Raw genomic sequence first — 72089 nt, forward strand, 5'->3', positions numbered from 1 at the left:
AGCAAGTATAATTTTGAAGGGGGAATGGGTGGGGACCACCGAGATAATGTTACAACTTACACTTGATGCTTCTTTATAAGTGTTTTTGAACCTTGTTCATCTATATTATCTCATTCTTATGCCATTCCTAAGAGATAAAGAAGTCACTGTTAGTTGAGCAAACTGCAACACGGGAAGAAGGTAAATGACTAACTTATACTCCTATTAACAAGGAGCACAAGCCTCTCCTGACTTGTTTCTAATTTTGTGAAGACTTTTAAGGTGTCTGTTGCCAAAAAGATATTTTCAGAAACAGAAGTTTGAAGTGACAAAGAACTACCATCTAGAGACTACTAATTTATAAGGAAAACGAATTGCAGAAATGTAAGAGTAAACGTATGTTTGCTAAGTATAGGCATGGAGGTAGTTACGAGTCGGTATGATCTAGGTTGCCAGTTGTCCTTTTCTCTCATAGGATATACCCATTGAAGTCTCTTACATCTTTGAGGACTATTCATTAGTTCACAGGTAATGGACATTTGGAGACTTATTTTAAAAAGGTGGCTGGAAAATGGTCATCAAACTCCAGGAATCTAGCAGGCCTACAGCCAGAGATAACTCCCATCACGGTCACCTCTCTTCTTTGGACCACCTTCCCCGTTAGGATGGTTGAAAGGATTCTGCATTTTTTTCATGTCTCCTTTGTTGACGGTTAGAAACTTGAGGATTGGCTGTTTGGAGCAGGGTGGGGCAAAAATGAGTCACATATGCTGTTTCTATGGGAAACTTCACAATCATATGGCATCAGCTTATATAATAATCCCTTTTATTTGCAGAGCAGCTATCTTAAAATCTTTACAGAAATGCTCACTAATCCTTTTCACGACTGAGCCTAAGATATTGAGACAACTTTCACCTCTGACCCCTAAAAGACTTACTGCTCACAGAGAATGTAACAGAGTAAATAGGGAATTAATGCCTGGCTCAATATTATGTTTTACTTTTAAAACTTTTGCTGTGTTTGTTTTTCTTCCTCTGGAGACCAGGAATGACTCACTTTCAAGGAATATGGATGAAGAACATTACTAAGTCCAAAAATATTCTATTGGAGTCAATTGACTTCTAATGCAATTGTGTCTGATTCTTAGAGAATGTTTTAGGATTGCATTTCTAATCAGATGTATTAAAAATTCAATACAATACATCAAACCACAGAATGTTTATTGAATAATACAACTGGTGGCACATTAACCAGCTGTTTTTTTGTATTCATTCACTGTGCATTTGGCAACGTCTATCACATTAGCAGAGTAACCAGTAAGTTGTTTTCTGTCTTCTAAAAGGTTTTCGCCATCACTGATCATCACTCAGCCTTAGAGAACAGAAACTGAGTTTACACAGTTACTAAAATTTACGTCTCAGACCAAACTGAAATGGTACTTGGCTGCTTGTTCTCCCATTTGAGCCTAATTCTCCAGCCCAGACACGTCTCTTTACAGGAATAGCTGGGGAAAGGAAAATGGCAACATTTCTATAGCTCTTAATACAACCAGTCTGAAGGGTTTCCCTACTCACAGACCCCTTCCACTTATTGCAAGCTCAGCCTCACTGTTCAATACATTCTGAACCTGAAGTGGGCCATGCTGGCTCACCCCATAGCAGCACACTGTGATGGCAGCAAGGTGACTTGAGGATTGGAGGCAATGAAACTGGGAAGGTTCAATCGCCACCCTTACTTATTTTTGTCTTCTTTCCATCTTCGCACAGATCCTCACTTGTTCCTACCATCCCTCTGAGGCTGCCTTGCCTGGCTGCAAAGTTTTAAAACACCAAAGACAAGATTATATTACAAGCAGTTACTTGCAGGCATCTCGGAATATGTATTTATGAAGACTAGCACTGGAAGGGAACACAGAACCCTAAAGACAGTTGTTGTGGTAAGACTGGGTAATTATTCTTTGTTTTTTCTAACCATTAAATTTGTATGGTAAACATAAAAGTAGGGAAAATATTATTAAAGCAACAGGTGAGGGGGTAGAAAACAAGATAAGTCTATTTGGAGAACAAAAAACATTTCAAATACAACAGCCCTCCTAATTTGACTTCTGGCTCAGATGCCTGAACAGTTTCAAGCAGTAACTCTCCTAACTGAAAATACTGTTAGCCCTTTTACTCTTCCTTCCTCTTTCCCAAAGAATGTGGTCCCAAAGTTATTCTTTGACCGATCTTTGCTGAACAAAACCTGATGAAAGAAAGGTTAAAGTTCTGAAATAATATGTTTTCATTCACTCAACAAGCATCTCCTCTGTGGAAGACTTAGGAGAATCCACTGAAAATACACAATATTCATATTTCATGAAGTTACTGCATATAAACTACCTTGCTGATTTAAAGTAAGAGAACAAACTCTTACAGTCTCCAGGAATCATTACCAAAAACTATGTTCTTCGAGAACAAAATTTTTAAGTAGGGTTTATAAATTTAGGTTTTATTACACAGGGAACTAGATAGATTACGATTCACAAATTTGGGGCCTAGTTTTCTCCTAACTTTTGGAAATGAGAGATTTTTAGGTTAGGCAGCAACAATGATAAACAGAAATAACTTCAAATTCAGGGGTCCTAAGTGTTATTACATGCCAACTGGATTAAAGGTATACATTTTCCTAGAGCATATGCCAAACAGTAAAACTTTTGACCTATACTTTGAAATATGACTGCTGTATTTTAAAACTTTGAAAAAACCACACTGAACTATTACAAAAGGAGGGTATTTTGTAACAGCAGTGTCCAAATTTCCCCATCACTCAGGTTATTTAAATTTATCCTAGGCCCAAAGTAATAAGACAACTCTAAACAATCTTAACACAAACAGCCAAAACTTCCACTGTCCTCTTCCCTTAACATACTTGTTATCTACCAACTGAAGTTGAACAAAGGATGGAAACAGACCACAACTTCCTAGTTTCAGAATTTTTCCTTTCTCCCAAATTTAAGTCAATAGCAGCCATAAAAAAGTGATAAAGTGTGGGGGTACTATAGAAAGCAAAAGATTAAACCGAATGTCAGATACAAAAAATAAACTGAAAGGTTTAATAATGTTTAAAATGAAATGTGCTTATTACATAACAGACAGACTTAAAATATGTTCAACATCACTGTAGCTTTATCCTTACAAAACGTGATCATAGTTCACTGTCAATCATTTCCAGTATTCAAATAGTGACCTAAGCACAGCTTAGATGGAAATAAGGTACTTACATTGGAACAACAGTAGTCCCAATAGTTTATATTTGAAAACCATTTTTAAGTAACCTATTAAGAATTTAAATAACTAATGTTCACATTTTCAACTCAATAAGTCTATGGGTTAGTCTGCTTTTTGGTTTGTTTATTGGTTTTGGGGTGGAGGTAGGGACTAAAACCAATATACATAATTTCCAGAGCAGACTATATATGGTATTATACAAGTCAATTTCCAAATTCCAGATTTGCTTTTTTCAGCAATGCATTCATTCTGTTAACAAAAGTGGCCCCCTGTGAGTTTCTACAAGTCCATTTGTAACATATTCAATGTACATGAATAATAATTTCCCATGAGTGCACGTGGGGTGGGGATGAGGGTGGGGAATTACATGGAGCTAATAGTAGTACTGTCCCATGGTGTGAGAGTAAAGTTTATCTCTCACTGACACTTTCTCTCAATTTCACCTCCCCCGGTATGATTCCATTCATAATCTCGATATTTAAACCAGAAAGTTATTATGGACAATCCAAAATAACCCAAGGAACATGCTAAAGTTCTACCAATGATCAGCTTCTAACTGAAGGACTGAAGGAATTAAATAGAAGGCACAGTAGCACTGAAATATTTCAAATCATAGTAATCTTTTTGTGTATATATTTGCGTGTGTGTGTATCCTATACTTTCTTTCTTGTTGTTAAAAATGTCTGCTGAACAATTAGGAAATACTTATTTGTCATCTTTCCCTTTAATTTTTTTTGTATACCATCTCTCAAACACTGGCCAGGATCTCATTTTCTCTCTTTCACCTCTCTTCTTGGTTAAAGGATGCCAGGGCTCTCTTCTCATCAGCATGATTGATCTGGTTTTCTTTCTGCAGTTGCACAGCCTCCATTTGGTGATGCCTGGAGATAATTTTATTTTTGGCTTAATTTCTCAGGAATTCTTCTCATGGTACTTCCACACTAATCATTTTTTAACAAAGGGTGTTCTATTTTGAAAGCTGACAAATAGGAACGGTTTATGGGTTCAATTTTTAAAAGATCACTTGTTTTATCAACTGATGCATCCTTTGATTCATTTCTAGTATTCAAATAATGATTTCTGAGGCTCTGTCAACATCAGGAATGTATTGAATTTCAGATACTACAGGCATAAGTCTATTTCTGTTGTTTCCTGTAGAACAATCAGAAACGGGAAAATTATTAAACTTTCTATATGATATGTAGCATTTGCCTTTGTGGAATTAATAGTAGGACAGATGAAAAGATTTAAGTTGATGATCAACTCAAAATTCTTCAAGGTTCTAACTTATCATATAACCAAATGAACCAAGTCTAAAACTATCGTTGAGTCTCTAGTGAGTTTTATGGATGAATTTAACTTCCTTAGAATCCAGTAGTATCTCAGAAAATAGAGATTTAACACAAGGGTCAAATACGGAAGTATAAGGGCAGAGGCAGAGGGAAACCGTTACATTACTTTCAAAAGGCCTACTGGTTTGGAGGGAAAATTTCATGAAAACTTGCCTCTTTAATGCACAGTTGACTCTTGAACAACATGGATTTGATTGTCCACCTATATGCAGATTATTTTCAATAAATATACTTAGAAGTTTTTTGTAGATTTGTAACAATTTGAAAAAACACTGTTGTTCCTTTAGCTGATTTTATTCTAAGCATACAACAGTATATAATACATATAACATACAAAATACGTGTTTATGTTATCTGTAAGGCTTCTGGACAACAGTAGGCTACTCATAAAGTTTGTAGGGAGTCAAAAGTTATATAATTTGGACTGCATGGGGATTGGTACCCCAACTCCTGCATTGTTCAAGGGTCAACTGTGTATGTAACTCAATCCCACAAAACCAGTTCAAAATTAAGCTTTAGCTATGTCTCGGAAAGTAGAGAAAACCAAGTAAGGGCAAGAGGGGAAAATCATTTTAAGTTAGTGTGAAGCTTGGGGAGTGGCAGGATGGACAGTCAAAGAGATGACAATGCACTTAGGTTGCTCAGGGTACAGTGAGCAGGGCTGTTTATTTGAAAGAAGTGCTACGTGAATGATGCTGAAATAAACATCTATGCTCACATCTCCTAGTACATGGGAAAGATTTTCTCCTGGGTTTCTTGGTATAGAGTTGCTGGGTCAGAAAGCATATGAATGCTCAACTTCCCAAGACAATCTCAGACTGTTTTCTAAAATGACTGTACCAATTTCTATCACTATTAGCAATATTTAAGAGATCGTGTAGACCCACATCCTCTCAAATGCTTGGCATTATTTGAATTTTTGTCTATCAAATGGGTGTAAAATGGTACATCAGTACACTTTTGATCTTCGGTTCCCATGATATTGAGTAATTTTTGTATATGTGTAGGCCACATATATCTCTTCTTCTATCAAATGCCTGCTTGTCTCTTTCTCTCATTCTTCTTTTGAGTTATTTACAGGTATTCTTTAAAGATTCTCAGTACTAACTCTTTATCAGTTGTGTGTACTGCAAGACGTTATCCTTGCTTGGAACTTGTCATTTTATTTTGATTAGTATATGTTTATTGTTTTCCTTAAGAAATGCTTTCCCACCCTAAGATATAATAGATATCTGCTCATATTTTATACAAGGAGGGTTAAAGTTGTTTTGACATTTAACTGCTTAAGCTGTATGATTTTGGTGAGGGTTCTACTTCATTTTCCATATGGATAACCATTTTTCCTCCTCCATTTACTGAATATACCTTTCTTTCCCCACTGATCTGACATGCCATCTCTTTCATAAAACGATGTCCATACATGTATGGCTCTGCCTCTGGGCTCTTTACTTCATCCCACTGAACAACTCGTTTGTTCCCTCCATGCTTTCTAAAGTGCCATGCTTCATAATAGATCCTCACGTCTGGTAGGGCAAATCTCATCTTCCTATTCTTCTTCAGAAGTGACCTGGCCATTCTTTTCGGCTCTCTCGTCTTACACATCAATTTCAGAGCCATCTTATTAAGTTTCATGAAAAACTCTGTGATTTTGATTAGAACTGCACTGAATGAACAGATAAACTTGGAAAAAACTTACAATGTTGCCTTCCTATCCTGGGACAAGGTACCTCTCCATTCATTTAGGTCTTCTTTAATGTCTCTTAAAAGTGCTTTATAGTTTTCCCTACAGAGGCATTGGATGTGTTTTCTTAAGGTTTATTCCTAAATCCTTCATATTCTCTGAACTTAGTATAAATGTTTCCTTTTTACTTAATACGTTTTCTAGTTGTTTCCTGGTACACAAAAATGCAGCTGATTTTTGTGCTGGATAACCTTACATCCAACCATTTGTTACTCCCTTCTATTATTTATAATTCATCTGAAGATTCTTTAGTATGTGTCTATGAAAAAATTCATATTTTTTATGTAAAATCATTTTTCTATGTAAAAAATCATATTCACAAAAATGAGTAACATCCTCCTTTCCAATTCTTATGCCTCTAATTTATTTTTCTTATCATACTGTGCTACAACTCAGATATAACATTTTCAAATGTTGATCCTCAGAATTCAAAGATTCTGGAGGTGCTCCAGGGATTCGGCACACTTTTGCCTCCAACGTCATTTAAAAATATGGACCTAATTTAAAAGCCCGTAAAAGTTAAAAAAATCCAAAATTCAGTTTTGTTTTGGTCCTGATGCCCTATCAGTTCATTATTCCTTTTCTTCCTGGTACTTTTCTTTATCTTCCATAACTTTATATTCATTTTCCCATGCTGAATCTGATGTCTGTCATTACCATTTTCTGCTCTCAAATCTCAGTGTTCACAGAGAACTACAGGGTCCACATTCTCTGACTCCACAGAGAACTGGAAAAAAACTCAGAAAACAGGAACACTGACTTATGAAAATGCTTTCCTAACTACCAGAATGCCACATTCCTCATAGGGCAGTGATAAATACCTGAATTTAACTATATCCTCAGAGGATAAACTGTCTAAACTAAAAGACAAACTAGGAAAGGACACTGGAAAGATGGATTCTTTGAAGCTGGAGATACAACTGAGTTTGAGGCAGACGTACATACATATTTGGAATTTTAGGCAACCACATTTGTAACAATAAAACCAATACTAAACTAATATTTATGTTCTACTTTTCATTTGGAAAAGTCACTTAATGAAAACCAATCACCAAAACATAATTCTGGAACTAAGAAAGAGGAAAATATCTAATCATGGAAACAGACCTCAGTGGAAAGAACATACCTGCTGCCACTCATTACATAGCCTGAGTGCTCAAATGATGCAATTTCTTCACTTGTCAAGCTAATTTCACCTCTTTGTGGGGTATGTTTCCAGCTTTTACATATTAAGTCATAGCTTTACCTTCACCAGGTAGCAGCGCATGACCATAGCTACAAAGTAATTCTGAATTCAAAAAAGGTCCATTACAAAAAGGTGATCTTCTAAAGAAAGCACAAAAAAACCACCTTCTCTCACAAAACAGTAGGAATAACTGTTGCTGAGTGGCAGCATGCTGAGAAACCCAGTATTACTTTTCTTGAGTTAGTGAACATTGCACTGTGTCCTAAATAACTATCCAGAAATACAGACATACTTTGGAAGAACAAAAGAACTATGGTATTGAGTACAGATTTATAACCATCAACTTATCCCCATAGACCTTGAGTTTATGGCTTCTGCCTCTAGTGAATTCCTTTTCTATTAAAAAAAAGTAAAGAAATAATATATCTCTGGAAGCAACCAAAGTGTCCATCAACAGATGAATGAATAAAGAAGATGTGATACATATAGACAATGTAACATTATTCAGTCTTAAAAAAATAAAGAAACCGGACCATTTGTGACAACATTGACAAATAAGCCAGGCAGACAGACAAATACCATATGACTTATTCATGGTATCTAAAAACAGTACAAAACAGAATGTACAAAACAGCTGTAGACTCAGAGGCACAGAGCTAAGTGACTGGTAGTTACCATGGGGGAAGGGTTGGGGTGGGTGAGTGGGGAGGGTGAGAGAGATAAAGGGGTACAAAAATCTCAATCATAACATAAATAGGTCATGGGGATGGAAGTGCAGCATGGAGAATATAGTCAATGATTCTGTAACATCTTCCTATGTTGACAGATAGTAACTGCACTCATTGGGGTGAGGATTTAATAATGTGTGTAATTCCTGAAGTACTGTGCTGTATACTTGAAACCAACATAAATTTCTCCATCAACTATACTTCAATAAAAAAGGAAAAAATGTATCTCAAATTTGCATACCTTTTAGACTTATAACCAATAACAATGCTATATAATAACAAGTATTAATGTTCATTCAATGGGACTTTAAAAACTACCATCCCTTCATTTAATTCACTGAATACTTCTTGAATACCTATTAAACTCAAAGCCTGTAATATAAAAGTAATATCTGCTCTTGTGGAATTTACATATTAATAAGGATATTAATAGCAACACAAAATAGGATATACAATACACTGCACAAAAGAAATAGAAAATGCTGTGAAGACTACAGGATTAAAGAGGGATAGGAATCTTACCTACCTATGGAGGAAAGGTACTGGGAATCTGCACATGCCCCGTCCTTTTGAAAAGGGCTTTGACGGAAGGTAAGGATTTTAACAGGGCGAGATTGGAGGCAGTAAAGAAACCAGGGCTGGGAATAGAAGGTAAGGCATGTTGTGAGAAGAAATAAGGTGAACAAGGCACAAAGTCGGAAAGTGAACAGTAAATACAGGGAAGTTTCAGTTCTTCTCAGTTGGAACCTGGGGTATAAACAAAGGAGTAGAAGGAGATAAGCTTAGAAAGGTAAGTTAGGGCCATACTTTTGGGAAGGTACTTTAGATATTATAAATATACTGTTACTTACTTCAGAAGTTTATCATCTTGAGAGACAAGTGTTTTTGGAGCCTCTGGGCCAACTAAATCTGAGAGTCCTTCAGGCTCTGCTTGAAGGATGTTCAGAAACATACTCACACTTTGACTACTCGGTTAGTATGCTTCCTGGGTTTTGAATCTGGGTCTATCAGAAGCAACCTACTTAATCAATCATTCCAGGGGTACCCCAGAAACTCTTCTTGAGAAGCTTTAGAGCTTGAATCACTGGAATCTTTCTGCTCTTCTTTGACTTCTTTTTCTTGAATTTCTTCCTGTAATGATTATAATTTGACACAAATTGATTTAATATTCCCATGTTAAAGGCCATCTCATTTTGTCAAGGCAATGAAAAGTCTGATTAAAATGATTTAAATTCTCATCTTATTCAAACTTGTTAAAGGATTTTTATTAATTTTTTTTCTAACTTATTTAACTAAATCATGTTTCCCTATTAAAAAGATTCCTACAGGGGAGCAGAGCCAAGATGGCAGCGTGAGCAGAGCAGTGGAAATCTCCCAATACCATATAAATTTTTGAAAATACAACAAATACAACAATCCCTAAAAGAGAGACCAGAAGATACAGGATAACAACCAGGATACATATACACCTGCAAGGACCCAGCACCTCATGAAGGGGGTAAGGTACAAGGTATGGCTTGTCCGTACACAGGTGCCCGTCACCCCAGCTCCCAGTGGGCGGAGAGGAATCAGTGTGGGGAGGGAGAGGAAGCTCAGGACTGCTAAATAACCAGCCCTAGTCATCCGCACAAGAAGCACAGACACACAGTGCGTGGGGTGCTGGATATTAGGGAAACAGGACAGTAACCTGTGAGTGCCTCCCTGCAGTCAGTGCCCCTGGGACAAAAGAAAAGCAAGTAGTTTTTCAAAGTCTTAAAGGAACAGGGTACCCACAGCTGGACGGAAGCATCCCAGGACACTTAGCCCAGCAGCTGGGAATCTCAGGGAACTCCAGGCACCCTAACCACCCAGGCGGCAGCACAGCTCTGAGGTCCCTCATGGCGATAAACAGCCTCCCGCCTATTCCCCCTCCAAGAGGGGGTCTCTGCCTCAGCGGAGCAGCAGCCTGAGAGCGGCCACACCCACAGCAACCTTGCGGAGATCTACAGTGACCAGGCAGGAATCAGAGACCCTATCTGCATGCAGCTGCCCAGCAGAGGCCGCTAGGGGTCGCCATTCTCCCAGGAGAGGAAGGCCACAAACTAGCAAGAAGGGATGTTCTCCCAGCCGACACACGCGACAGCTCCACACAACTACCTCTATCGCCATGAAAAGGCAGAATAATTTGATCCAGACTAGAATCACAGAGACAACCCCTGAAAAGGAGCGCGGAGAGATAGAACTAACCAATCTCCCTGAAAAAGAATTCAAAATAAAGGTCATACCATGCTGATGGGGCTGCAGAGAAAAATCCAACAGCTAACGGACAAAGTAGAAAGGGAAACTACAGAAATGAAACAATCTCTGGAAGGATTTAAAAGCAGAATGGCTAAGATGCAAGAGGCCATTGATGGAATAGAAACCAGAGAACAGGAACGCATAGAAGCTGACGCAGAGAGAGATAAAAGGATCTCCATGAATTAAACAATATTAAGAGAGCTGGGTGACCAATCCTAAAGGAACAATATCAGCATTGTAGGCGTACCAGAAGAAGAAGAGAGAGGGAAAGGGATGGAAAGTGTCTTTGAAGAAATAATTGCTGAGAACGTCCCCAAACTGGGGGAAGAAATAGTCGCTCAGACCACAGAAGTACAGAGAACCCCCAACAGAAGGGAAACAAGGAGGACAACACCAAGACACATAATAATTAAAATGGCAAAGATCAAGGACAAGGACGGAGTATTAAAGGCAGCGAGAGAGAGGGAAAAGGTCATCTACAAAGGGAAACCCATCAGGCTATCATCAGACTTCTCAACAGAAACCTTATGGGCCAGAGGAGAATGGCATGATATGTTTAATGCAATGAAACAGAAGGGCCTTGAACCAAGAATACTATGTCCAGCAGGATTATCATTTAAATATGAAGGAGGGATTAAACAATTCCCAGACAGGCAAAAGGTGAGAGAATTTGCCTCCCAGAAACCACCTCTGTAGGGTACTTTAGAGGGACTTCTCTAGATTGGAGCACTCTGAAGGGTAAACAGATGTCAACAGAGAAAATAAAATCACAGCAAAGAAAGCAGAACAACCAAATACTAAATAAAGTCAAAAAATAAAATGAACTACACACAAAAGCAGTCAAAGGAAACACAAAAGAGAACAGAATAAAACACCCAATATATAAAGAATGGAGGAGGAGGGATAAGAAGGGAGAGAAACAACGAACCATCAGACAGTGTTTATAAGAGCTCATTAAGCGAGTTAAGTTAGACAGTAAAATACTAAAGAAGTTACCCTTGAAACTTTGGTAGCTATGAATCTAAAGCCTGCAATGGCAATAAGTACATATCTTTCAATAATCACCCTAAATGCAAATGGACTGAATGTACCAATCAAAAGACACAGAGTAATAGAATGGATAAAAAAGCAAGACCCTTCTATATGCTGCTTACCAGAGTCTGACCTCAAACTCAAAGACATGCACAGACTAAAAGTCAAGGGATGGGAAAAGATGTTTCATGCAAACAACCAGGAGAAAAAAGCAGGTGTTGCAGTACTAGTATTTGCAGACAAAATAGACTTCAAAACAAAGAAAGCAAAAGAGATAAAGAAGGACTTTACATAATGATAAAGGGTTCCATCCAACAAGAGGATGTAACCATTATAAATATATATACACCCAACACAGGAGCACCAACATATGTGAAACGAATACTAACAGAATTAAAGGAGGAAACAGAATGTAATGCACACATTTTAGGAGTCTTCAACATACCACTCACTCCACAGGATAGATCCACCGGACCGAAAATGAATAAGGATACAGAGGCACTGAACAACACACTAGAACAGATGGACCTAAAAGGCATCTACAGAATTCTACATCCAAAAACAACAGGACACACATTTTCCTCAAGTGCACATGGAACATTCTTCAGAATAGACCACATACTAAGCCACAAAAGAAGCCACAGTAAATTCAAAAAGATTGAACTCCTACCAACCAACTTTACAGACTACAAAGGTATAAAACTAGAAATAAATTGTACAAAGAGAGCAAAAAGGCTCACAAACACATGGAGGCTTAACAACATGCTTCTAAATAATCAATGGATAAATGAACAAATTAAAATAGAGATCAAGCAATATATGGAAACAAATGACAACAACAACAGAAAGCCTCAACTTGTGTGGGATGCAGCAAAAGCAGTCGTAAGAGCAAAGTATATAGCAATCCAGGCATATTTAAAGAAGGAAGAAAAATCCAAAATGAATAGTCTAACATCACAATTATCAAAATTGGAAAAAGAACAACCGCTGAGAAGGAGCATGGGGAGATAGACCTAACCAATGTCCCTGAAAAAGAATGCAAAATAAAGGTCATAACCATACAGAAGGAGCTGCAGAGAAAAATGCAAGAGCTAACAGACAAAGTAGGGAGGGAGACTACAGAAATAAAATAATCTCTGTAAGGATTTAAAAGCAGAACGGATGAGAGGCAAGAAGCCATAGATGGAACAGAAACCAGGGAACAGGAATGCATAGAATCTGATGCAGAGAGAGATAAATTATCTCCAGGAATGAACAAATGAGGCCTAAAGTCAGCAGAAGGAGGGAAATAATGAAGATCAGAGAAGAAATAAATAAAGCTGAGAAGAATAAAACAATAGAAAAAAATCAATGAAACCAAGAGTTGGTTCTTTGAGAATATAAACAAAATAGACAAGCCTCTAGCCAGACTTATTAAGAGAAAAAGAGAGTCAACACACATCAACAGAATCAGAAACGAGAACGGAAAAATCACAGTGCGTTCCACAGAAATACAAAGAATTATTAGAGACTACTATGAAGACCTATATGTTAAGAGCTGGAAAACCTAGAAGAAATGGAAAACGTCTGAGAAACATACAATCTTCCAAGACTGACCAAGGAAGAAACAGAAAATCTAAACAAACCAATTACCAGCAGAGAAACTGAATCAGTAATCAAAAAACTACCCAAGAACAAAATCCTCGGGCCAGGTGGATTTACCTCAGAAATGTATCAGACATACAGAGAAGACATTATACCCATTCTCCTTAAAGATTTCCAAAAAACAGAAGCGTTGGGAATTTCCCAAACTCTTCTATGAAGCCAACATCACCCTAATGCCAAAACCAGGCAAAGACTCCACAACAAAAGAAAATTACAGACCAATATCCCTGATGAACGTAGATGCAAAAATACTCAACAAAAAAGTAGCAAACTGATTTCAAAAATACATCAAAAGGATCATACACCATGACCAAGTGAGATAAATTCAAGGGATGCAAGTATGTTACATTTGAAAATCCAACAACATCTTCCATCACATTAAGAAAAAGGACAAATACCACATGATCATCTACATAGATGCTGAAAAAGCATTTGCCAAAATTCAACATCCATTCATGAAAAAAACTCTCAACAAAATGGGCATTGAGGGCAAGTATCTCAACATAAAAAGGCCATATATGATAAACCCACAGTAAACATCATACTGAACAGTGAGAAGCTGAAAGCTTTACCACTGAGATCTGGTACAAGACAGGGATGGCCCCTCTCCTCACTGTAATTCAACATAGTACTGAAGGTCCCAGACATGGCAATTCAACAAAGCAAAGAAATACAAGGCATCCAGATTGAAGGTCCCAGACATGGCAATTCAACAAAGCAAAGAAATACAAGGCATCCAGATTGGTACAGAAGAAGTTAAACTGTCACTATTTTCAGATGACATGATATTGTACACAAAAAACTCTAAAGACTCCACTCCAAAACTAGTATAACTAATATTGGAATTCAGCAAATTTTCAGGACACAAAATTAACACACAGAAATCTGTGGCTTTCCTACAGACTAACAATGAACTAATAGAAAGAGAAATCAGGAAAACAATTCCATTCACAGTTGCATCAAAAAGAACAAAATACCTGGGAATCAAGGAAGTGAAAGACCTATACCCTGAAAAGTGTAAGACATTCTTAAGAGAAATTAAAGAGGACACTAAAAAATGGAAACTCACCGCATTCTCTTGGCTAGGAAGAATTAATATTGTCAAAATGGCCATCCTGCCCAAAGCAAAATATGGATTTGAAGCAATGCCTATCAAACTATCAAAAGCATTCTTCAACGAACAGGAACAAATAGTTCGAAATTCATATGGAACAATAAAAGACACCAAATAGCCAAAACAGTCCTGAGAAGGAAGAATAAAGTGGGAGGAGATTTCACTCCCCAAGTTCAAGCTCTACTACAAACCCATAGTAATCAAGACAATTTTGCACTGGCACAAGAACAGAGCCACAGACCAGTGGAACAGAATAGAGACTCCAAACATTAACCCAAACACAGATGGTCAACTAATATACGATAAAGGAGCAATGGACATACAATGGGGAAATGTCTGTCTATTCAACAGATCGTGCTGGCAAAACCGGACAGCTACACATAAGAGAATGAAACTGGATCACTGTCCTACGCCATACACAAATGTAAACTGAAAATGGATCAAAGACGTGAATGTAAGTAATGAAAACAAAACTCTTAGAAAAAAACATAGGCAAAAATCTCTTGGACATAAACATGAGTGGCTTCTTCCCAAACATATCTCCCTGGGCAAGGGAAACAAAAGCAAAAATAAACAAGTGGAACATTATCAATCTGAAAATCTTCTGCACAGCAGAGGACACCACCAATACAACAAAAAGGTACACTACAGGATGGGAGAATACATCGATAAATGACAGATCCGATAAAGGGTTGACATCCAAAATATATAAAGAGCTCACACACGTCAACAAACAAAAAGTAAATAATCCAATGAAAAAATGGGCACAGGATCTGAACAGACAGTTCTCCAAAGGAGAAATTCAGATGGCCAACAGACACATGAAAAGATGTTCCACATCGCTTGTCTTCAGAGAAATGCAAATTAAAACCACAATGAGATATCACTTCACACCAGTAAGGATGGATACCATCCAAAAGACAAACAACAAATGTTGGTGAGGTTGTGGAGAAATGGGAACCCTCCTACACTGCTGGTGGGAATGTAAATTATTTCAACCATTGTAGAAAGCAGTATGGAGGTTCCTCAAAAAGCTCAAAATAGAAAAACCATTTGACCCAGGAATTCCACTTCTAGGAATTTACCCTAAGAATGCAGCAGCCCAGTTTGATAAAGACAGATGCACCCATATGTTTATCGTAGCACTCTTTACAATAGCCAAGAAATGGAAGCAATCTAAGTGTCCGTCATTAGATGAATGGATAAAGAAGATGTGGTACATATACACAATGGAATATTATTCAGCCATAAGAAGAAATCAAATCCTACCATTTGCCACAACATGGATGGAGCTAGAGGGTATTATGCTCAGTGAAATAAGGCAGGCAGAGAAAGACAAGTACCAAATGATTTCACTCATATGTGGAGTATAAGAACAAAGAAAAACGGAAGGAACCAAACAGCAGCAGAATCACAGGATCCAAGAGTGGACTAACACTTACCAAAGGGAAAGGGACTGGGGAGGAAGGCTGAGAAGGGAGGGATAAGGGTGGGTAAAAATAAAGGGGGCATTACTATTAGCATGTATAATGTGGAGGGGGTAAATGTGGAATGCTGTACAACATTGAGAAGACAAGTTATGATTCTACAGCATCTTGCTGCACTGATGGACAGTGACTGTAATGCGGTTTGTGGGGGAGACTTGGTGAAGGGGGAGCTTAGTAAACATAATGTTCTTCGTGTAATTGTAGGTTAATGATAACAAAATTAAAAAATGTGAGATAAAAAAGGATCCCTTCAGACACAAATGAAATACAATTTTCATGTTACGGAAAGATAATGGAAATAAAGTGTTTAAAAAACAGCTTTTACCAATTTGAGCATCAATAATTTAAAGTGTAATAGCTTAAATACGTATCAAATTTGTTTTCATAATCAAGGAAGTGAAACCAAATCATTATTTTGAAAAGTCATAAAACAAAAAAAATTGAAGTAAGCCATTATTGTGCCCTTGTTATATAAACTAAATTTCATGGTAATCAAATAGCTGAGGGTAGGCTTCTCTTATAGAATTATCTACCTAATAAATGAAGAATGTAGGCCAGAATTAGACTACCAATATTTTGCAATCCCACTTAGGCAATGACCATCAATGGCTGTTAGTATGACAAAGAGAGACAACCAGACGTTATTTTCCTCCTGATAGAAGTATGCAATACCAGCTAAAAAGTACTCCTGCCAAAAATTTACATCTGAACCTCATCAAGTCTCTAGACCTAACTATCAATCTATAGGAAACATAGAAGCCAGAGAACATGTTAAAGTACACTATAAGACTATGATCAGCAAAATTCATACTGCAGGAAATTCTAAGGTAAATGATTTGATTTCTTCAATGAATAAAATGCAGGAACAAAAAGGGGAACCTATTGATCTAAAGAGATGTACAAGATATATCAACCAATTGCACTTTGGGTCCCAATTTGAATAAACTGGACAAGAAACTGAGAACTGACAAATTACTGTTAAATATTTCAGACATGATAGTAATATTGTGGTTACAGTTTTTTTTACAAAACTAACATCTATCTTTTAGAGAAACATGCTGGTTTATGGATGAAATGATATCTTGGATTGGTTTCAAAATAAAGGGGTCACTGGAGACTTCCTGTGAGTTGATAATTATCAAGCTGGGTGATAGTTACATGGGGGATCATCATATTATTTTACTTAATATCTTACATAACTTTATATATATTTGAACTTTTCATAATAAAAATTGAAGGAAAAAACTGACAATTTGCATTTCTTCTTTTCTGTTTTATTGGCTTTCTTTGCTCTCCTTTTTGCATCATCATCTGCAAATTAAACCACATTATAGTTTAAAAAAATTAAACTCTAAAACCCCAAAACTTTTGAGTAGATAAATATCCTGTTGCCCGATTTGCTGAAACATAGAAATTAATTCAAACATTTATTGCTACTCATCACAAAACGTGCTAGGCCTTGGGGACACAGAATTAAAGTCACACAAAGTATTAGGTGATACAGGACATTGTTATTAATTTTACTGTATGAGATAATAGTATTGTGATTAAGTAGGAAATGTCCTTGTGTTCTAGAGGTGTATACAGAAATATTTAGGATGGTACAGTGATATTTGTAATTTACTTTCAGTATCTCCACAAAAACTCACATTTTTTAAACAAATATGTCAAAATGCTAACAAATGTTAAAATCTTGGGTGCTCTGGGCATATAGAGGAGTCTCAAAAGCAGGCTGATTTGGGGAGGGTAATTGAGGAATGGTTGCCCAGGAGAAGGTGATTCTTAAGCTAGTTCTTTCAAAAACCAGGTTTTTAAAAAAGCAATGCACACCCATTGCTGAGATGAGTAAGCCAAGCCACATGGAGGGAGGGTCTGGTGTCGTGGGCAGATAAGACTCTCTGTGCCAAGTAACAGAATCAAGAGAAAGGCCATGGAATACTGAGGAGACAGAAAGTAGTTCTCAGGCTACAGGATGCTGCAAGAGAGAGACCCAGGTCTATGTGATTACTGAGGCATCGGTCAGGACCCAACTTCACCCTGACGGCTATGGAGAGCTACTGAGGGACTTTAAGTAGGGGACTGACCTGCTAGGATTTGTGCTTTACAGAAGTTCAGTCTTCCGGCAGTGAGGAAGGAAAGTGACAAGGGGGGCCAGGAAACCCTGGTGACATCAGCGGAAGGAGCACCCTTGTGTCATGTGTCCCCAGTGGAGGCGCCCTCTGTCCAGCATCAGCCAGGAGAGGGCACAAAAGGATGGCTTATTGTGATGTGCCACCCTACAGGAGGTGTCTTTCACAATCAGCTGCCGGGAAGCGATCTTTTAGATTGTGCCTTTTTGAAAACTGCACAAAGGTGCCCACTGAGTGTGAGAATTTCACAGAAGAGCTGCTCTGCTGAGCAGACACAGCCTGTATGGTTTGGTTCAGCACCACGTGTCTCAGAACCCAACCCCAACTTGCTCCCATGCCACATGCCTTGTGCGATTACACACAACCAATCTGGAGCCATACTGCTTAGGTGTGAATCCCAACTGTGTGTCCCTGAGTGCGGTACTTGGAAACTGCTCTATTACCTCCATTTCCCATCTCTAAGATGTATCCAACAGTTACCACTGTGTGTACTGAACAGCAATAGTGAATATCAAGTACTGAGCAGGGTGGCTGGCACAGTGAGTGAGTGTTCATAAACTCTTGTCCCTTATTGTTGTTTTTAAAACCTTCCTCTAAAATAAGCTTTAAGAACCACAACTTGGTTGGAAGCTAGGTTTGCAGAATGATGCTGTCTTTCTTATCACTGGAGTCTGTTTCAGAATCAGAGTCACTGTTACTATCATCAGAATACTTCTTATGTTTTCTTTTAGATGAGTTTTTCTTTCTCATTTTCTTGGACCTTTCTTTTGAATGACTAGATTTCTTCTTCTTCTTTTCTTCTACATAAAGCAGAAATAAAAAACTTACTTCTAAAGAGGAATTTCTGAGTATCAATTTTATTATATTTGAAATACTGAAAAGGAATATATGACAGGCAATTTGAATAAAAGCAACGTCCAATATTCAACTATATATAAATGTGTTTTGTAACTCCTCAATAAAAAAAGCTCTGTATTTAAAGAATACCTTCTGAGGTAGAAGACGAAGTGGTACGTTTCTTTGGCCCTTCGTCCTCTACTGGTGTATGTTCATCAGAGGTGAATTTAAAGAAAACAGTTATAAGCATCAGAAAAGTGATGAAATATAGACCATGGAGTATAAAAGTATAGGCTTGAAAATTTTCAGGAACAAATTGATTGAGAAACATTAAAAGCAAACACTGGACTGCATTTACAATTGTACAGTTCAAGGATCTACCACCTTCATAATCACATAATAATAGTTTACATTGCATAATGCCTTAGAGTTTACAAAGTGCTATTTCCTGAGTGAAAGCAGCACATGAGATTAGTATTTTCAAAAGAAACCACCGGGTGAAGGTCATGAACCATAAGGAAACTCAAAGAACTGTAGTCAAGAAGGCTGTGGGAGGACTTCCTAACTCTATTCTCTGTGTGCTAAGGCCACACGGCAGAGCAGCACCTGTCTGTCTCCCCAGAGCATGAAGCACCTGACAAACTACAGCAGAAGATATCATTCTGTTGCAAAAAATTCTGCAAATGGGCGTTATTAAAATTCTACAATAATTTAAAAGGGAATTTCTATATCATATAATCTTTTCCTCTGAAGATCACATCCGGAACAATTCAGGAATTGCCTAGAAATTATTCTTAGGGTTCCTTCGAACTCTAATTTTTCGAGTGCAGATTCTATGAGTGTTTCCAAAGGCATCTATAAGAATAACTTTAGATAATAATGCTTTATCACCCCGTCACAAATGACAAGTTTACTTGTAAACTCAATGTATCAACTCAACCTAAAGATGACACAGAAATGGAAGACAGGGTGGAAGAAGCTTATCAATAGCACCAAAGAGAGAAAAAGTTAGGAAAAAGAGAAAGCATTAAGCCTTCAGATAATTTGATATAGGAAAATCTTCTGAACAAAACCATATTGGAATATTCATTTTTAAAAATGCCTCTGGGAATAGAACAGAGAGAGAGCTCAGAAATAAACCTACTCATATACGGTCAATTAGTTTACAACAAAGGAGGCAAAAATATACAATCGGGAAAGACAATCTTTTCAATAAATGGTACTGGGAAAATTGGACAGCCATATGCGAAAGAATGAAAATGGAACACTATCTCACACCATACACAAACATTATTTAAAATGGATTAAAGAGTTGAATTTAAGACCTAAAACCATAAAACTCCCAGAAGGAAACATAGGTCCACTTCCAGGTATTTATCTGAAGAAAAGAAAACACCACTTGAAAAGATATATGCACACCCATGTTCACAGCAGCATTATTTACAATAGCTAAGATATGGAAACAACATAAGTGTCCACTGGTGGATGAATGAATGAAGAAAATGTTGTATAGGAGAGGGGATCAACATGGCAAAACAGGAATATCTTGAGCTTATTTTCTTCCATGGAAGTTCCTTGACATAGTCTTGGAGATGATTTTAAATCTGACACCAAAAGGATAAGCAAAGAAAGCAAAAATAAGCAAGTGGGGCTGTATCAAGCTAAAAACTTCTTCACAGCAAAGGCAACCATCAACAATGAATATACATTGGGAGAAATTATTTGTAAATCATGTTATTTGGTAAGGAAGGGGTTAATATCTAAAATATATAAAGTACTCATACAATTCAGCAATAAAAAACAAAAATAAACTAATCATGAGGATAAATGTACAGGATAGGGAATAGAGTCAATAATAGTGTAGTATCTTTGTGTGACAGTTTATCAGAGTGAGCATTTACTAATGAATTTAGTTTTTGAATCACTATGTTTTATGCCTGAAACCAATGTACTATTGTATATCAACTACACTTCAATAAGAAAAAATAGCAAAAGGAAAAACACAGGCAATCCAATTAAATAATGAGCAGAGGACCTGCATAGAAAATTTCCAAAAGAAGGTATATAGATGGCAAACAGGTACATGAAAAGATGCTTATTTTCAGTAATTATGAGGGAAATGGAGATAACATCTCACACCTGTTAGAATAGCTATTACCAAACACCCAAGAAATAACAAGTGTTGGTGAGAATGTGGAGAAAGGGGAACCCTCATGCACTGTTGGTGGGAATGTATATTGGTACAGCCGCTATGGAAAACAGTATGGAGGTTCCTTAAAAATTAAAAATACAACTACTACATAGTCCAGCAATTCCACTTCCAGGTATTTATCTGAAGAAAACAAAACACCAACTTGAAAAGATATATGCACCCCCATGTTCACAGCAGCATTATTTATTATAGCTAAGATATGGAAACAACATAAGAGTCCACTGGTGGATGAATGAATGAAGAAAATGTTGTATAGGAGAGGGGATCCACATGGCATAATAGGAATATTGTGAGCTTATTTCCCTCCGTGGACACACCAAAATCTTCAACTACCTATAGAGCTATTATAGCTGAGAAAAAAACAGAAGACTAGAAGAACAGATATTACACAACTAAGGACATAAAGAAAAAGCCACAGTGAGACGGGTAAGAGGAATAGAGACATGGTCTAGTCAGAATGAACACCCCTGGGGTTGTGACCCACAAGGAGGAGGGATATCATGACCACAGAGACCCTCTCTGAGAAACAAGAGGTCCAAGCACAACAGCCTGGTGGACCTGCACTGGGAAGATAAGCACCAATAATACCTGGCTTTGAAAACCAATAGGACTTATGTCTGTGATACCCAGAGGGCAGAGAGAAACTGTGAGTCCAATCTTAAATGGTGTGCATACAATATCCCTTGCTCTGAGTCTCAGTGCAGAGGGAGCATTTTGAAAAGTGCCTGGATTATACATGAACATGACCTATTGACTAATCTTGTGTATGTGCAGGCAGGGCAGGGATCTATTGCAATTTTCCCTTGGGATGGAAATGTCGATGGACACCATTTTTATTTCAATTCCGTTCTACCCGGCTGACCTGGTGCTGCCATTTATGACCTCTCTATCGACTGGAATCGCTTGCCTGTCCTTGGTGTTTCCCCTGAAGACTTGTCTCACTAACCTGCCTGCCCTGGAACTCATCCCAATTAGCTCTTCACCCTGCCACACCTGGTGGATGACCCTGGCCAGCACCAGTACAGCTGCTAAGTGGCTAAGTGTTCCCACCCCAGACTATCAGCCCTACACACTAGAACACCTGCAACATTCACAGCTGGACCTCACAGCCACCCACACAGCAGAGGCCTTCTCCACACACCAGTGCCAGTAGCTGTTGCAGATGGGCCTCATGGCCAGTTGCACTGAAGGCCAACCCTGCCCACCAGTGGGCTGCAGCAACTGCAGATGGGCCAGATGCCAGCCCCACACCCCAGCATGTTGTAGCACTCACAGTCAGGCCTAGCAGACAGTGGACCAGGGTACAGCCCTGTGCATCAGCATGTCTACACCAGTTGTGACCCAGGCAGATCAGGAGGGTGTATGCAGCTGACACAGAGGACTCCCCTGTGTTACCTGACTCAAGTGATCAGGGAGGTCTGCACTAGGAGGCCCCATAGGACATCTTCTGCATTAAGCCACTCCTTTAAGACCAGGAAATATACCTAATCTACCTAATACATAGAAACAAAGACAGAGAATCAGACAAAATGAGGAAATCAGTATACTCCAAAGGGAAGGTAAGCCAAAGACATCAGAAAAAGAGCTGAATGAAACAGAGGATAAGCAATCCACCAGATAAAGAGTTCAAAGTAGTGGTCATAAAGAAGCTCACCAAACTCAGGAGGAGAATGGATGGACACAGTGAGAACTTTAAAGAAGAGATTAAAAATATTTTTAAAAAACATTCAGAGATAAAAAGTAACTAAAATGGAAAACACATTAGAGAGGATATTTATATTAGAGCACATATAAATGCTGTATGGGAAAATACATTTGCAACTGATATATCCAGTAAGGGGTGAATATCCAATGTATTGGTGGAACTGAATACACATTTATCTGTCTATTTAGTTGGCCAACAAAACATGAAAAGATGCTCCACATCAGTAGTCATCAGGGAAATGCAAATCAAAACTACACTGAGCTATCACCTCACAGCTGTCAGAATGGCCACTATCCAAAAGACAGGAAACAGCAACTGTTGGCAAGGATGCGGAAGAAAGGGAACTCTTGTGCACTGTTGGTGGGAATGCAAAATGTTGTAGCCACTGTGGAAAACAATATGGAGATTACTCAAAAAATTAAAAACAGCAATATCATACAATCCAGTAATTCCACTTCTGTATTTACCTGAGGAAAATGAAAATATTAATTTGAAAATGTACATGAGCCTATATGGTTATTGCAACATGATTTACAATGGACAAGATATGGAACCCACCTAAGTGTCCATCGATAGATGAATGAATAAAGATGTGGTACATGCACACAAAGGAATATAACTCAGCCATAAAAAAGAATGAAATCTTGCTATCTGTGACATGATGGATGGACCTAGAGGGTATTATGCTAGGTGGAATAAGTCAGACACAGAAACACAAATACCATATGATTTCACTTACACGCAGGATCTAAAAAACAAACAAACAACAAACCTAGAAACAGACTCATACAGAGAACACACTGGTGGCTGTCAGAGGGGTGGGGAAAGGGGAAAGTGAAATAAATGAAGGGGATTAAGAAGTACAAATTTCCAGTTAAAAATAAATAAATCATGGGGAATATAGCCAATAATATTGTAATATATTTTTATGGTGACAGAAGGTAACAACACTTACCATGGTGAGCATTTTGTAATGTATATAAACGTCAAATCACTATTCTGTACACCTGAAACTAATATGTTGACTATATGTCAATAAAAAAATTTTTTTAATTAACAGGGTAATAGGGTTATCAACAGCAGATTAAATGATGCAGAAGTGATCTGAAAGGTACAGTAGTGAACCAGGAAAAGACAAAAAAATATAAATGAGGATATTAAGCTTAAGGGACCTGTGGAATGTCAAACATACTAACATTCATATTATCAGAGTTTCAGGAGAAGAATGAAAGAAACAGAAAACCGATTGGAAGAAATAATGTCTAAAAGATTTCCAAACTTGATGAAGGAGATATCCAAGTCGAGGAAGCAAAGAGAGTCATAAATAAGATGAACCAAAAGTGATTCACACACCACACACTATAATCAACATGTAAATATTTGAAGACAGAGAATCTTAAAAGCAGTAAGAGAAAAACAACTAGTTACATGTAAGTGTACCCCAAAATACTATGAACTAATTTTTAAAAAATTGAAGTACTTTGTTGTATAGTTGATATACAATATCACAATGGTTTCAAGCATACAATACAGTGATTCAACCGTTATACACATTATTAAATCCTCTCCCCAACTAGTGTGATTACTATCTGTCAACACAGAAATGTTACAGAATTGACTGTATTCTCTATGCTACACTTTCATCCCTGATTTTGGGCCTCTTTATCCCACACCACATATTTCATCCGCCCACCCCAAACTTTCCCCCATGGTAACCACAAGTCGCTGCTCAGTGTCTCAGAGTCTATTGTTTTGTTTGTTTGGTTTTTAGAGTCCACATACAAGTGAAATCATATGGCATCTTTTTCTGCCTGGCTTATTTCACTTAGCATAATACCCTCTAATTCCATCCTTGTTGTGGCAAATGGAATAATTTCTTTCTTTTTTATGCTTCGAGTAATATTTCATTGTATATATGTACCATATCTTCTTTATTCATTCAACTATTGACAGACACTTTGGTTCATTCCATATCTTGGCTATTGTAAATAACATGAAACAAACATGGGGCACATATATCTTTTTGAATCAGAGATTGTGATTTTTCAGGTAAATTCCTAGAAGTGCAATTACTGAGTCATATGGTATTTCTATTTTTAGTCTTTTTAGGAACCTCCATACTGCTTTCCACAACGGCTGCACCAATTTATAGTCCCACCAGCAGTGTAGGAGGTTTCCCATTTCTCTACATCCTCACAATAATTGTTATTTCTTGAATGAGCTGAATTTTCAGCAGAAACTTTACAGGCCAGAAAGGAGTGGCATGATACATTCGATGCACTGAAAAAAATTTACAACCAACACTATTCTACCCAGCAAGGTTCTAAATCAGTATTGAAGGAGAAACAGGGAATTTCCCAGAAAAGCAAAAGCTAAAGGAGCTGATCAACACCAAACCAGCCCTTTAAAAAATGTTAAAGGGACTTATGTAATGGAAAAGAAAAGGCCATACCTAGAAACAGAAAAATCATGAAAGGAAAATCACAATGGCAAAGGTAAACATGTAGTAAAAATAGTGGACCAACGACCTACAAAGCTAGTATGAAGGTGAAAAGACAAAAGTAGTTAAGTTAATTATATCTACAGTAATTACTTAAGAGATACACAAAATAATAAGATGTAAAATATGACACCAAATACAGAAAACATGGGTGGGGTGAGGCAAGTAAATATGTAGTGCATTTAGAATGTGTTGGAACTTAAGTGACCATCACCTTATAAAAGACAACTCTATACATATGATGTTTTATATGAACCTCATGGTATAAACAAACCAAATACCTATAATAAATAAACAAAAATGAAGAGGAGGAAAACAAACATAACACTAAAGAAAGCCATGAAATCACAAGGGAAGAGAGCAAGAGAAGAAAACAAGAAAGAAGAACTACAAAAACAACCAGAAAACAAAGAATCAAATGACAATTAGTACACATCTACAAGTAATTACTTCCAATGTAAATGGACTACATGCTCCAAGCAAAAGACACTGGGTGACTGAATGGATAAAAAGCAAGACCCCTCTATATGCTCCTTACAAGAGACTCACTTCAAACCTAAAGACACAAACAGACTAAATGTGAAGGTGCTTAAGTGGTAGAACTCTCTATCTGAATGTGCAAAGCCGGGGTAGCAATACTTACATCAGACAAAATAGACTTTGAAACAAAAAGACTGTAACAATAGACAAAGAAGGGCATTACATAACGATAAGGGGGATAATCTAAGAAGAGGTTATAATAACTGTAAATACCTAGGAATCCAACACAGGGCTAGCTAAATATATAAATATTGACAGGCATAAAGGGTGAATTTGACAGTAATACAGTAATAGTAGGGGACTTTAATACCCCATTTACATCAATAGATAGATCATCCAGAAAGAAAATCAGTACGGAAACACTGGCTTTGAACAACACATTAGACCAAATGGACTTAACATATACAGAACATTACATCCAAAACCAACAGAACACACATTCTTTTCAAATGCACATGGAACAGTCTCCAGGAAAAATCACATGTTAGGCCACAAAACCAGTCTCAATAAATTTTAAAAAATAGAAATCACTTAAATAAACTTAGGAAGACTGAAAATTTTCTGACCATGATGATATGAAACTAGAAATCAATTACAAGGAAAAAATTGGAAAAAACACCAACAGTTGGAAGTTAAACAGCATGTTACTAAACAACCAATAGGTCAAAGAAAAATCACAGGAAATTTAAAAATACTTGTAGAATAATGAAGATAGAAACACAATGGTTCAAAATTTTGGGGAATGCAAAAATAACAGTTCTAAGAGGGAATAGCAATATAGTCCTACCTAAAGAAACAAGAAAAATCTCAAATAAATAATCTAACCTTACACCTAACTGAATTAGAAAGAAAAAGATGACCCAAAGTGAGTAATGGGAAGAAAAAAAAAGATTAAAGTAGAAAGAATTGAAATAGAGACAAGAAAACAACACCAAAAAATTAATGAAACGAAGAGCTGGTTCTTTGAAAAGATAAACAAAATGGGTAAACTTTTAGTTAGGCTCATCAAGAAAAGAGGAGGACTCAAATTCAGAAATGAAGGAAGAGAAGTTACAACTGACACCACAAAAGTACAAATGCTTATAAGAGATTACTATAAAATTATATGCCAACAAATTGGACAGTCAAGAAGGAATGGATAAATCCTAGAAACATGCAATCTTCCAAGTCTGAAAAAGAAAATCTGAACAGACCAATTACTAGTAACAAAATTGAATTGGTAATCAAAACACTCCCAAGAAACAAATTCAAGAACCAGATGGCTTTATAGGAGAATTCTACCAAACATTAGAGAGTTAATACCTATCCTCAAAGTATTCCAAAAACTGAGGAAGGAAAGCTTCCACATTCATCCTATGATGCCAACACCACCTTAATACCAAAACCAGACAAAGACACTACAAAAAAGTTACAGACCAGTATCCCTTGTGAACATAGATGCAAAAATCCTCAACAAGAAATATCAGCAAACTGAATTTTAAAAATACATTGAAAAGATCATTTATCATCGCTAAGTGGAATTTATTACAAAAAGCTTTCAATCACTTACTCTGGTTCTGGATTCTTTGGAGAAAGTTCCCATACTTCAGGAGATCCCAATTCTCCAATCCCCTCTTTCTCACTTAATCTCCTAGAAATATAGGTGTGTAAATTATAACTCCATGGCCTAAGTTCTGTTTACTAAATATATCATCAAATTCAAAGAAGTCCAGTTAAGTCCTATTTTCCCTTTACATTTTAAACTTTAAATTAATGAAAACTTTGTGTAAATGTAAACTCAGAGAATTTGATGTTTTGATAGTATTATCAAATGGTATAGACTACAAAGAGGCTAGGAGGCTGTCAAGTGTGTCCCTTCTGCTGAAAGACGGCAGAGCTCCTAATTGCCCATTTCATCTTCTGCAATATGTGACAGAAAACAGTTTTACATTTGGAAGTAACTTCATTTGCTTATACACATTCTTGAGAGCAAAGAGAAGTCTCTTCTTGTGATTTGGTCAAACATTCCATTCAAAGAAACTCAGGAATTAAAGAAGGTAGCTAAAAAATAAAGCATTACAAGTAGAAAATTAAAGGAGCACTGAAAATGAAACAAACTTTTTAATAAAAATTGTACTCAGTGGCATACAGGGCTAGTTTTCTCTGTTTTCCCTAGTTCCTTTTTAGAAAAGGAATATATTCTCTATCTGCTCTTGGAGGACATGGGAAATTTTTCTCATTTATTTTTTATTTCTTCTCTTAATTTTTGCTCTCTCTCATAATAAACAAACACAAAAAACTAGGGCTCAATTCCACAAAGTTTAGCTGCTTGTGACTCTTTTTAAAAAAACACCTTTACAAAGTAAATGTAATTTATTTTGGTTTGATTGAATAAACCAGTTTTTACTTCTTTATTCATGGGAAAACGTGGTATAATCACACAGTTAGACTCAGGTTACCCCCTTGAGGAAACAGTCTGTAAGGGGACACACTTAAAAACCTGAAACTGGGACATGCATACCGGGGAAAGAATGCCTGACAGGCAGGAAAGAGTATGCAGTCAAGGTCTCATCCCTGCTGCCACCTGGCTTTATCTGTACTCTTAGATAAATTATTTATCTTATATGTATTAAATGTACAAATGCAAATTTCATGTGAGAGGTTCCGAACATCCTTTGGTGAGGATTGTCCCTTAAGAAGCTGGTTGCTTTTTGATTGACACAGTGTGGGGGTAACTTCCTGAAAAATGTTATTTGGAGAGTTATGTCTCCAAACTTAACTCAGGCCTCTTTTTACTTTTTCTGCCCCCATGCACCAAACCCTAACAGTTAACAATTAAGGACTATTTATTATGTTCCAGGCCCTAAATCATCACATAGCTCTGAGAGACTTTGTGCTAATTTTATCCCTTTTTAAGTTGTTAAGCAATTAAGCCCACAGGGGTTAAGTAACTTAACACTATTACCTAGTAAAGCACTGATGCTCAGTGAAATGTGTTCTGCTATCAACCATACTTTGCTTCTCCCATCAACTTGGGCGATCTAATTCTGAAGCCTTTCCTCTTCATCACTATGCCTTATTACTTCCCACTTCTGGAGGGAAAAGATTCAAGAAGACATCTCCCAGCTACTGGACATTAACCTGACCCTCAATGCCTGTAATACTTTTATATTTCTTGTTTTTTCTTAAACACAGTACATGTAAAAGCACTTACTACAGTGCCTGATAATTTAACACTCATATAAGCTTTAGATATTAACACTTACACAGCGAAAGTTATAACCCTTTTCCTTTCTGCTTCTTAATTTATCCGTTCTTCCACTCCAGTACTCACTCTACTTATAGGAGACCTGAACACCCTGACCTCACTTTTCATAGCCAAGACTGACAAGGTCTTTGTCAATGAAGGCTGATCTCAACAAGACCTTTCTCAATTTAGGCTAACCTACAGTTTAGAAGATCAGTTTTTCTACATTCAGTCATCTTCTCTCAGAGGCTTTTCTACCCTCCAATTTAAACCCCTTATCTCAGTCTTCCCCATCTCACTAAAAAAATATTGCCACTTACATATCATGGTATCTCAAACCTGTCTGACCATTCAACAAGTTGCCTGGCACTGCTAATTTTATGATCAATTAAGTAGTGCTCCTCCTTTCCATGAACTTGAGGGGCATAAAAACATGATCGCGAATTATGGCAAAACCAAGCAAACGCTTCAATTCCCGTAGGTCTGGCTCTTGGCCATGTCTGCTACAATAAGGGGGGGGGGACAAGAGAGGAGGGAGAGACCAGGGCACTGAATGATGCGGCCCTCGGGTGGGTGAAAGTCTAAGGGAAGAAAAGGGCGAATAAGGTGTTGTCGCGGGTAGACTGACGGAAGGGAAGAAAATGGACACAGGCAGGCAGCGAGCACGAAATGCCAATAGTTAGAAAGATGAAAGACGAGGCGGACTCCGAAGGCAGGTGGGCTCCTCACAGCGAAGGTGCGCCCGTGTCACTCACTTCCGCCGCAGGCTCTCCTCCCTCTCCTTGTCCAGAAGGCTAGGCCACGGCTTGTCGCCCCCGGAGGGGCGCGAGTAGCCGCCGTAATAGGCGGACGAGGAGGCAGAAGCGAAGGGGGTGCCCGGTGGCGCAGAGGGCCGCTCTCGAGAGCGTGACCGCGAGCGGGAGCGACAGGACTGGTTTCGGGAGCCTTGGCTGTGGCTATTCCGGTCTCCCGACCGAGAGCAAGAACGCGAGCGCGAGCGGCGGCGCCGCAGGGAGCAGGTGGCTTTATTGGGCTTGGGGCTCTTCAACGAACTGCGGCGTTCCCCACCCGAAGCCTGCGGCCTCCCGCTCCGGGCTGCGCGAACCAGACACCGGAGCCATCACTGCCGCTCGTTCTCCGAAACAGCAGGAGAAACGGGCGCTTACGGAACCGAAGGAGCTCTCAGCTGCCGGGCTGCCGGAACCTTGCAAACAGTTCCGGGTACTTCCGCAAACACCCCCTCCCCGGACCTAGGCCGTCCCCCAGAGGAACAGGATGTGTGTATCGGCATAAAGAGGCCGGTGGAGCAGCGGATCCGTCCATCGTTCCGGTTAGTGAGGCTGCTCACGTCTAAACTGCACAGGAGACCTCGTTCTTTCTTCTGCCTCTGGTTGACCTCCCTGAGGAGGGACGGTTGATTCCAGAACACGTTTCACTGAGCATCGGTATGAACAACAAAGCCAGTGTAATACATATATCTGTCACATGTGTATGTGTGTTGGAGTGTATATATAGGCTTACCTCGTTTTATTTCACTTTGAAGATAATGCGTTTTTTACAAATTGAAGGTTTATGGCAACCTTACATAGTTTCTTCAACAGCATTTACTCACAGTGTGTCTCTGTGTCAGGTTTTAGTAATGCTTGTAACGTTTCAATCTTTTTCGTTATTATTATATTAGTTATGATGATCTGTGATCAGTGATTATGACTCTCTGAAAGCTCAGATGATGGTTGGCATTTTTTAGCAATAAAGTAATTTTAATTAAGTCTGTACATTGTATTTTTATACATAAATTTCATTGCAGGCTTAACAGTAGAGTGTAGTGTGAACAACATTTATGTGCACTGGGAAACCAAAACATTCATTTGATTCACTCTACTGAGATACTTTATTGAATGGTCTGGAACTGAACTTAACAGTTATCTCTGAGGTATGTGTATACACACACACAATTTTTTCCTTTAGAATACCAACCAAACTAAATAGACTTTATGGAAATTGGCAGTGAGCTATGATGTCCGGGCCCCATATTGCCCAGTTAACTTACAGGGTACAAATTTTGGGTTAATAAATTGAGCTTGATACACTCCAGTTAAGTTCACAGCCCAGTGAAAAACTGAGTGTTTATCCTCCAAGACACTCATCTCCACCAGAGTGCCCCAGCAAAAGTAATTTGTAACCCCTTTCTTGTCCAGCCTCTTTAATTAGCCCCATCATAGGCTAGTTCAGCAGCAAACAGTTAATGGTGATTATTTTTATTCATTTCACATTGCTTTCAAATGAAAGAGCATTTGAACACTAGTGACTTTAATTTTTGAAGGCACAATGAGTTTGCTGGGAAATTCCAAACCCAGTCTACTAATAGCTAGATGGCCTCTGGGCCTTTCCTCCTAAGAGCTAACTTACCAGACCATGAAAACTAATACCATTGACTATTGGAAATCTCCTTTTGTGGAGCTTAACAGAAATATGTATGAAAAAATGTTAAATGGTACTATTTGATATCTTCATGTAAAAACGATTGAATATGAGGTGAGGACCAAGAACTGAAATGAATGAGCAAAGTAATGTGACTAGAGGAAATTTCTAAGAGAGTCTTCGATGGAAAGTGTACACCTAACTTTTGTGACACCACACGGTTCACATGCACACCAATTGCCTATAAAAGCCAATACTTCAACAGCGTTCACTCTACCTGCCCAATGGATAATGTGCACTAAAGTTGACACACTTTAGTTCAAAAAGGGAAAACGCTACCCCTGCACTTCTGATTGGCAAGATATTCTTCTTGCTCCATTTCCTCGAAGCAACTTTTGTTTCTTTTTTTTTTTAAGTGCAAAACTGTAAAACTCCTAGATGATAACATAGAATAAAACGTATATGAAATTGGACATGGTAATGACTTTTGTTTTGGTATCATTAATCTCCAATCATATTAGAAACATTATGTTTACTAGACTCCCCCCATCACCAAGTTCCCACCACATAGCCCATTGCAGTCACTGTCCATCAGCATAGCAAGATGTTGTACAGCCACTACTAGTCTTCTCTGTGTTGTACAGCACCCCCAACATTATACATGCTAATAATAATGCCCCCTTTCTTCCCCCAATTATACCTCCCTTCCTACCCCTCCTCCCGAGTCCCTTTCCCTTTGGTAACTGTTAGTCCATTCTTGAGTTCTGTGATTCTGCTGCTGTTTTGCTCCTTAAGATTTTGCTTTGTTCTTATACTGCACATATGAGTGCAATCATTTGATACTTGTCTTTCTCCACCTGGCTTATTTCAGTGAGTATAATACCCTCTAGCTCCATCCATGTAGTTGCAAATGGTAGGATGTGTTTTCTTCTTATGGCTAAATAATATTCCATTGTGTATATGTTCCACATCTTCTTTACCCATTCATCTACTAATGTACACTTAGGTTGCTTCCTTTTCTTGGCTATTATGAATAGTGCTGGGCTGCTGCATTCGTAGGGTAAATTCCTAGGATTGGAATTCCTGGGTCAAATGGTATTTCCACTTTGAGTTTTTTGAGGAACCTCAATACTGCTTTCCACAATGGTTGAACTAATTTACATTCCCACAAGAAGGGTAAGAGTGTTCCCCATTTTCCACATCTTCGCCAACATTTGTTGTTGGCTGTCTTTTAGATGGTAGCCATCCTTACTGGTGTGAGGTGATATCTCAGGATTGTGGTATTAATTTGCATTTCTCTGATGACCAGCTATGTGGAGGATCTTTTCGTGTGTCTGTTGGCCTTCTGAATTTCTTCTTTGGAGAATCGTCTATTCAGATCCTGCACCCATTTTTAAATTGGATTATTTGCTTTTTGTTTGTTGAGGTGGGTTAGCTCTTTATATATTTTGGATGTCAACCCGTTATTGGATATGTCATTTATGAATATGTATATATGAATATATACTGTAGGATGCCTTTTTGTCCTATTGATGGTGTCCTTTGCTGTACAGAAGCTTTTCAGTTTGATATAATACCACTTGTTCATTTTTACTTTTGTTTCCCTTGCCCAGGGAGATATGTCATGAAGGGATCACTCCTGTTTATGTCCTAGAGATTTTTGCCTATGTTTTTTTCAAGGAGTTTTATGGTTTCATGACTTACATTCAGGCCTTTGATCCAGTTTGAATTTCCTTTTGTGTATGGGGTTAGACAGTGATCCAGTTTCATTCTCTTACATGTAGCTGTCCAGTTTTGCCAACACCAGCTGTTGAAGAGGCTGTCATTTCCCTATTGTATGTCAGTGGCTCCTTTATTGTATATTATTTGACCATATATGTTTGGGTTAATATCTGGAGTCCCTATTGTGTTCCACTGGTCTACGGGTCTATTCTTGTGCAGTACCAGATTGTCTTGAGTACGGTGGCTTTGTAGTAGAGTTTGAAGTGGGGAAGCGATATCCCCCCTGCTTTATTCTTCATTCTCAGGATTATTTGGCTATTCAGGGTCCTTTGTTGTTCCATATGAATTTTAGAACTAGTTATTCCAGTTCATTGAAGAATGTTGTTGGTGTTTTGATAGTGTTTGCATTGAATCTGTAGAAGGCATTAGGCAGGATGACCATTTTGACAATATTAATTCTTCCTAGCCAAGAGCATGGAATGAATTTCCATTTGTTAGTGTCCTCCTTAATTTCTCTTAAAAGTGTCTTGCAGTTTTCAGGATATAGATGTCTTTCACTTCCTTGGTCAGGTTTGTTTTCAGGTATTTTATTCTTTTTAATCCAGTTGTTTATGGAATTGTGTTCCTGATTTCTCTTTCTGCTAGTTCATTGTTAGTGTATAGGAATGCCACAGATTTGTGTGTATTAATTTTGTATCCTGCAACTTTGCTGAGTTCAGATATTAGTTCTAGTAGTTTTGGAGAGGAGTCTTTAGGGTTTTTTATGTACAATATCATATCATCTGAAAACAGGGAGAGTTTGACTTCCTCTTTACCATAGTGGATGCCTTTTATTTTTTGTGTTGTCTGATTGCCACGGCCAGGGCCTCCAGTACTATGTTGAATAACAGTGGGGAGAGTGGGCATCCCTGTATTGTTCCTGATCTTAGCTGAAAAGCTTTAGCTTCTTGCCATTAAGCATGATGTTGGCTGTGGGCTTGTCATCTATGCCCTTTATTATGTTGACAACATACTTGCCCTGTATACCCATTTTATTGAGAGTTTTTATCATGAGTGGATATTGAATTTTGTCAAATGCTTTTTCAGCATCTATGGAGATGATCATGTGTTTTTTTGTCCTATTGTTAATGTGGTGGATGATGTTGCTGGATTTGCGAATGTTGCACCATCCTTGCATCCCTGGAATGAATTCCACTTGATCATGATGGATGATTTTTTTATGTATTTTTGAATTCAGTTTGATAATATTTTGTTAATTATTTTTGCATCTATGTCCATCAGGGTTACTGGCCTGTAATTTTCTTTTTTGATGGGGTCTTTGCCTGCTTTTGGTATTAGAGTGATGCTGGCTGAGAAACTTTTTTAACTAATTGGGTTTTAATACAGAATCCTTCCTGTTATTACTCTGTTGTTTTGGGCTTGCTAGCTACATTACTTAAATTGCAACAAATTATTTGTTTGGGGCTGGAGGAAGAAAAGCAGCACTTGGGTAAAATAAGTGGGGCCCCCTTAGGAGGCCAAAGCAAATCTCACATGGATTATCTTGCTTTTGTTTTTTTCCAGAGGCCCTCACCCTACTCTGTGTAAGCCCATGAATCCGGTCTCATTACCCCTCAGCAGCTGGAGACCATACCTTCTTCTAGAGGAAAGGGGGCAACGATCACTATAGCTGCTTCATTCTGAGAAGGGGTACAGTTAGGTCTCCACCAGTGGTCAGTCAAGAGGGCTTTGGAAAATGGGCACTTCCGTCCTGCATTCCATTTCCATCAATATTTGCAGTCTTATGGCTTCTTAGGCAAGACAGAACAGATCATGTTATTAGGTTTAGTAGCAACATCTGAAGTTGAATTTTCCATTCTGGAAGAACAGACTTGACAAGGAGTTTAAGAATGCATGGCTGAATATGAGAATTAGAAATAAGGAAGCTGTAATTGAACATCATAGCCAGTTATCTTGGGGAAACTAAAATACTCTAGATCTAGTCTATGTCCCAATGACTCATATTGGGACTCAGTATAAATAAGGCTGCTTTAGTGAAACAACTCTTTTCTCCAAAATTACCCTCAATTTTATTAGAAGTAACCAGATTAAGAAAATACTTAACACTTGACTTGATTATTTGCTTAAGTGTACAAGAAGAGCAATTGATTACAAATGCTCTTTTAAATGTGCTCTGCTGGAAATTTTGGTAAGGAATTTCAGATTGGACTTTTAAAGGCCTCTCAGGGCCAGAGACACTTGCTATCAGGCCTTGCCTGCAGTACCTGTAGATTTTCATGAATTCCTCTCTTCTTGAGGTCCCCAAGACATTTTGAGGATCCTGCACCTGCCAGGAAGTGGCCTTACTTACTCACCTGGTAAGGCTGCTGGGAACCCTGTAAGCAAGGTACCAGGCCAGTTCTTCCGAGGAGCTTTGTTGGCTTTAGAACATCAACCTTAATTCCTTACAGCTGTCTGTTCATATCTGAGTTTGAGCATGTGTCTCTCAGGTGTGACATTCCAGTCAAAGCCTTCGTAATATAACCAGTGTTTTTAGTTGGTCTTGTTACAAGGAAAGTAGATTCTTATTCAGCTTATGCAAATAAACATACTGCCATAAAATAAAAAAATGTTCACCGAGAGTTTTTAAATTCTGGAGGGATTATGTAGAAATACAATTGTTTCAATTTTGCTTCTAAAGGTATTGTCATTCACTAAACTGTTGTCAGCTTAAAGAGAAAAAACTTACAATACTTTGACAGCAACATTTGAAATAAAGTCATAAAATTATTTTCCTTAGCTTACTTAATCTTATGTAACTAATACTTGCTCTGTTAGAGTCTCGTTCTTTACTAGTTTAGGAGTAATCAAACAGTGACAAGACTTACAAATGGAAATGCTTAAAATGCTGATGGACGCTTACTATAGGATGATTGACATACGAAATTTGGATATTTTTGTAACACAAAACATTCAGTAACAAAGTTTAGCATCATTATCTTTGACAGTGCTTTCCAGGTAAATATATATCAGATAAGTAAGTCGATTTAGCCAAATATTTTCACCGATGTAGAGGAAAAATTCCTCTGACATGTTCCAGGGGCCCTCTGGAAAATATTGGTTAATTAGAGGTAAAAGCACCTTTTTTGAATTTGATTTTGGGAAGCTGGCAGAAAGTTTTTAAGGCACTTGCCTAAATAGTCTAAATTGAATTGTAAGTCACTATGAAATAATACTTATCTACTTAACCAGAATGACAATAAAATATTTTAAAAGCAAGTATAGAAGGCTACACAGTTGTTAGCAAACCTTAGCTTTTAGTCCTTTTAATAGTAGGGTCTAATTTTCTTAAATACTCAGACAACTCATTGAGACTTTAAGCATGGGAAACTGCTTTCATAAAGCACTTAGAAAGCTCTTTGCAATCTTTCAACATTAAGAGCAGACTAACAGTTTAAGAAACTTTGTCTTTTTAACTGAGAACAAAATTCTAATTTGGTTTGTACTTGATATCAAGACTCATTTGCTTTAGTTGCACACAGCATGACTATGTCAATTCTTCCACAAACTTTCTACAACTTTCTTTTCATATTCAGAGTTTTCCCCCTTAAAATAAACAGCTGGACTTTAGAACAGTTACCTTCTTTTATCATCAACAAAATGAATTCCCATTCCTTACACCTTCTCTTATTAAAACACACATCTTTTCTAGCAAGCAGAGATGTTTTCTTTATTATTTTAAGTAGTTTTATTTAGAACTTAAAACCATTAGGAACGTTAATTTTCAGTGAACACTGATAAGTGGCTATTGTAAACTAGTACACTAGCATTCTTAGATTAACAAATTTATGGACACCTTTCATAATTTCTGGAAGTGTGTGCTTTATAGCAAAATCTCTAAGCATATAATATGTCTACTTAGCAATAGTTTAAGGTTTTAGATTACTACAAAGATTCTCAGGTGGTTTGTAGGTATACACACTGTAACACACAATTAAGATGTTCACTTGCTACACTTATTTAGTTTACTCATTTTTAACAACTATGCTAGATCACTCACAAAACTTTTACCAAACACTAGACAAAGTCAATCCTAAACATTTTTTCTTAAAAGATTTAACAGGTAACATCAACTTAAATGACTTTAGGTAACCAGGCAGCTGATAACCATAAGTACATGTCCATTTCAGTTCAACTTAAATTAGCATTAATTCTTTATATTTTTATTGGAGTTTTCTGGAAGTTTTAGAATGCTCAATTTTCACAAGTGCTTGTCTTTAAGTCAATTTTTATTAATACCATCTGGAGGTAGAAAAATCTTTCATTTACACAATTAGACACACAAACATACAGATTGAGATGTAATGACTACAATTAGCAGTACTTTTCATAAAAACATACAGACACATAAACTGATAAATATTTGAGTTACGAGTATCTAATTCCCTTCTTTTTAGCTTATTTGGTTAAAAGTATCAAAGTTTTCAAGAGTCCTCTCTAAGGGCAAGCAGTTTTTATAATTGGGTTAAGGTTTAGACAGCCCCAGATGAACAGGGTTGATGAAGGCTCTGTACTGATAAGAACTGTGTGTTTCCAGGGGGCAGAAAGGAAATGCAGGTACAATTCTAGCACCAGTTATTTAAAGCCAGGCTATATTGCAGAAGATAAATTTCTTTCATCTCAGGGAGTCTGGTTTAAAATTCAGAATTTTTTTAGTAAAAATCTATTCTACTTATTGAGTTCACAATTAAACTTAAATTTTTATAAAATTAGGCCTGTGTTGTAGTTGTTCATGGGAATTTTGACTGTCTTCCTTCTTTGTGGCAAAATATATTTAGCTGCATAACCATATTATATTGCATACTTGTTTCAGGGACCAAACCTCTCTAATCACAGAGATTGTATTGAGGCCAAGCTTGTGCACAGAAGATAAGACATTATTTCAGGGTTTAGGAATCAAATTTCTCCCAGTTCTTCTGAAGGTCATGCCAGAGACGTGTTATTTGCACTTCTGTTTATTATGGTATAGAGTAAAATGCCTCAGGAGAAATATGAAAGTTATTAAAATATCTCATGATCTAAAAAGAAACACAAATACCTTAACTATATAGATGTTAAAAAGAGAAACAAACACCTCACAAGCAGCTGTAGAGGCTTACTTACATCTGCAGTTGAGAATTTTAATTATAAGTATTTTAACTGAAGTGAAGGAAACCTTTAGACAAACCAAACAATTATGAACATTATAATTTGACTCATGCATATATTTCATCTTATACAAATAGAGATTTAATTTTCTACATTTACGGGAACAGTAAGGGCAATCATTCACCCACAGACACCACTTACAGCAATATGTGTAAATATATATTTAAGAATATAATCTTGGCCAAGGAGTTTTGGGTATACAAAATCATCCTATATATAAAGAGATTCAGGGTAGAACAAAGTAATTTGCTTCCTGTTCTCATTTTCTCCTGCTGGAATTATTACAGGCATTAAAAAGCTAACTTTAGAGATTTCGAGAAATTCTTAAGATCAGTATTTTTCTGGGGAAATTTTTCTAAGAAACCACACAAAAACTAAAGGTAAATAAAAGAAAACAAAGAAGCAAAAACCCAGTCACACATTCGTGACATTTATTTTTCTCTTTGGGGAATACCTGCAGAGCTAGTAAATTAAAGAGAATATGAACTTTTGAAAAATATTTGATTGACCCACCTACTGAAACTTAGTTTTAAAGGTAAGTGTAAACACAAATAACCAAGAAAAATATATGTTTATGTAACTGAAGGACATCAAAACCACTGACCCAGTCAAAGAAAAAACACGAAATGTTGATTTGAAAAACCTAAAACAAAAACAGAAGGATATGTATTACTGTTTATTACTGGTAATAAACTTTAATTACATATTTCCTGCTTGATACAGTTTTTCATCATCAAGTGCTTTTAATTTTATCTACCAAGACAGGCAGTTTTTTGGCATCAAGGAGTTTTAATTTTATCTGTAATGAATTCCCCATCTTCTGGGTTCAGTTTTGGGAAAATTCTCCTCAGACTTTGGTGTCTGTCTTGTCCAGGTGTACTTTATGTGAATTTTAAAAAATTTCTCTCAAGATTTCTCTGTAACCACAAATGTCACAAACAGGTTTTGTGTGTACTGCTGTAACCCTCTACAAAAAGTTTATGGGGTGGAGCCAAGATTGCGGCGTGAGTAGAGCAGCGGAAATCTCCCAAAACCACATAGATTTATGAAAATATAACAAAGACAACTCTTCCTAGAATAGAGACCAGAGGACACAGGACAACATCCAGACCACATCCACACCTGCGAGAACCCAGCGCCTCATGAAGGGGGTAAGATACAAGCCTTAGCCCGGTGGTACCTGAGATCCCCAACCCCCAACTACTGGCGGGAGAAGAGGAGATGGAGAAGGAGGGGGAGGGATCCCAGGACTGCTGAACACCCAGGTCCAGCCATTGAGGCCAGAGCACAGACAGAGTGCATGCGTGGGGTCCTGGATACTAGGGAAACAGGGCAGTACGACCTGTGAGTGGGTACCTGAGGATGGCACTCTGGGGACAAAGAAAAGTGAGTGCTTTTTGGAAGTCTTATAGGGACAGTGACCCAAAAGCCGGAAGGAATCATCCTGGGACACTTAGTCCAGCAGCAGGGAATCTCGGTAACTCCGGGCACTCTAACCCTCTGGGCAGCAGGAAGCATTGAGGCACGTCACGGAGATAAAGAGCCTACTGGCCGCTCCCCCTCCAACACGGCTCCACCATATCAGAGTAGCGACCTGAAGCATGCCATGCCCACAGCAACAGGGGAGATAAATTCCATAGCAGCTGGGCAGGAATCAGAAACCCCGTCTCCACGCCACTGCCCAGCATGAGCCACTAGAGGTCCCTGTTCTCCCAGGAGAGGGAGGCCACAAACCAACAAGAAGGGAAGTTCTTCCAGCCGTCACTCATGCCAGCTCTGCAAAATATCATTATCGCCATGAAAAGGCAAAATTTCAGGCAGAACAAGATAACAGAGTCAACACCTGAGAAGGAGACAGACCTAACCAGTCTTCCTGAAGAAGAATTCAAAATGAAAATCGTAAACATGCTGACGGATATGAAGAGAAATATACAAGAGCTAAGGGATGAAGTCTGGAGGGAGATCACAGATGTCTGGAAGGATATTACAGAAGTGAAACAAACTCTGGAAGGATTTATAAGCAGGATGGATAAGATGCAAGAGGCTATTGATGGAATAGAAACCAGGGAACAGGAATGAATACAAGCTGACACACAGAGAGATAAAAGGATCTCCAGGAATGAAACAACATTAAGAGAAATGTGTGACCAATCCAAAAGGAACAATATCCGTATTATAGGGGAACGAGAAGAAGAAGGGAGAGAAAAAGAGATAGAAAGTGTCTTTGAAGAAATAATTGCTGAAAACTTACCCAAACTGGGGGAGGAAATAATCAAACAGACCATGGAAATACACAGTACTCCCAACAGAAAAGACCCAAGGGGGACAATACCAAGACACATAAAAATTAAAATGCCAAAGATCAAGGACAATGACAGAGTTTTAAAGGCAGCCAGAGAGAAAAAGGTCACCTATAAAGGAAAACCCATCAGGCTATCGTCAGACTTCTCAACAGAAACCTTACAGGCCAGAAGAGAATGGCATGATATATTTAATGCAATGAAACAGAAGGGTCTTGAACCAACAATACTGTATCCAGCATGGTTATCATTTAATATGAAGGAGGGATTAAACAATTCCCAGAGAAGCAAAAGTTGAGGTAATTGGCTGCCCACAAACCACCTCTACAGGGTATTTTAGAGGGACTGTTATAGACGGGAGCACTCCTAAGACTAAACAGGTGTCACCAGAGAAAATAAAATCACAGCAAAGAAAGCAGACCAACCAAATACCAACTAAAGGCAAAAAATAAAATAAACTCCTCACTAAAAGCAGTTAAAGGAAACACGAAAGAGCATAGAATAAAACAACCAACATATAAAGAATGGAGAAAGAGGAATAAGAAGAGAGAGAAGAAAAGAATCTGCAGACAGCGTATGTAACAGCTCAATAAGCAAGCTGAGTTAACCAGTAAGATACCAAAGAGGCTAAGCTTGAAAATTTGGTAACGACGAATCTAAATCCTGCAATGGCAATAAGAACATATCTTTCAATAGTCACCCTAAATGTAAATGGACTGAATGCACCAATCAAATCACAGACTAATAGAATGGATAAAAAAGCAAGAGCCATCTATATAATGCTTACAAAAACTCACCTCAAACCGAAAGACATGCACAGACTAAAAGTCAAGGGACGTAAAAACATGTTTCAGGCAAACAACTGAGAGACGAAAGTAGGGGTTGCACTACTAGTATAAGACAAAATAGACTTCAAAACAAAGAAAGTAACAAGAGATAAAGAAGGACATTACATAATAATAAAGGGCTCAGTCCAACAAGAGAATATAACCATTCTAAATATGTATGCACCCAACACAGGACCACCAGCATATGTGAAACAAATACTAACAGAACAAAAGGGGGAAATAGAATGCAATGCATTCATTTTAGGACACTTCAACAATCCACTCACCCCAAAGGATAGATCCACTGGGCAGAAAATAAGTAAGGACAAGGAGGCACTGAGTAACACACTAGAACAGATAGGCCTAATAGACAGCTATAGAACTCTACATACAAAAGCAACAGGATACACATTATCCTCAAGTGCAGATGGAATATTCTCCAGAATAGACCACATACTAGCTCACAAAAAGAGCCTCAGTAAATTCCAAATACTAAAATTCTACCAACCAACTTTTCAGACAACAAAGGTATAAAACTAGAAATAAATTCTACAATGAAAACAAAAAGGCTCACAAACACATGGAGGCTTAACAACATGCTCCTAAATAATCAATGGATTACCGAACAAATTAAAATAGAGATCAAGGAATATATGGAAACAAATGAAAACAACAACACAAAGCCCCAACTTCTGTGGGGCGCAGCAAAACCACTATTAAGAGGAAAGTATATAGCGATCCAGGCATATGTCAAGAAGGAAGAACAATCCCAAATGAATAGTCTAACATCACAATTATCGAAACTGGAATAAGAAGAACAAATGAGGGCTAAAGTCAGCAGGAGGGATATAATAAAGATCAGAGAAAAAATAAACAAAATTGAGAAGAATAAAACAATAGAAAAAATGACTGAAACCAAGAGCTGGTTCTTTGAGAAAATAAAGAAAATAGATTAAGCCTCTAGCCAAACTTATTAAAACAAAAATAGAATCAATACACATCAACAGAATCAGAAAAGAGAATGGAAAAATCACAACAGACTCCACAGAAATGCCAAGAATTATTAAAGACTACTATGAAAACGTATATGCTAACAAGCTGGAAAACCTAGAATAAATGGACAACTTCGAAGAAAAATACAACCTTCCAAGACTAACCAAGGAAGAAACCCAAAAGGTAAACAAACCAATTATGAGCAAAGAAATTGAAATGGTAATCAAAAAACAACCCAAGATCAAAACGCCGGGGCCAGATGGAAATTTATCAGACATACAGAAAAGACATAATACCCATTCTCTTTAAAGTTTTACAAAAAATAGAAGAGGAGGGAATACGCCCAAACTCATTCTATGAAGCCAATGTCACCCTAATACCAAAATCATGCAGAGACCCCACCAAAAAAGAAAATTACAGACCAGTATCCCTGATGAATGTAGATGCAAAAATACCCAAAATACTAGCAAACAGAATTCAAAAATATATCAAAAGGATCATACACCATGTCCAAGAGGAATTCAACCGAGGGAAGCAAGAATGGTACAACATTCGAAAATCCATCAACATCATCCACCACATCAACAAAAAGGACAAAAACCACATGATCATCTCCATAGGTGCTGAAAAAGCATTAAACAAAATTCAACATCTATTCATGATAAAAACTCTCAGCAAAGTGGGTATAGAGGGCAAGTACCTAAACATAATAAAGGCCATATAAGGTAAACCCACCGCCGACATCATACTGAAGAGCGAAAAGGTGAAAAACTTTCCTCTGAGATTGGGAAAAAGACAGGTATGCCCACTCTCCCCACTGTTATTTAACATAGTACTGGGGGTCCTAACCACAGCAATCAGACAAAACAAAGAAATACAAGGAATCCAGATTGGTAAAGGAGAAGTTAAACTGTCACTATTTGCAGATGACATGATATTGTACATAAAAAACCCTAAAGACTCCACTGCAAAACTACTAGAACTGATATCTGAACACAGCAAAGTTGCAGGATACAAAATTAACACACAGAAATCTGTGGCTTTCCTATGCACTAACAATGAACCAATAGAAAGAGAAAACAGGAAAACAATTCCATTCACAATTGCATCAAAAAGAGTAAAATACCTTGGAATAAACCTAAACACAAAAGTGAAAGACCTATACCCTGAAAACTACAAGTCACCCTTAAGAATAAATTAAAGGGGACACTAACAAATGGAATCTCATCCCATGCTCGGGGCTAGGAAGAATTAATACCATCAAAATTGCCATCCTGCCCAAAGCAATATACACATTTCATGCAATCCCTACAAAATTATCAGCAACATTCTTCAATGAACTGGAACAAATAGTTCAAAAATTCATATGGAAACACCAAAGACCCCGAATAGTCAAAGCAATACTGAGAAAGAAGAATAAAGTGGGGAGGGATCTCACTCCCCAACTTCAAGCTCTACTACAAAGCCATAGAAAACAAGACAATTTGGTACTGGCACAGGAACAGAGCCACAGACCAGTGGAACAGATTAGAGACTCCAGACATTAACCCAAACATATATGGTCAATTAATATTTGATAAAGGAGCCATGGACATGCAATGGGGAAATGACAGTCTCTTCATCAGATGGTGCTGGCAGAACTGGACAGCTACATGTAAGAGAATTAAAATGGACCATTGTCTAACCCCATACACAAAAGTAAATTTGAAATGGATCAAAGACCTGAATGTGAGTTATGAAACCATAAAACTCTTAGAAAAAAACATAGGCAAAAATCTCTTAGACATAAACATGAGTGACCTCTTCTTGAACATATCTCCCCGGGCAAGGAAAACAAAAGCAAAAATGAACAAGTTGGCCTATGTTAAGCTGAAAAGATTCTGCACAGCAAAAGACACCATCAATAGAACAAAAAGGTACCCTACAGTATGGGAGAATATATTTGTAAATGACACATCCGATAAAGGTATGACATCCAAAATATATAAAGAGCTCACTCACCTCAACAAACAAAAAGTAAATAATCCAATTTTAAAAAGGGAAGAGGAACTGAACAGACAGTTCTCCAAAAAAGAAATTCAGAAGGCCAACAGACACATGAAAAGATGCTCCACATCGCTAATTATCAGAGAAATGCAAATTAAACCACAATGAGGTATCACCTTACACGAGTAAGAATGCATACCTTCCAAAAGACAAACAACAACAAATCTTGGCGAGGTTGTGGAGAAAGGGGAACCCTCCTACTGCTGGTGGGAATGTAAATTAGTTCAACCGTTGTGGAAAGCAGTATGGAGGTTCCTCAAAATGCTCAAAATAGACTTACCATTTGACCCAGGAATTCCACTCCTAGGAATTTACCCTAAGTATGCAGCACTCAAGATTGAAAAAGACAGATGCACCCCTATGTTTATCGCAGCACTGTTTACAATAGCCAAGAATTGGAAGCAACCTAAGTGTCCATCAGTAGATGAATGGATAAAGAATATGTGGTACATATGCACAATGGAATATTATTCAGCCATAACAAGAAAACAAATCCTACCATTTGCAACAACATGGATGGAGCTAAAGGGTATTATGCTCAGTGAAATAAGTCATGTGGAGAAAGAGAAATACCATTTGATTTTACTCATCTGTGCAGTATAAGAACAAAGGAAATCTGAAGGAACAAAACAGCAGCAGAATCACAGAACCCAAGAATGGTCAAACAGGTACCAAAGGGAAAGGGACTGGGGAGGATGGGTGGGTAGGGATGGATAAGCGGGGTGGAAGAAGAAAGGGGTTATTATAATTAGCAGGCATAAAGGGGGGTGTTGGAGAAAGGGGAGGACTGTACAACACAGAGAAGACAAGTAGTGAATCTACAACATTTTGCTATGCTGATGGACAGTGACTGTAATGGGGTTTGTGGGGGGGACCTGGTATAGTGGAGAACATAGTAAACATAATATTCTTCATGTGATTGTAGGTTAATGATAGCAAAAAGAAAAGAAAAAGAAAAGAAAAAGAGAAAGAAAAAGGGGATTACTCCCTGATAGGATAAAACTAACTGCAAATCAACGACTAATACATGCTTTACAAATCCTTAATTTTTATCATTTAAAGGGTGTCAGATGATCAGCTATGGAAGTACATTTTTCTGATAATATTCCTTTCTCTTAAAAAAAAAGCAGTTTCTGTGTGGCAATCTCCAATAAGTTCTTCACAATGGTATAAAGGTCATATCAACGTGTGGGCAAAAGGTTTGTTTGTGTTTATACAGAGGATCAAAGACTAATTTGGCTACCCAGAAAACGAATTAAGATATGATACAAAGAAGAACTTCCAACCTCAGCATCCTCTGGAAGAGTCATTCCAGAAGACGATCATCAAAAACCTCAACAAAGATCCTGGTGCTGTTGCAGTTGGAGCTGCATTCATCCCACTGGTTCCTACTTGCCATTGGAATGAAGAAGGAGATATCTAAGCTGGCCTGTGCATACAGTAAAACAACAAATTTGACTGGATCTATACTGTTGGACCTCAACCAAGAATTAGGAGATGTGCAAGTTGCAACGCTCCAAAATCAAGCAACTATAGACAATCTACTGTTCAAAGAACATATGGGATGTGAACAGTTCCCAGGAATGTGTTGTTTTAATTTGTCTGATCTTTCTCAAACTATTCAAATTCAGTTAGACAGAATCCATCATATCATTGATAAGTTTTCACAAATGCCTAGGGTGCCTAATTGGTTTTCTTGGTTTCACTGAATATGGCTGGTAACTGTAGGTCTTCTTTTGTTATGTAGCTGTATTCCTATTATGTTAATGTGTGTACACAGTTTAATTAGTAGTTTAAAACCTATACATGCTTATGTTACTCTACAAGAAGATATGTCAAAGAAATCATCAATCTTCCCATATTTTCTTCCATCTGCTGCTTCTATAGCTTTTATTCTTCCTGCCTAATTACAACCCTTTAGTAGAATTCGTGCCTCATATAGAAAATTACCGAGTATCATTAATTCTTCCAAGTGGTAAAGATACTTCAAGACAGGTGCTGGGCATAAAAGCCACAGGGCATAAATCTGCAAAGATGTAAAAAGCTAACTTTTTCAAAGAATATTGCTTCTCTCTCACTTACCAACTTTACATTTCCCTGTATGGCCCCGGAAGATGACTGGTTAGCCAGAGACGGGTAAGATTCCTCAAGGGAGGAACAACCTAAGACAGGCACAGTCACAGGGGGGCCATCAGGTGAGAAAATGGGGATCAATAGAGGTGAGGCTTAGAACCTCACCCCCCCCCCTGTTTAGAGAGAAATCTTCTTCATCCGTGGATGTTTTGTTGCCCTTGTCTAGCTTGGAATGATACTTAGTCTATAGGCACAGACCTGATCATCTACATTTGCTCTCTTACAGCACTAAATTATGTTTTCTACCTTTATCTTGCAGCTACCTACCACTTCAGAATTTTATTAAAAAAATAATAATAATAATAATAGTGGAGAAATGCTGGATTCACATATAAATCATGTATAAAAATCAAACGAATAATCATATCTGACCTGATTGTTTATAGTTCATGATGCGTGATCAAACCAACCAAAAGCTTCTGTGATGACTGCCCCTTGCACTGTTCACCATGTAAGAACTTATTCACCGTGTAAGAATTTGTTCTCCATGTAAGAACTTGTTCGTTATGCTTCAGAAGTTGGAGACTGACGAAAATTAGGCTTGGGGTTGATTAATGATTTTGCTTTGAGTCCCCTATACAGAATGTTATTGTTGTTAACAACCATTTTATCAATAAATATAAGAGATGCCCTCTCCAAAAAAAAAAAATCTTTACACCCGTCGGTCTCCTCAGAAACTTAAGTGTGGATCAGCAGCTTCGTTTTCGCCGACCTACTAGGACTTACATCAGGCAGGCGGTGAAAATCATTCTAAGTCTTTATTAAGTATCAGTTCTTTCTCCCGATATCATCAACTATTGCCAAGAGAGGAAGGATTTTTGTATTAAACCAATAAATTATAATATTTTTACTTTCCCTCTTACCAGTGACAGAACTGCCTTTTGGCCGTTAAGAGCCTGATAGAAATGCCCCTTCAGCTCGTTTCTCGTCCTAGGCTATTCTCATTGGTCGGTAAAATTTGATTGGCATAAGATAGACCCAATTATGGCCAAGTTGGGTTTAACATCTTCCCAATCTGGAAAAATCGTTATCTCACTAATTGCAGATAAGTGACTGCACAAAATACGGGAGATTAAATTTGTACTTTAAACAGTGGGTTGATCACTATGGAAGAACTTGTTCGTTATGCTTCAGAAGATTGGAGACTGTTGAGAATTAGGCTTGGGGCTGATTAATGATTGTGCATTGAGTCCCCTATACAGAATTTTATTATTATTAACAAGCATTTGATCAATAAATATGAGAGATGCCCCCTCAAAAAAAGAGATAAAAATATGCATTATCTGAGATTCAAATTTAGTTAGCACCTTATATTGTTATTCACTCTATGTGGCAATACTGTTTTCACAGAGCCTGTGTTTATGAAAATCTATTCTTTATTTTAGTTTCCTAATGCTTCACTACTGAGTATAAATAATTTCAGCATATATAAATCAGAAAAAAGGGCCTTGCTCTCTTAAGTGTGGGTTTACCTGCTATCATAATTACCTTTCCCTCTACCTCCTTGTCAACCTGGAAATTACTTTTGTTCACAATCAAGAATAAAAAAGAAGAGAGATAAAGGGTGAAGTGGCTCTAAACCTTGTATTGAAATCACCTTCATTAAATATAGAGAATAGCAAAATAATGTCTCTGAAGCTGTTTTAAACACACTGAGAGATTTTATTTTCATTTCTGAAAACAAAGACCTTAAGGAGAGTAAAAGAGATGCAAGACAAAGCCCTCTATTTTGGGGGGAATGGATCCTAAGGCCAAATTACAGGACAAAATTCACCCAGAGTCAAGCAAATACTAAAGGCAAATAAATTTGAATTTTATCATTATTCTACTAATTATAAAAGAGGAGACATATTCCATTTGTATATTTTAAAATAATTTATCAACCTGACCCATCTATTTTCTGCATTTGCTTTTATGTAGAAAAATTTTAGAGACAGACTAGTGATCCCATATATGTGGATCTTAAAGCTGTAGAGGATGCAAAGGCAATTGAGTCACTTTTACAGATTCAGGAAGCTAAGGTTTAGGTTAATTGATATAACCTAGGTCATGACACTAATAGAATGAGGGCTGAGCCAGAAGAACAAACCAGGTGCTCTTTTTAGTATAGAATTTTTATCTTGAAAACTAACAGGTGTGCCTAAGTTGGCTCACTGTAGATGTTACTAAGTAGCATTGCCAAAGACTGGCTTGGGGCATTCTCCTCATCTCACCGGCCTTCCATTGTTGTGCCAAATAAATAATCTCAATAGAAATAGTTTGCCCTCCAAAGGCAGTTTGAAGAAAACTTCCTTAGTCCCCTTCCTGTCAGAGTGTTTCAAACCTACCTAAGCACATCCTACATAGAAATTCCTTCATGGCTCATTACCTTACCTAGATATTTTGTTTTTTCTCCCACCAAATCTAACCCAGACATGTCCAAGTTACAGTTAGTCACAATTCTGTAATAAATTTTGGACTTGAAGGAACTGTACACAGATATATTGAAAACACCCTGTGATTAATGCAAAATCCAGTTGCCAAGTTCATGTTCATTTTAACATTTTGGAACTTGGAATGTATTGGGATAGAGAAGATGATAAGTGAACACCACAAAGTCAGAAAGAATTTCAAAATGAAAGGAGGATCCACAGAGGACCATTGCACAACCATTTCCTTTAACCATAGGTAAAAGACTCAAAATTATATATGTTTTAATTTTATTCTGTAATAGTTAGATATGTAAGTTAACTACTAAGTATATTTTATACATTTTTTTGTTCCTGGGGCATGGGGCTCATACATTATTTTACAATTATATTGGGATTTTATATATACAACAAGCAAAAGAATCACATCCGTCATTTTAAAATAAATTTCACTACTGAAAGGACACAACTGACAATTACACTGATGATTCTGATGGAAATAATGGTCAGACCAGTAAAGCAGCACCCAATACAGAACAGTGTGTGAGTGAAGTATATGTTACACCTTTTAATTCACTGTATTTTATATATCTGCTCAAGTATATTTTCAGAAATTTGAAATCATAACTCACAAATATATATTGAACGTTAGTCAAAAATTGTATTTAATACAGTAGCTAATGATAGGACAAGTAATATAATCAGACTGGTTCAAAGGAGAATTTAAATGAAAGACAGTTGGTAGAAATACTGACATAAATTTATCAATATGTATAAAATGGGTTTATATCTTGTAAAACAATGAAATGTAGTATGTTGGCTTAATTTTTCCTTCTGAGTGGCAATCAAATGTACATTTACTGGACATAATCCACTTGCATAGCTTAGATAAAAAGTCATCTGTATTTCTACCAGTTTTCAACTTCATAAAGCACATAATTCTACCTCTACAAAATAGGAAATAACCTAGTGAATATAAAATTATCAAATTTTAAATTCATCCTTTTTTCAATTTTTTAGTTGAAATATAGGTAATATGCTATATTTAATGGTTTCATACATAAAACATAGCTTTTCAACAATTACACTTCATTATTAAATCCTCACCATGTTAAGTGTAGTTACCATTTGTGAACATAACAAAGAAATCACACTTTACTGACTATATTCCCTATTCTGTACTTTCATTCCTGTGACTAACTTATTTTACGATTTGAAGTTTGCATCTCTTTGTACCCTTCACCTATTTCATCCACCACCCCACCCATCTCACTATGACAACCACCAGTCTTGTTTTCCGTGTATACGAATCTATTTCTGTAAAACTTTATTCTTTATTTTTTTTAGGGGCCATGATAATCTTCTCTGTATCCTTCCAATTTAGTATATGTGCTGCCGAAGCAAGCACTATTTCTGTAAAACTTTTAAATAAAATAATGCCCAGATGAATTGCTAGGTAGTGCATAGGACACCGGGAATTTATCCTGTCCAGTTTTAATTATAGGACAATTTCTTAAACACTTCACTTGCCTAAAGTTTATTACTCTATTATATATCTGATTATAATAATTCATTATAAATGTATCTTATATCTCTGTTAATGATTTGATAATACTGTTAATTGCTATGGAGTGAATGTTTGTGTCCCCTCAAAATTCTTGTGGAAGCCCAATGTAATGGCATTTAGAAGTGGGAACTTCATTAGACATTTAAGATTAGCTGATATCATAATGATAGAACCCCCACAATGGGATTAGAGGCCTTACAAGAAGAGAAAAAGACCAGAATCCACTGTCTCTCCATAATGTGAGGATATAGCAAGAAGACGGTCTTTAAAGCAGGAAGAGATTTCTTAACAGATAGTGAATCTATTGACACCTTGATTGCTGATTTTCCAGCCTCCAGAATTGTGAGAAATAAATATTTGTCCTTTAAGCCACCTAGTCTATGTTAATTTGTTGTTGCAGCTCCAGCAGATGAAAAAAAATTCAGCTCAAAGAATGCCTAAACAATAAACATTATTTTTTTTTTGAAATATTTGTATCCATATTACATAAATATTTACTTTTTTCTTAGGGGTAAAGAGATGCTTTGGAAATGGACTCATCTGTTTTGTTAGCTATATTTCACATAGAAATGAACTGAAAAGAAATGAACAAATATTCGGTTAAGTTGGTGAACATAAGCAAACAGCCCCCTTGTCTTCATTCCATATTGCTGGTCCTCTCACTAGTGTGGCTTTTCCCTTTGGTGTACTTTGTTTAAGATGATGTCTTAGTAGATTTTTCTGCTTAGCTGTAGACTGTGACAAGACCTCACCTGGGCCATACTGTAGTAATATGGCATACGCATAGCACAAAGTTAACCATCCTATACACTGTGGCTGAAAATTGCTAGCTATTATATATTTCAAATGTGAAGTTGTCAGTATTGGTCTGGTCCATCAGTTGCCATAACTTCCAATAAAATGGCCTCTATAAAAGATCCCCACTTTAAAAGAACACATCAAAAATGGAGCTAATCTTTTGGAAATAAGATATTATGATAATGTGACTTTTTTCATCTTTCAGCTACCTTTTTAAAAAATTTTTACTTTGTCATCATTAATCTACAGTTACGTGAAGAATATTATGTTAACTAGGTTCCCTCTTCATCAGGTCCCCCCACACACACACCATTACAGTCACTGTCCTTCAGCATAGTAAAATGCTATAGAATCACTACTTGTCTTCACTGTGTTGCACAGCTCCCCATTCTCCCCCTACATGCTAATTGTACATGCTAATCATAATACCCCCTTTCTTTTTCCACATCCTTCTCCCTCCCTTCCCACTCATCCTCTCTAGTCCATTTCCCTTTGGTAACTGTTAGTTCACTCTTGCATTCTGTCAGACGGCTGCTGTTTTGTTCCTTCAGTTTTTCTTTAATCGTATACTCCACATATGAGTGAACCATTTGATACTTGTCTTTCTCTGCCTGGCTTATTTCACTGACCATAATACCCTCTTGTTCCATCCATACTGTTGCAAATGTTATGATTTGTTTACATCTCATGGATGAATAATATTCCCTTGTGTATATGTACCACATATTCTTTATCCGTTCATCTACTGATAGACACTTAAGTTGCTGCCATTTCCTGGCTATTGTAAATAGTGCTGCGATAAACTAGGGGTGCATCTATCTTTTTCAAACTTGAGTGCTGCATTCTTAGGGTAAGTTCCTAGAAGTGGAATTCCTGGGTCAAATGGTATGTCTATTTTGAGCTTTCGGAGGAACCTCCACACTGCTTTCCACAATAGTTGAACTAATTTACATTCCCACCAGCAGTGTAGGAGGGTTCCCCTTTCTCCACGTCCTTGCAAACATTTGTTGTTGTTTGTCTTTTTGATGGTGGCGATCCTTACTGGTGTGAGGTGATATCTTACTGTGGTTTTAATTTGCATTTCTCTGATGACTAGCAATGTGGAGCATCTTTTCATGTGTCTGCTGGCCATCTGAATTTCTTCGCTGGAAAACTGTTCAGCTCCTCTGCCCATTTTTTATTGGATTATTTGCTTTTTGTTTGTTGAGATGCATGAGCTCTTTATATATTTTGGATGTCAACCCTTCATCAGATCTGTCATTTAGGAATGTATTCTCCCATACTGTAGGGTACCGTTTTGTTCTTTTGATGGTGACCTTTGCTGCACAGAAGAATTTCAGCTTGATTTAGCCCCACTTGGCTACTTTATGCTTTTGTTTCCCTTGCCTGGGGAGATATGTTTGTGAAGAAATCGCTAATGTTTATGTCCAAGAGATTTTTGCCTATGGTTTTTTCTAGGAATTTTATGTTTTCATCACTTACATTCAGGTCTTTGATCCATTTCAAATTTACTTTTGTGTATGGGGTTATACAGTGATCCAGTTTCATTCTCTTACATGTAGCTGTCCAGTTTTGTCAGCACCATCTGTTGAAGAGACAGTCATTTCCCCCATTGTATGTCCATGGCTCCTTTATTCTATATTAATTGACCATATATGTTTGGTGTAATGTCTGGAGTCTCTATTCTGTTACACTGGTCTGTGCCAATGTTCTTGTGCCAGTACAAATTGTCTTAATTACTGTGACTTTGTAGTAGAGCTTGAAATTGAGGAGCAAAATCCCCCCACCCCCACTTTATTCTTCCTTGTCAGGCTTGCTTTAGCTATTCGGGTTCTTTGGTGTTTCCATATGAATTTTTGAACTATTTGTTCCAGTTTGTTGAAGAATATTGCTGGTAATTTATACGGACTGCATCAAATCTGTATATTGCTTTGTGCAGGATGGCCATTTTGACGATATTAATTCTTCCTAGCCAAGAGCATGGGGAGAGTTTCCCCTTGTTAGTGTCTTATTTAATTTCCCTTAAGAGCGTCTTATAGTTTTCAGGATATTGATCTTTCACTTCCTTGGTTAGGTTTACTCCTAGGTATTTTATTCTTTTTGATGCAATTGAGAATGGAATTGTTTTCCTGATTTCTCTTTCTATTGGTTCATTGTTAGTGTATAGGAAAGCCAAATATTTCTGTGTGTTAATTTTGTATCCTGCAACTTTGCTGTATTGCGATATCAGTTCTAGTAGTTTTGGAGTGGAGTCTTTAGGGTTTTTTATGTACAGTATCATGTCATCTGTGAATAGTGACAATTTAACTCCCACATTACCAATCTGGATTCCTTGTATTTCTTTGTTTTGTCTAATTGACATGGCTAGGACCTCCAGGACTATGTTGAATAACAGTGGGGAGATTGGGCATCTCTGTCTTTTTCCTGAACACAGAGGGAAAGATTTCAGCTTCTCACTGTTCAGTATGATGTTGGTTGTGGGTTAATCATATATGGCCTTTATTATGTTGAGTAACTTGCCCTGTTACATTCTGCTTAGAGTTTATATAATGAATGGATGTTGAATTTAGTTGAATGATTTTTCTGCTTCTATGGAGATGATCCTGTAGTTTTTGTCTTTCTTTTTGTTTATGTGATGGATGATGTTGATGGATTTTCGAATGTTGTACCATCCTTGCATCCCTGGGGTGAATCCCACTTGGTCATGATGTATGATCTTTTTGATGTACTTTTGTACTCAGTTTGCTAATATTTTGCTGAGTAATTTTGCATCTATATTCATCAGGGATATTGGTCTGTAATTTTCTTTTCTGGTGGGGTCTTTGCCTGGTTTTGTTATTAGGGTAATGTTGGCTCATACAATGAATTTGAGAGTAGGCCCTCCTCTTCTGTTTTTTGGAAAACTCTAAGGAGAATGGGTATTATGTCTTCTTTGTATGTCTGATAAAATTCTGAGGTAAATCCATCTGGTCCAGGTTTTTTCTTTCCTGGGTAGTTTTTTGTTTACTGCTTCAATTTCTTTGCTGGTATTTTGTTTGTTTAGATTTAGTGTTTCTTCCTTGGAAGGTCTTGGAAGGTTTTGTTTTTCTAAGAAGTTGTCCATTTTTTCCAGATTTTCCAACTTCTTAGCATATAGGTTTTCATAGTATTCTCTAATAATTATTTATATTTCTATTGGGTTCATTGTGATTTTTCTTTCTCATTTTTGATTCTGTTTATGTGTATTGATTCTCTTTTTCTCTTAATAAGTTTGGCTAGAGGCTTATCTATTTTTTTGATATTCTCAAATAACCAGTTATTGGTTTCATTGATTTTTTATATAGTTTTATTCTTCTCAATTTTGTTTATTTCTTCTCTGATCTTTATTGTGTCTCTCCTTCTGCTGACTTTTAGCCTCATTTGTTCTTCTTTTTTCAATTTTGATAATTGTTACATTAGACTAGTCACTTAGGATTTTTTTCCTTCTTTAAATATGCCTGGATTGCTATATACTTTTCTCTTAAGACTGCTTTCACTGCATCCCACACAAATTGGGGCTTTTTGTTGTTTTTGTCATTTGTTTCCATATATTGATTTATCTCTATTTTGATCTGGTGGTTGATCCATTGATTTTATGGGAGCACGTTGTTAAGCCTCCATGTGTTTGCGGGCCTTTTTACATTCTTTGTACAATTTATTTCTAGTTCTTTGCCTTTGTGGTCTGAAAAGTTGGTTGGTAGAATTTCAATCTTTTTGAATTTACTGAGGCTCTTTTTGTAGCCCAGTATGTTGTCTATTCTGGAGAATGTTCCATGTGCACTTGAGAAGAATATGTATCCTGCTGCTTTTGGGTGTAGAGTTCTATAGATGTCTATTAGGTCCATCTGTTCTAGTGTGTTGTTCAGTGCCTCTGTGTCCTTACTTATTTTGTGTCTGGTAGATCTGTCCTTTGGAGTGAGTGGTGTGTTAAAGTCTCCCAAAATGATTGCACTGAAGTCTATTTCCTCCTTTAATTATGTTAATATTTATTTCACATATATTGGTGCTCCTCTATTGGGTGCATATATGTTTATAATGGTTATATCCTCTTGTTGGACTGAACCCATTATCATTATGTATGGTCATTCTTTATCTCTTTTGCTTTCATTGTTTTGAAGTCTGTTTTGTCTGCAAATACTAGAACTGCAACACCTGCTTTTATTCCTCGTTGTTTGCATGAAATATCTTTTTCCATCCCTTGACTTTTAGTCTGCACATGTCTTTGAGTTTGAGGTCGGTCTCTTGTAAGCGGCATATAGATGGGTCTTGCTTTTCATCCATTTTATTACTCTGTGTCTTGTGATTGGTACGTTCAGTCCATTTCATTTAGGGAAATTATTAAAAGATATGTACTTATTGCCATTGCAGGCTTTAGATTCGTGTTTACCAAATGTTCAATGTTATCTTCTTTTGCCGTGTTTAGCAGTCCTGGGCTCCCTCTCCCTTCACGCCCTGACTCCTCCCCTCCCACTGGGAGCTGGGGTGAGGGACCTCGGGTCCTGCTGGCCTTTGGATTGTATCTTACCCCTTTCACCAGACACGGGGTTCTCACAGGTGTGGATGTAGTCTGACTGTTGTCCTGTGTCTTCTGGTCTCTCTTTTAGGGATAGTTGTATTTGTTGTATTTTTGAAAATATATATGCTTTTGGGAGGAGATTCCACTGTCCTACTCATGCCGCCTTCTTGGCACTGCCTCCCTTTTGCCTTTATTTAGTATCTAGTTGGTCTGCTCTCTTTGCTTTGGTTTTATTTTCTCTGGTTGCATCTGTTTAGCATTAGGAGTGCTCCCATCTAGAGCAGTCCCTCTAAGATTCCCTGTAGAGGTGATTTGTGGGAGGCAAATTCCCTCAACTTTTGCTTGTCTGGGAATTGTTTAATCCCTCCTTCATATTTAAATGATAATCGTGCTGGACACAGTATTCTTTGTTCAAGGCCCTTCTGTTTCATTGCATTAAATATATAATGGCATTCTCTTCTGACCTGAAGGTTTCTGTTGAGAAAGCTGCTGATAACCTGATGGGTTTTCCTTTGTAGGTGACGTTTTTCCTCTCTGTAGGTGCCTTTAAAACTCTGTCCTTGTCTTTGATCTTTGCAATTTTAATTATTATGTGTCTTGGTGTTGTCCTGCTTGGGTCCCTTCTGTTGGGAGTTCTGTGTAATTCTGTGGTCTGAATGAAAATTTCCTCCCCCAATTTGGGGAAGCTTTCAGCAATTATTTCTTCAAAGACACTTTCTATCCCTTTTTCTCTATCTTCTTCTTCTGGTACCCCTATAATGTGAATACTTTTCTGCGTGGATTGGTTACACTGTTCTCTGAATAGTGATTCATTCCTGGATATCCTTTGATCTGTATCTGCATCAGCTTGTATGCATTCCTTTTCTTTCACTTCTATTCCATCAATGGTATCTTGCTTCTAATTCCATTCTGCTTATAGATCCTTCCAGAGGTTTTTTCATTTCTGTAATCTCCTTCCAGACGTCATCCCTTAGCTCTTGTGTATTTCTCTACAGCTCCAACAGCATGGTTATGACCTTTATTTCAAATTCTTTTTCAGGGATATTAGTTAGGTATATCTTCCCAGATTCCTTCTCAGGAAAGGATGTCTGGGTTAGTCTGGTCTGTATCAAATGCTTCTGCCTTTTCATGGCGATAGAGATAGTTGTGGGGAACTGGTGCATGTGTTGGCTGGGAGAACATCTCTTCTTGCTAGTTGTGTCCTTCTTTTCCTGGGAGAACAGTGACCCCTATTGGCTTGTGCTGGGCAGCTGCATGCAGACAGTCTTTCTAATTCTTGCCCAGCTGTTGTGAAAGAAGCTCTTCCCTGCTGCCTCAGTCTGCTTCTCCTTATTGTTGAGTGGAATCAGAGGGGAAACAGATGGGAGGCTGCTCGGGCCTCTGAGCTGCACTGCTGGGCACCCAGAGTTCCCTGGGATTCCCAGCTCTTAGGCTAAGTGTCCCAGGATGTTTCTGTCCACCTGTGGGGACCCTGTTCCTTTAATTCTTTCAAAAAGCACTTGCTTTTCTTTTTTTCCCAGGGGCGCTGGCTGCAGGGACACACTCTCAAGTTTTACTGTCCCATTCCCTTACTATTCAGCACTCCACCCATTGTATGTCTGTCCTCCAGTGCATATTTCTAGGGCTGGGTGTTTACCAGTACTGTGTTCCTTCTACCTCCCTGCTCCAAGTCCTCTCCTCCCACCGGGAGCTGGGGTGAGGGGCACAAGGGTCCCGCCAGGACACAGCTTTTATCATACTCCCTTTGTGAGGTGCTGTGTTCTCACAGGTGTAGATGGCTGTTGTCCTGTATCTTCTGGTCTCTCTTTTAGGGATAGTTGCATTTGTTGAGTTTCCAAAAATATATATGGATTTGGGAGGAGATTTCTGCAGCTCTACTCATGTCACCATCTTTGCTCTGCCTCAGCTCGATAATGTTTCATTTTTAACTTTACTTCATAAAGCACACTATAATCTTTAACATAGAAGACTTAAAAAATAAGTATATTAGCAACAAATACTTGAGGCTTTTAAAGTGAAGGCATTAAACATGGTGAGCCTATTTAGGACAAACAGCTAAATGCATGGAGTTAGGAGAGGGAATTTTTACTTTCAGGAAGAGGAAGACAGAAAACAAATTTAAAGGGCCAGGCAATAAACTAAGGCATAGTTTTCACATAGATCTGAAGAGTATCTTGAAAGTACAGTGTAAGATGCAGTATTTAGTATTTTAGTGCTATAGAGATACTGTAAAATAATCAATGTTAATACACAAGATAAAGGAAACCTAAAAATTTACATTGAATTTTTGTATGATATTAATCATTTTCAACCACACTCTTTGGTTAAATTCTACAAGAAACAGCTAAAACCATAAAGTCAAAAAAGTATATTTAACTTTGTACAAAATAATATAATTACGGTTGAGGGGGAAGATGGACAATCTGTTTATTATTATTATTTTTATTTTTTGAGATGGCATCTCTCATATTTATTGACAAAATAGTTGTTAACAACAATAAAATTCTGTATAGGGGACTCAATGCACAATCATTAATCAACCCCAAGCCTAATTCTCAACAGTATCCAATCTTCTGAAGCATAACAAACAAGTTCTTACATAGTGAATAAGTTCTTACATGGTGAACAGTGCAAGGGCAGTCATATCACAGAAACTTTCAGTTTTGATCACGCATCATGAACTATAAACAAGTCAGATATAATTATTCATTTGATTTTTATACTTGATTTATATGTGAATCCCACATTTTACCCTTATTATTATTACTTTTTTATAAAGTGATGAAGTGGTAGGTAGATGCAAGATAAAGGTAGAAAACATGATTTAGTGCTGTAAGAAGACAAATGTAGATGATCAGGTCTGTGGTGATAGACTAAGTATTAATCCAAGCTAGATAAGGGCAACAAAACATCCACAGATGCAGAAGATTTCTCTCAAAACAGGGGGGTGATGTTCTAAGCTTCACCTCTGTTGAACCCCAATTTCTCACCTGATGGCCCCCCTGTGACTGTGCCTGTCTTAGGTTGTTCCTCCCTTGAGGAATCTTACCCGTCTCTGGCTAACCAGTCATCTTCCGGGGCCATACAGGGAAATGTAAAGTTGGTAAGTGAGAGAGAAGCAATATTGTTTGAAGAGGTTAGCTTTTTACTTCTTTGCAGATTTATGCCCTGTGGCTTCTATGCCCAGCGTTTGTCTTGAGGTATCTTTACCACTTGGAAGAATTATGATAGTTGGAAGTTTTCGATATTAGGCACGAATTCTTCTAAAGGGTTGTAATTAGGAAGGAAGAAAAGCTATAGAAGTAGAAGACGGGAGAAAACATGGGAAGACTGATTATTTCTTTGACATATCTTCTTGTAGAGTAACATAAGCATGTATAGGTTTTAAGCTACTAATTAAATTGTGTACAGACATTAACATAATAGGAATACAGCTACATAACAAAAGCAGACCTACAATTACCAGCCATATTCAGTGAAACCAAGAAAACCAGTTAGGCACCCTAGGCATCTGTGAAAACTTATCAATGATATGATGGATATTGTCTAACTGAATTTGAATAGTTTGAGAAAAATCAGACGCATTAAAACAGCACCTTTCTGGGAACCGTTCACATCCCATACGTTCTTTGAACAGTAGATAGTCTATAGTCGCACGATTTTGGAGAACTGCAACTTTCACTTCTCCTACTTCTTGGTTGAGTTCCGACAGTACAGATCCAGTCAAATTTGTTGTTTTGCTATATGCACAGGCCAGCTTAGATATCTCCATCTTCATGCCAATGGCAAGTCCAGGAACCAGTGCGATAAATGCAGCTACAACTGCAACAGCACCAGGATCTTTATTGAAGATTTTTGATGATCATCTTCTGGAATGACTCTTCCAGAGGATGTTGATTTTGCAAGTTCTTCTTCATATCATATCTTAGTTCGTTTTCTGGGTAGCCAAATTAGGCTTTGGTCCTCTGTATAAACACAAACAAACCCTTTGCTCACACGTTGATATGACATTTATACCACTGTGAAGAACCTATTGGAGATCACCAGAGAGGAACTGTTTTTTTTTTTAAGAGGAATGAATATTATTAGAAAAATTGCTTCCATAGCCGATCATCTGACACCCCTTAAAAGATAAAAATAAAGGATATGTAAAGTGTGCATTAGTCATTGATTTGCAGTTAGTTTTATCCTATCAGGGAGTAATCCCCCTTTTCTTTCTCTTTTTTTTGTTATCATTAATCTACAATTATATGAAGAATATTATGTTTACTAGCCTCTCTCCTATTCCAAGTCCCCCACACAAACTCCATTACAGTCACTGTCCATCAGCATAGCAAAATGTTGTAGTATCACTACTTGTCAAGTTTGTGTTGCACAGCTATCCCCATTCTACCACCCCCACATTTTTCATGCTCATCATATTACTCCCTTTCTTCTTCCCCCCCTTTATTCCTCCCTACCTACCCATCGTCCCCAGTCTCTTTCACTTTGGTAACTTTCAGTTCATTCGTGGGTTCGGTGGTTCTGCTGCTGTTTTGTTCCCTCAGTTTTTCCTTTGTTCTTATCCTCCACATATGAGTTAAATCATTTGGTACTTGTCTTTCTCCACCTGGTTTATTTCACTGAGCATAATACCCTCTAGCTCCATCCATGTTGTTGCAAATGGTAGGATTTGATTTCTTCTTATGGCTGAGTAATATACCATTGTGTATATGTACCACATCTTCTTTATCCACTCATCTACTGATGGACACTTAGGTTGCTTCCAATTCTTGGCTATTGTAAATAGTGGTGCAATAAACATAGGGATGCATCTGTGTTTTTCAAACTGGAGTGCTGCATTCTTAGGGTAAATTACTAGGAGTGGAATTCCTGAGTCAAATGGTAAGTCTATTTTGGACATTAGGAGGAACCTCCATACTGCTTTCCACAGTGGTTGAACTAACTTACATTCCCACCAGGAGTGTAGGAAGGTTCCCCTTTCTCCACAACCTCGCCAAGATTTGTTGTTGTTTGTCTTTTGGATGGTAGCCATACTTACTGGTGTGAGATGATATCTCATTGTGGTTTTAATTTGCATTTCTCTGATAATTAGCGATGTGGAGCATCTTTTTATGTGTCTGTTGGCCATCTGAATTTCTTTTTTGGAGAACTGTCTATACAGTTCCTCTGCCCATTTTTTATTGGTTTATTTGCTTTTGTTTGTTGAGGTGGGTGATGTCTTTATATATTTCAGATATCAAGCCTTTATCGGATGTGTCATTTACAAATATATTCTCCCTTACTGAGGGTTCCTTTTTGTTCTATTGATGGTGTCCTTTGTTGTACAGAAGCTTTTAGCTTGATATAGTCCATTTGTTCATTTTTGCTTTTGTTTCCCTTGCCCAGGGAGATATGTTCAAGAAGAGGTCACTCACGTTTATATCTAAGAGATTTTTGCCTATATTTTTTTCTAAGTTGTATGGTTTCATGACTTACATTCAGGTCTTTGATCCATTTCAAATTTACTTCTGTGTATGGGGTTAGACAATGGTCCAGTTTCATTCTCTTACATATAGTTGTCCAGTTTTTCCAGCACCATATGTTGAAGAGACAGTCATTTCCCCATTGTATGTCCATAGCTCCTTTATTCTATATTAATTGACCATATATGTTTGGTGTAATGTCTGGAGTCTCTATTCTGTTCCACTGTTCTGTGACAATGTTCTTATGCCAGTACAAAATATCTTAATTACTGTGACTCTGTAGTAGAGCATGAAGATGAGGAGCAAGATCCCCCCCACTTTATTCTTCCTTCTCAGATTACTTTAGCTATTCGAGGTCTTTGGTGTTTTCATATGAATTTTTGAGCTATTTGTTCCAGTTCTTTGAAGAATGTTGTTGGTAATTTGATAGGGATTGCATCGAATCTCTATATTGCTTTGGGCAAGATGGCCATTTTGACAATATTAATTCTTTCTCGCCAAGAGCATGGGATGAGTTTCCATTTCCTTCTATCCTCTTAATTTGTCTTAAGAATGTCTTGTAGTTTTCAGGGATCAGGTCTTTCACTTCTTTGGTTAGGGTTATTCCTAGGTACTTTATTCTTTTTGATGAAATTGTGAATGGAATTGTTTTCCTAGTTTCTCTTTCTATTGGTTCATTTTTAGTGTATGGGAAAGCCATGGATTTCTGTGTGTTAGAATTGTATCCTGCAACTTTGCTGTATTGCGATATCATTTCTAGTAATTTTGGAGTGGAGTCTTTTGGGTTTTTTATGTACAATATCATGTCATCTGCAAATAGTGACTGTTTAACTTCTTCTTTACCAATCTGGATTCCTTGTATTTCTTTGTTTTATCTGATTGCCGTGGCTAGGGTCTCCAGTCCTATGTTAAATATCAGTGGGGAGAGTGGACATCCCTGTCTTGTTCCCGATCTCAGAGTAAAATCTTTCAGCTTTTCGCTGTTCAGTATGATGTCGGCGGTGGGTTTACCATATATGGCCTTTATTATGTTGAGGTACTTGCCCTCTATACCCATTTTGCTCAGAGTTTTTATCATGAATGGTTGTTGAATTTTGGCTAATGCTTTTTCAGCATCTATGGAGATGATCATGTGGTTTTTGTCCTTCTTTTTGTTGATGTGGTGGATGATGTTGATGGCCTTCGAATGTTGTACCATCCTTGCATCCCTGGGATGAATCCCACTTGGTCATGGTGTATGATCCTTTTGATATATTTTTGAATTCGGTTTGCTTTTATTTTATTGAGTATTTTTGCATCTACATTCATCAAGGATGTTGGTCTGTAATTCTCATTTTCGGTGGGGTCTTTGCCTGGTTTTGGTATTAGAGTGATGTTGGCTTCATAGAATGAGTTTCGGAGTATTCCCTCCTCTTCTATTTCTTAAAAAACTTTAAGGAGAATTGGTATTATGTCTTCTCTGCATGTCTGATAATATTCTGAGGTGAATCTGTGTGGCCCAGGGTCTTTGTTCTTGGGTAGTTTTTTGATGACCGTTTCCATTTCTTTGCTCATAATTGGTTTGTTTAACTTGTGGCTTTCTTCCTTGGTCAGTCTTGGAAGGTTGTATTTTTCTAGGAAGTTGTTCATTTCTTCTATGTTTTTCAGCTTGTTATCATATTTGTATTTCTGAGGAGTCTGTCGTGATTTTTCCATTCTCGTTTCTGATTCTGTTGATGTGTGTTGATTCTCTTTTGCTCTTAATAAGTTTGGCTGGAGGCTTATCTATTTTCTTTATTTTCTCAAAGAACCAGCACTTGGTTTCATTGAGTTGTTCTATTGTTTTATTCTTCTCAATTTTGTTTATTTCTTCTCTGATATTTATTATGTCCCTCCTTCTGCTGACTTTAGGACTCATTTGTTCTTCTTTTCCAAGTTTCAATAATTGTGATGTTGGACTATTCATTTCGGATTGTTCTTCCTTCTTTAAGTGTGCCTGGATCGCTATATTCTTTCCTCTTAATACTGCTTTCGCTGCGTCTCACAGAAGTTGGGGCTTTGTGTTGTTGTTGTCTTTTGTTTCCATATATTCCTTGATCTCTATTTTAAAATGTTCATTGATCCATTGGTTATTTAGGTGCATGTTGTTAAGCCTCCATGTGTTTGTGAGCCTTTTTGTTTCCTTTGTAGAATGTATTTCTAGTTTTATACCTTTGTGGTCTGAAAAGTTTTTTGGTAGAATTTCAAAATTCTGGAATTTACTGAGGCTCTTTTTGTGAGCTAGTATGTGGTCTATTCTGCAGAATGTTCCATGTGCACTTGAGAAGAATGTATATCCTGTTCCTTTTGGATGTAGAGTTCTATAGATGTCTATTAGATCCATCTATTCTAGTGTGTTGTTCAGTGCCTACGTGTCCTTACTTATTTTCTGCCCAGTAGATCTCTCCTTCGGGGTGAGTGGTGTGTTGAAGTCTCCTAAAATGAATGCATTGCATTCTATTTCCCTCTTTAGTTCTGTTAGTATTTGTTTCACATATGCTGGTTTTCCAGTGTTTGGGCATATATATTTAGAATGGTAATCCTCTTGTTGGACTGAGCCCTTTATCATTATGTAATCTCCTTCATTACATCTGGTTACTTTCTTTGTTTGAATTCTGTTTTGTCTTATACTAGTACTGCAACCCCTGTTTTCTTCTCTCTGTTGTTTGCCTGAAATATGTTTTTCCTTCCCTTGACTTTTAATCTCTGCCTGCCTTTTGGTTTGAGGTGAGTTTCTTGTAAGTAGCATATAGATGGGTCTTGCTTTTTAATCCATTCTATAACTCTGTGTCTTTTGATTGGTGCATTCTGCCCATTTACATTTAGGGTGACTATTGAAAGATATGTACTTATTGCCATTGCAGGCTTTCGATTCATGGTTACCGAAGGTTCCAGGTTACCCTCTTTAGTATATTACTGCCTAACTTAGCTTGCTTATTGAGCGGTTATATACTGTCTGAGGATTCTTTGCTTCTCTCCCTTCTTATTCCTCCTCCTCCATTCTTATATGTTGGTTGTTTAATTCTGTGTTCTTTCGTGTTTCCTTTAACTGCTTTTAGTTTGTAGTTTATCTTATTTTTTGTCTTTAGTTAGTTTTTGTTTGTCTGCTTTCTGTGCTGTGATTTTATTTTCTCTGGTGACATCTGTTTAGTCTTAGGAGTTATCCCGTCTATAACAGTCCCTCTAAAATACCCTGTAGAGGTGGTTTGTGAGAGGCAAATTCCCTCATCTTTTCCTTGTCTGGGAATCATTTAATCCCTCCTTCGTATTTAAATGATAATCGTGCCGGATCCATTATCCTTGGCTCAAGGCCCTTCTGTTTCATTGCATTAAATATTCATGCCATTCTCTTCTGGCTTGTAAGGTTTCTGTTGAGAAGTTTGATGAAAGCCTGATGGGTTTTCCTTTATAAGTGACCTTTTTCTCTCTAGCTGCCTTTAAAACCCTTTCCTTGTCCTTGATCTTTGTCTTTTTAATTATTATGTGTCTTGGTGTTGTTCTCCTGTTGGGAGTACTGTGTATTTCCATGGTCTGTTTGATTATTTCCTCCCCCAGTTTGGGGAAGTTTTCAGCAATTATTTCTTCAAAGACACTTTCTATCCCTTTTTCTCTCTTCTTCTTCTTCTGGTGCCTCTATAATATGGATATTGCTCCTTTTCGTTTGGTCAAACATTTCACTTAATATTGTTTCATTCCTGTAGATCCTTTTATCTCTCTCTGTGCCAACCTCTATGCGTTCCTGCTCTCGTTTCTATTCCACCAATGGCCTCTTGCATCTTATCCATTCAGCTTTTAAATCCTTTCAGAGTTTGTTTCCCTTCTGTTATCTCCTTCCAGGCTTCTGTAATCTCATTCCGGACATCTGTAATCTCCCTCCAGACTTCATCCCTTAGCTCTTGTATATTTCTCTTCATCTCTGTCAGCATGTTTATGATTTTTATTTTGAATTCTTTTTTCAGGAAGACTGGTTAGGTCTGTCTCCTTCTCTGGTGTCTCTGTGATCTTGGTTTGCCTGTAATTTTGTCTTTTCATGGTGATAGGAATAGTTTGCAGAGCTGGGATGAGTGACAGCTGGACGAACTTCCCTTCTTGTTGGTTTGTGGCCCTCCTCTCCTGGGTGAACAGCGACCTCTGGTGGCTTGTGCTGGGAAGCTGCATGCAGACAGGGCTTCTGATTCTTTCCCGGCTGCTATGGAGTTTATGTCCCCTGCTGCTGTGGGCATGGCCTTCCTTGGGCTGCTGCTCCGCTATGGAGTAGCCGTGTTTTAGGGGAATCGCTGGAAAACTATCTCCTTGATTGTCCTCCAAGCTCCCTGCTGCCCAGGCGATTAGAGTCCCCAGAGTTCCCCAGATTCCCAGCTGATAGACTGTATCCCAGGATGCTTCCTTCTGGCTCTGGGGTCCCTGTCCCTTTAACACTTCCAAAAAGCACTCGCTTTTCTTTGTCCCTGGGGCGCCGGCTGCGGGGACCCACTCACAGGTCATACTGTCCTTTTTCCCTAGTTTCCAGCACCCCATGCACGCACTGTGTCTGCGCTCTGGTGCGAATGGCTGGGTCTGGGTGTTCAGCAGTCCTGGGCTCCCTCTCCCTCCCTGCTCCAACTGCTCTCCTCCCACCTCGAGCTGGGTTGTGGGGCACTCTGTTCCCACGGGGCTGTGGCTTGTATCTTACCCACTTCGTGAGGCGCTGGGTTCCCGCAGGTGTGGATGTGGTCTGAATGTTGTCTTGTGTCTTCTGGTTTTTCTTTTAGGAAGAGTTGTCTGTTGTATTTTCAAAAAAATATGTGGTTTTGGGAGGATATTTCCACTGCTCTACTCACGCTGTCATTTTGGCTCTGCTTCTATTATTATTATTCTTAACATCATATCCTCTTCCTCTTCATCTCTCTTAAAGACTTTGATCTTTAAAAATTATAGAGTTCCCCTTCTATTCAACTTAGTACTGGAAATTATGTCCAGAGCAATTATTCAAGGAAAATAAATAAAAGTCATACAAATTGGGAAGAAAGAAAATTAATTTGTTCACAGATATAAAAATATTATATGCAGAAAACTCTAGAGATACCATAAATCTGGTAGAATTAAGACAGATTCAGCAAAGATGAGGGATACAAAATCAATATGCAAAGTCTATACATTAACAATGAATGATTGAAAAAGGAAATTGAGAAACAAATCCATTAACAATAGCATCAAAAATAATAAAATACTTAGGTGTAAACTTAACCAAAGAAATGAAGGATTTATACATTGAAAACTGCAGAATGTTGACAGAAATCAAACAAAACAGAAATAAATGGAAAGATCTGCCTGTCTATGTATTGGAAGGCTTCCCTTCAATGTTAGTATGACTCAAATCAATCTATGATGCAATGCAATCCCCATGAAAATCCTGCAGATATTTTTTTGTGGAAAGAAATATTTCATCCTTAAATTCATATGGAATCTCAAGAGACCCTAGGTAGACAGAACAAATTTTGGAGGTCTCACTTTCTGAATTGCTGGTTTACATTGTGGGCACACAAGAGTGGAGGCCAGTGTTGGAAGCTCGGTCAGGAGTTTAGAGGTAAACCACTGGAGGGGCCAGCTCCAGGTGAGCCCACTGGTGCAGACCAGTAACCCAAGACAGGGCTGGAATCAGGCTCACAAGGGTTTCCATGAGCCTTGGCTCTTTCGATGTACTTCTGTGGCTACAAGGTGTCTCCACAGTTATGTATACATACAGCAGTATAGATGGGTGATGGGAGTGAAGTTGGAGGCACGCAGATGGACATGTGGGGAATTAGTTGAGCATAAGTCCAATTGTGCAGGCCAGTGATGGGAGACAGTCCCTATCCCATGTTCACAGCAGCTTTGGGAGACTTAGCAAGCAGTGTACACATCCTTAGATGAATGATCTTGTTACGGGTATGGACATGGATGGGCATCAGGTGGTGGCATGCAAGTGTACAGCTGGAAGGGCCGGCCCTGAGAGCATGCATAGTGGGGGAGTTAGCCGTGAGGACCTAGGCTATTATCTTGCACTTGCTCCAGCTGCAGAGAGCTTGGCAGGCTCCAGAAAGGGTATTTGGGCTTCAGTGGGTGGTGGGAAGGGAGGGAATGTGCAGGAACTCAGGCAGCTGGCTTCAGCAAACACAAATATCCATGGAAAATGAACTGATGAAATCTGCATGGCATCCACAGCAGCTGTGCTGGCCAGTGGTCTCAGTGGTGAAAATTTCTGGGGTTGTCCACATAATACATGACTGGGAACTGGTCACCTCCGATGGGGTCTGGCACTGAAAGCTCCTGATTTTTTTCCTTGTTCCTAGCCGTCTCTCTATGTCTCTACTTTGCCAGTGTCTTGGTGAGGTGAAATTAAAATTTGTCCTTTGTGGAGTGCCCCCCAAAACTGGAGAAGTGGACACTCTCCCTGCTCTCCCTATTCCAGTGAAGGTAACACTTTGTGGTTTGAGAATTCCCTTTCAGTGCAAGGTTATGCTGGCTGGGGTGAGGCAAAATAACCCTGTTCTTCCTTCCCTTTTAGTACAGCTATTTTCAAGGCTTTTTCTTCCACTGTATTACTGAAGTTTCATTAGTGGGCTTCATAGTTCTTTAAGAGTTGTTTTTGTTCATGGATAGCTGTCTAAGTGTTGATTTTTGGGAAAGAGGGACAGAGGATGGAGGTCTCCTACTCTGCCATCTTTGTGACGTCACTTTGTTTCTTAACGGAATTTTAGTTAGCTTTTTCTAAACTTTTGGGATTTTGGTTTTCTCTTCAGATGTTATGGTGAATATTTAGCAAACTGTTGTATTTTTGTCTTGTTCTTAGAATTTTTTTGAGTTAAAGAAGACAGCTGTTAAACAGATGTTAAAATGAGTTCTTTAATTTGAAATGCAGGAAAAATCCTCCATAATGTTGGAGACAACAAAGCTTTTGACACTATGTAATCATGCTTCAATTTTGCAACTTTTTTCCAGGGATAAATTATACTGTAAGAGTGCAAAAGTACCTCTTTGATACTTTCCAAATAGGCTTCGTACAACACAATTTTTAAAACATATAGCTGTCATTAACTTTGAAGCCATAAAGGCCTATCATTTACTGATAGAAATATTTTAAACCACAAGGGGTTCAACACCAGCCTTTTCACTGTATGTTTTCATGAGACCTACTAAAAGGAGCCCAGTGATAACTATAATTATAAACTACAAATGTGTTGCAAACTTAATAGCTTATTTCATGTGTGTTATTCCCTCAAAGTCAGTGTCTATTCAAACTTATGGATAACTAGATTCTACAGAAGATTTTAGAAATACAAAGTTACTAATCCTGGCCTAAGTTGATGAAAATCTATACCTCCCATTAATGAAATTGCACATTATTCCTTTTAGTTACCCCATGTTCTTTCTCTGGCCTTGCAACAGACAGGAAGTCTATTTGGTTTAATATACTGCATTCCCTTCAGCCTAAAATTTTAATAGTGTTTCAACATAGATGCTGTTTCAAACGATGTCAATAGCTCATTGTGATGGTCCAATGTTATCTATTGACAAATATCAAAATCTGCTGCACATTTCATCTAACCTCTAATGAGTCCATGGTGGTTTTGATAACATTAGATGTCACATCTATGATTAAAAAATAACACAAATGACATGTATAAAATAGAACTCATTAGATTGAGACAAGGGAGAAAATATAAAGCCACTTCTTACAAGGAAAATAGTACTCTGGGGAAAATATTTTTCTTTAGGTCAGATTAATCTTTTATTTGTTATACTGAAAAATTGAAATAAATGTCTATATGCTGTTATTTTTATTCATACTGAAAATTTCTTAAGGTATATAATGAACAACATGATGTGAAGATACACTCCACAGTACTGAAGATATCAAGCAACATATAGTCTACATTTTCATGGACTTGATACTAGCTATTTCCTATGGAATAGCAAATCTTTCAAACAAGAGCAAAGGTACTTTCTGGAATAATTTAAGAATTTCACTGTATATTACTTATAGTAATTGAATTGTTTCCTCACTGTCCATTTTACATAAAGTATTCCTGACCCTATAAGAGGGAAAATCAGAACTTAATTATTATTGCAGAGTGAGCTCTTTCTTGGAATAACCCTGTGAAATACACTATGAGATGCAATTAGTCACAAGTTGATGTTTGTGTGCTTTGATGAACTGAATTTATTGAGCCTCAACACATTTTTGAACTCATAAATGGAACACTGGAAGTATATACTCCTGGGGAATCAAGACTGGACCCTAGAAATTTAATAGGATTTTGTATCAAGGTTGCCATGGAGTTTGGTTAAGCACTCAGAGTCTCTGCTTCTGTGTCTTAAATGGCCTCTGGAAAGACGTTCTCCTTCTGTCTTAAACCATCTGAATAGAATTTTACTTGGGAGAGTCAAAGGTTTGATTTAGTCATTCTGACCTTAAAAGATAAATTATGCTTCTCTCAAGCTTTGCTACTTCCTTATAGCTGTCCTTCCTTTGCTTTATTCCTTTCAATATCATATAAAAGCTGTAATACTGGGGAACTCCTCTTGAAGAAGCCAGCCACCAGCTAATACTGATATAGGGTGACTGTGGGTAAAATGAGAGCTCCTGTGGCTAGGATTCTCACCTGGCCATGGATGACTAGCTCACTGCACACGTGTGGGCAATACATTTCTATTGACTATATATAAAGAGCTCGGCCCAGTGCTCTGGGTTACAAGGTGGCATGGCTGCAAGGATGCAGAAGAGCAGATCAGATGCTGGAGTGGATGCAGCACTGAGGACAGAGGCCCAGAGAATGGCTGTGCAGGATGACTGTGCAGGGAGGGAGGCCCAGAGGATGGTTGTGTGGGCACAGGGGCCCATAGACAGAGACTGGAATGCTTTCATGGAGGCTCACTGTGAGTGAACAGGATTTTCATGATTGACCTTTGTGAATAAAATGAGAGTTCCTGTGGACAGGATTCTCATCTGGTCCTGGTTGACTAGCGCACTGCACACCTGTGGTCAATATATGGCTGTTGGCTCTATATAAAGAGCTCTGCCCAGGGCTCTGGGCATGACACGGTGGCAGAGCTGCAAGGCTGAAGGAGAGCAGAGCAGATGATGGAGTGGTGGCAGTGCCGAGGACAGAGACCTAGTGATGGCTGTGCAGGATGGTTGTGCAGAGAGGCCCGGAGGACAGCTGTGCAGAGTGGTTGTGCAGTCAGAGGGGCCCAGAGTTCAGCTGTTAGGACAGAGGGGACTAGAGGCAGAGACTGACTTGCTGCATGCAGACTCACTATGAGTGAACAGGGTTTTAGTGACTGATATGCCACCTGGAAGTAAAGTTGGGTACAACCCTTTCACCCCAAGAACATTTTGTTGTCATTTTCTTTGGTCGCATTGAATTCACAGCAAACTTTCCTGGGATTGAAATCCATTGGCAAGACAACCTGCCACCGTGGAAATAAAGTTGGGTTTTACCCTTTTACCCCAAGAATGTTTTGCTGTCATTTTCTTTGGTCACATTGAATCCATAGCAAACTTGCCCGGGGATGAAACCCATAGGCAAGACAGTGACTGAGAGACCCAGAAAACAATAAGATTAAGCACATCAGCCATACCATTTTAATTTTTCTTAAACACACATTTATCTTCATCAACAAAAAAGATTCTATGGAGCTTTTCATCTGTTTGAGCAGGTATTTTATATTTCCTTAATTTTTAATTCCAAATTCTAATATTGAACATGTAGTTTCAAACTGCAGAGAATGAATGGTACAGATTCTAAGAGAATGTTTTTGTCCTGTAGCAAAAAGAAAACAAGGTCACAAGCATATGCGATAAAAACAAAAGTGGGATAAGTGCATAAGATAGTATAAACCAAGTTCAAGGTGGCTCAGAAGAGGACATATCATAGTTAGCTAAGCTGTAAATCATGGTCACATGACTTCTGTTTCCCCTCAAGAGCTATAGATTAAGTCTTGTCCCAGGGTCTTGAGGGGTTCCACCATAGCTGAGACCCCAGCAGAGGAACCCCATGCTTACCACAAGCACACAGACTCCAGACTAGTTAGATCCAGAAGACTGATGATTGAGCTTTGCCAAATATCTATTGGTCAACTAGTTAGATGTTCAAGAGCTGATCATATGTCCTGAGACATTTATTCATAAATTTCACTTTAAAAACCTCTGCTTGTAAGCCAATAGGGAGTTTGGGATTTACAGCAGCAGCTCCCTGTTCTCCATACCTGACGACTTGTAACAAATGCCTAGTTTCTCTCACTACACCCTGGTGTCAGTGTTTGGCTTGCTGCTCATGGGGCAAGTGGATCAAGGTTTGGCTGGTTTCATAACAGCCTTTGCAGGATGTATAGGGTTTCACTAACGAGAGGAATGAACAGCACAAGTAAATTAACTAAGGCAAAGATTTGTGAGGTGTACTTGGGGTAGAATAAGCAAGTCATTTGACTTGAAAGCAGAGTGCCTAGGGTGGAAGGGGTGCTGGGTGTTAGGGATTAGATGAAATGTACAAAAATACATTGGTTCGATTTGAAGGGGAAAATGTTGTACTGAGTAGTTTATGTTAATTTAGATAATGGTAGAGAGCAATTAAGTGTTTAGAGCAAGAGAGTTTGAGAGAAGTGGGAGGTCAGTGATTCCCAGTACTGACTGCACTTTAGAGTCACCTGGGGGAATGTTAAAGAAATTATTGATACCAGTACCCCACTCTAA

The 72089-nt window shown here is 37.9% G+C and overlaps 2 pseudogenes; both read right to left on the reverse strand.

Annotated features, from left to right (window-relative positions):
- Positions 1-3951: 3951 nt before the first annotated feature.
- Positions 3952-30077, reverse strand: LOC130682080 (NF-kappa-B-activating protein-like; annotated as a pseudogene).
- Positions 30078-50314: 20237 nt separating this feature from the next.
- On the reverse strand, positions 50315-50401 carry LOC130682230 (U6 spliceosomal RNA; annotated as a pseudogene).
- Positions 50402-72089: the final 21688 nt, after the last annotated feature.

This window comes from Manis pentadactyla, chromosome Y, assembly GCF_030020395.1.
Source record: "Manis pentadactyla isolate mManPen7 chromosome Y, mManPen7.hap1, whole genome shotgun sequence".
NCBI lineage: Eukaryota > Metazoa > Chordata > Mammalia > Pholidota > Manidae > Manis > Manis pentadactyla.